General features: G+C 40.0%; 1 protein-coding gene across 1 annotated transcript; it reads right to left on the reverse strand.

Moving 5' to 3' along the window:
- Positions 1-20,129: 20,129 nt before the first annotated feature.
- EHF (ets homologous factor) lies at positions 20,130-53,990 on the reverse strand. The gene is made up of 9 exons (XM_014937182.1): positions 53,855-53,990; positions 35,700-35,799; positions 32,975-33,220; positions 32,572-32,631; positions 30,133-30,201; positions 29,976-30,044; positions 26,921-26,980; positions 24,336-24,531; positions 20,130-23,543 (listed from the first exon to the last, which is right to left on the reverse strand). The coding sequence occupies exons 2-9, from the start codon at positions 35,794-35,796 to the stop codon at positions 23,444-23,446; spliced, it is 897 nt and encodes a 298-aa protein (XP_014792668.1). The 5' UTR covers positions 35,797-35,799; positions 53,855-53,990; the 3' UTR covers positions 20,130-23,443.
- Positions 53,991-72,089: the final 18,099 nt, after the last annotated feature.

Consider the following 72,089-nt stretch of genomic DNA (forward strand, 5'->3'; position numbering starts at 1 on the left):
TCCAGTTCAAATTCCACTAGTACCTGAACAGGCTAAATGAAAGCTACCTTGGGTCCACTCGCATGCCCAGATGATGTATTCTGTTACGACATGGGTTGCCTACATTGACAAGTTAGGGGACTAATTGTCCATATGCCTTTCATATTGTGTCCATTGTGCTGTGTCATTACAGAGACAACAGATCTGATCAGTTTGTCTGTTAGAGTGCAAGGCAGCATCACACAAAAGTGTGCAATCCAGAAACATCACTGAGCAGCACTCCAGCTAACGATGTAAAAGATGAACTCTGCTAATTAAAGAGCTACAACAACCCTGGGCAGCATGTGTAAACCACCTGGGATGCATTTGCACCACAGTGGGCACTATGCAGTGGCAGTTGAGCTAAGGGGCTGTGCTAGTTCTGTGGCTAGTCTGCTCCCAGCACCCAGCCTGACTGCTCACAGTAACCCATGGCACCCCAGTGCTGTACCTGGGCTGCACCTGAGCTGGACCTGACATGGGGAGAGCCTTGGTGCACCACAGTGTTTTTCTTAAAAGCACAGCTCTTACCAGCATCACCAGGTTCCTCACTCACTTTCCCTGCTCATTTTTGGGGTAAATGTATGGAGTGCACATTGCGGAGGGGCCTGATGGCACTGCACAGCCCGGCACAGGACGTGCTGGGCTGTGCTCCTCTTTGGTGGAATCAGAGGGGGTTTGGGTTACATACCCTAGAGCCCCATCTTTGTGGTTTGCCTTGTGGTTCGTGACTGCGGTGTAGGGCCTAGAGGGAAGATAATAATGTAACTGACTGTTGATATGTTTTAATATGTTTAATAAAAAGAGATAAAGCCTCAATTGTTATGTTAGTCACATGGTGATTGAAAAAGCTGAGCAGAGTGAAGTGCTAAAGTGGAGATAAATGAGGAAGCACACACTGCTGAAACTCATGCTATGACTTGTTTACAGCACAGCCAAGGTTTTGCTTAGTTCAGTAAATATCCTAATTTAGACACCAATCCAAACCACCTTTAATGAGATGCAAGGAAATCTTGCAAAAAGAGCCTTCCAGTAGTCCTGTCTTTGGAGAGTTTGAAAGTTGTACTACAGGAGTGCTTTGTCTTGCAATCATGACTGAAGCCAGACAACACAAAAGGTGAGTGCAAATATTTTTAAAAGGAAGTTTATAAACCTTTATTGCATTTGTTATGGGCAAAGACCTAGTCTCCCTGAACTGGTTTGTTCTGTGGAGTAACCAAAAAGATTTATTTTCTCAAGTTTCATTTTAAAGGGCAGGTAATGGACGTTTTTTATTTCATTAAAGAAGAAAAGCACAAAGACCAAGGGGGTTTGACTTACGGTTGAGCTGTTTGGTATATGTTATGGTGTGGATTTACATTAAAAACATTGTGACTTAGAGTAAATTAAATAGAAATCATAAATGGAAAATGTTTACAAGGCCATTACATAACTGAGTAAACGGGCTGCAAATGTTGTCTACATGCTTCTCCCACACATATTAGCTGATGATGATGGCTTCATCTGAGATTCAGTCTGATCTGTTGCCACTATACATATTACCAGGCTACAGCAAATGTTACAAATCAAATAGAATTATTTTTTAAATAACAGTGAGGAAAACGAAATACAATCAGATCATTAAGTCATGGAATCATAGAATGGTTAGTTGGAAGGGATCTTGAAGATCATCGAGTTCCACCCACTCTGCCATGAGCAGGGACACCTACCACCAGACCAGGTTGCTCCAAGCCCCGCCCAACCTGGCCTTGAACCCCTCCAGGGATGGGGCAGACACAGCTTCTCTGGGCAACCTGGGCACCTTCTCAGCAAAGAATTTCTTCCTGAGATCTCATATAAATCTTCCCTCTCTCAGTTTAAAACCATTACCTCCCATCCTATTGCTGCACTCCCTGATAGAGAGTCCCTCCCCATCTCTCCTGTAGTCCTCCCTTTAACTACTGGAAGGCTGCTATAAGGTTTCCCCGGAGCCTCCTCTTCTCCAGGCTGAGGAGTCTGTCATCATAGGAGAGGTGCTCCAGCCCTCTGACAATCTTCCCTGCTCTTCTTTGGACATGGTCCAACAGGCCCACATCCTTCCTATTTTGGGGATCCCAGAGCTGGACGCAGTGCTCCAGGGGGGGTCTTATGAGAATGGAATAGAGGGGCAGAGAATACCCTCCCTCCAGCTGCTGGCCACGCTTCTTTTGATGCAGCCTGGGATGTGTTTGGCTATCTGGCATGCAAGCAACCACTGCTGGCTCATGTTGAACTTCACACCAACCAACATCCCCAAGTCCTTCTCCTCAGGGCTGCTCTCACTCCGTTGTCTGCCCAACCTGTATTTGTGCCTGGGATTTCCCCGACCCAGGTGCTGGACCTTGCACTTGTCTTTGTTGTACTTCGTGAGGTTGGCACGGGCCCACCTCTCAAGCCTGTCCAGGTCCCTCTGGATGGCATCCCTTCCCTCCAGTGTGTTAACCACTCCATACAGGTTGGTGTCATTGGAAAACTTACTGAGGGTGTGCTCAATCCCACAATCCAGTCAATTCCTTATCTGCAGAGTGGTCCGTCTGTCAAATCCATGTCTTTCCAATTTACCCACTCTGCCATGAGCAGGGACACCTACCACCAGACCAGGTTGCTCCAAGCCCCGCCCAACCTGGCCTTGAACCCCTCCAGGGATGGGGCAGACACAGCTTCTCTGGGCAACCTGGGCACCTTCTCAGCAAAGAATTTCTTCCTGAGATCTCATATAAATCTTCCCTCTCTCAGTTTAAAACCATTACCTCCCATCCTATTGCTGCACTCCCTGATAGAGAGTCCCTCCCCATCTCTCCTGTAGTCCTCCCTTTAACTACTGGAAGGCTGCTATAAGGTTTCCCCGGAGCCTCCTCTTCTCCAGGCTGAGGAGTCTGTCATCATAGGAGAGGTGCTCCAGCCCTCTGACAATCTTCCCTGCTCTTCTTTGGACATGGTCCAACAGGCCCACATCCTTCCTATTTTGGGGATCCCAGAGCTGGACGCAGTGCTCCAGGGGGGGTCTTATGAGAATGGAATAGAGGGGCAGAGAATACCCTCCCTCCAGCTGCTGGCCACGCTTCTTTTGATGCAGCCTGGGATGTGTTTGGCTATCTGGCATGCAAGCAACCACTGCTGGCTCATGTTGAACTTCACACCAACCAACATCCCCAAGTCCTTCTCCTCAGGGCTGCTCTCACTCCGTTGTCTGCCCAACCTGTATTTGTGCCTGGGATTTCCCCGACCCAGGTGCTGGACCTTGCACTTGTCTTTGTTGTACTTCGTGAGGTTGGCACGGGCCCACCTCTCAAGCCTGTCCAGGTCCCTCTGGATGGCATCCCTTCCCTCCAGTGTGTTAACCACTCCATACAGGTTGGTGTCATTGGAAAACTTACTGAGGGTGTGCTCAATCCCACAATCCAGTCAATTCCTTATCTGCAGAGTGGTAACCTGGGCACCTTCTCAGCAAAGAATTTCTTCCTGAGATCTCATATAAATCTTCCCTCTCTCAGTTTAAAACCATTACCTCCCATCCTATTGCTGCACTCCCTGATAGAGAGTCCCTCCCCATCTCTCCTGTAGTCCTCCCTTTAACTACTGGAAGGCTGCTATAAGGTTTCCCCGGAGCCTCCTCTTCTCCAGGCTGAGGAGTCTGTCATCATAGGAGAGGTGCTCCAGCCCTCTGACAATCTTCCCTGCTCTTCTTTGGACATGGTCCAACAGGCCCACATCCTTCCTATTTTGGGGATCCCAGAGCTGGACGCAGTGCTCCAGGGGGGGTCTTATGAGAATGGAATAGAGGGGCAGAGAATACCCTCCCTCCAGCTGCTGGCCACGCTTCTTTTGATGCAGCCTGGGATGTGTTTGGCTATCTGGCATGCAAGCAACCACTGCTGGCTCATGTTGAACTTCACACCAACCAACATCCCCAAGTCCTTCTCCTCAGGGCTGCTCTCACTCCGTTGTCTGCCCAACCTGTATTTGTGCCTGGGATTTCCCCGACCCAGGTGCTGGACCTTGCACTTGTCTTTGTTGTACTTCGTGAGGTTGGCACGGGCCCACCTCTCAAGCCTGTCCAGGTCCCTCTGGATGGCATCCCTTCCCTCCAGTGTGTTAACCACTCCATACAGGTTGGTGTCATTGGAAAACTTACTGAGGGTGTGCTCAATCCCACAATCCAGTCAATTCCTTATCTGCAGAGTGGTCCGTCTGTCAAATCCATGTCTTTCCAATTTAGAGATAAGGATGTCATGCGGGACAGTGTCAAATGCTTTGCACAAATCCAGGTAGATCATGTCAGTTGCCCTTCCCTTGTCCACCAATGCTGTACCCATGTTGTAGAAGGCCAACAAATTTGTCAGGCACAATTTGCCTTTAGTGAAGCCATGTTAGCTGTCATGAATCACCTCCTTATTTTCCATGTGCCTTAGCATAGTTTTTGGGAGGATCTACTGCATGATCTTACCAGACAGAGAAGTGAGACTGACTGGCCTGTAGTTCCCCAGGTCTCCCTTTTTTCCTTTTTAAAAATGGGGGTTATGTTTCCCCTTTTCTAGTCAGTGGGAACTTCACTGGACTGCCATGATTTCTCAAATATGATGGATAGTGGCTTGGTAACTAGGTCTTTTGGGATTCAAGGGTGAATCTCATCAGGTCTCATCAACTTGTGGACCTTCATGTTCCTCAGTTGGTCTTGAACTTGGTCTTCTCCTTCAGTGGGCAGTGTGTCATTCTCCCAGTCCGTGCCTTTGCCTTCTGTCAGATAACCTGACTCCTTTTTCAACTTCACCATCTCCTCATTAAGTTTGCTCTAACATCTCCACATGTAACATAAAGAGACAAGAAAATGACAGATATGAAGAAAATTATTTTATATACAGAAAGAATATATTTTCTTTACATATATATTCTTTCTATATAAAGAAATGTTTTATATACAGAAACTATATCCACGTTTCAAGGTAACCATTGGGTTATGTCACCAGCTATCAATAGAGGAGCCAACCATTTCACAGCTTGCATGGAAGGAAATGCAGGGTCTGAATAGGAGGGACTGAGAAGGCAGAGTCATTGTCTATGCCTTCTGCACAAAGCTGTGCTCCTTCACCGCTGAGAGCATGCACAACTACAGCTTGTAAACCAAGAGAAATAAAGTCAGCTCAGGAAAAAACTCCAGCTATTTTTTGCTACCTGATTCAAAAGCGACGCTAGCATTGCTGAACAAGAACTGGGGGAGGGGGACAGCTTGTGTGACCTACTGGGACTCTGCAGCAAATGCAGTGGTACCAGCAAGCGCCCATCCTCCGCCAAGTACTCATTCACTGCTGGGGTTTGGTTCAGAGACATCCAAAAGGCAGTAGAGATACATGTTCTATTCCTGGGCAGCTCCCCAGTGACCTGTGCTCATTTTGCCAAACCTTTCCTCCTGGTTTGTTATCATTTTCTTGTGAAAACCTCTCAAATGCTTGATTGCCTGAATTTACTTATAAAATTCTTCCACTGCTAGCTTGAACTACCTTATAAATTTCACTCATCTACCAGTTTTTTTGTTTAGACTGTATTCTTCCATATGATGAACAGAAACACATTGGATTAATAGAAACAAGCCAGAGGAACGTCCTCACCCTGGTGCTTCCTGGTGGCCCAGGACAGTCCCTGTCCTCTCATGTACAAACATGCAAACACGCAGATCTGCCATCAGTAAAATACGTTGTTCTCTGCCAGGCAAGGCTCAGTGGGTGATGGGTGCTGTGATGATATCTGTGATCTGCTCACATCCCAACAATACAGTTCATTTCAGGGAGTTTGTTTTAAGTTCATGTATCAAAGTGTCAAAGCCTGGCATTTCTGTGCACCCCTTCTTGTCAGTTTCTGGGAAGGGTTTAAGGTTTCTCAGTCAGTTGTGATGACTGATTCTCCATGTGCCTCTACAATTTCATTTTACAACAGCAAAGTAAATCTGTTATCAGTTCATAATTAAATAAATATTAATCTGAAGCACTTCATATGAATGCAGATAGTTGTTTGTGAAGATTTCTCCCATAACCAACTTGAACTGCATCTTAATTATTATTTTTCCTGACATCTTCATTGTATTTATTGTCCCAAAGCAGTCAACTCCAATTCACAGCCCATTTTAGAAATGATTAAAACTTCTTGCCAGATGGTGACATCATTCCTGGTGCACAAAAGTAGTGATCAACAGGACCACCGTCTCCAGCAGCATCTCTCCGGTCCTCCTCCTGTCTCCTGCAGTTGAGGAGGGGTAAAGCAGGAGCTGATTTTAAAATTATAGTGAAATCTACAGAGAAACCATAAGAAAAACTTCACCTTAGCAGTTTCTAGAAATAGAACATCTCATCACTGACTCTGGTCTAGAGCAGAGGAGGATAGGGATATTCACAAGCTATATTTTTTTTCCCCAGAATGTCAGATAACAAGTAACAGAGTCTTAAAGCTGTGAGGATCATAATTATAAGCAGATAATTCTGCCACCTTTCCTATATTGCTGAAATCAATAGTCTAGTTGTGAAGTGAAACAGCAGTGATGTGAGAAGTTGCATTTGGTGCTTGCTCTGCTTTCTTATACCTTTTAAATACTTTAAATACATTTACCCTTCAGGATTTCTGTAACATTTTGGCAAGAGCAAGCATACGCAAATGGTTTTTCTGCTCTATTTTTTTCATTAGTAATATCTAACTCTGCAGGCTTGTGTATTTAAATCTGCATCCATAGCATAGCTTGTGGTCAAGATGCGGAGTGTTCTTCCACATCCATTTAATTTCCCTGGATGAAATGCTGATTCAAGTGGACCTAATAAAGACGTAAATCATTTAAGCATGGAAATGAAGCTGTTGCATGTGAGGGATCTTCTCCAGTCATCTCATTACTGCATACTAATGGTGCAGTCTAATCTCTACATCTTTTGTTTGGTCTGATTAATCATATCCTGGCTCCTATTAGGCATCAGGAAGAAAGCAACTTATCCTTAGAAGATAGCAGCATGAAGCTCAATCCTCGCTTCCTGACACACCCAGATCCCGCATCAGACTATGTGCCTGAGGATGACAGTACCAGGTGCCAAGTCATTCTAGATATCCAAAATCCTTTTTGCTGTGGTCTGGCAAGTTCATTACAACATTTCCATCTTGCTTACTCTTGGGTCATTTTCTCTCTTTTGAATCTGTGCTGAAATTCTCCAAACACCAACGTAGAGAGAGGTTTGTCCAAAGTAGTAGGAACAATTTAGTAATACTAAGTAAATTAGTCGTTAGCACTTAGCTGTAGTTACTACAAACTGTCCTGGTCTGACACCAGAGCCAGCGTATTTGGTACGCTGGCTATTTTGCATAGTTTTTTTTTCCTCCTGTGCAGTATGTTGTTTACCCACGATGAGTTTGTCTGTTGACTCTCGCAACACAGGCATCACATATGCTGCGTGTCCCAAACCCAAATGCAAACACAAAGCTTTCATTGACTACAGAGGATCCTCAGATGATTAGTCTTTAGTACTGGCTGCAGCCAGCCTTTTGTAACTACCTTCCTAAATACCAAGCGTTACTCAGCTTAGAAGATTGATGCCAATGTATTTTCTTTGTATCAGCTGTATTCTGAAAGGCTAGGTCTCCTTTTCCTGTTTTGTTGACAGTGATATGGAAGTTCAGTGGTGGGTAAAATTTCTCAGCTTCATTTCTTCTTAGCTCCTTCCTGAGAACTCAACTGAAGACTGAAACTAAAGAATGAAACCAGAGAATGAAAGAGTGTTGCAAAAGAGATGATCTACACATGGTGTGGGAAATGAAAAAAAATAACAGAGTCCTTTAACTTTTGCTGTTCCTTTGTCTCCTACTGGACATCTACAAGAGTGAGATTGACTAAAAGTTTTAATTTCCCTTGAAAAAAAAGCCAACTTGGCAGGCTGGTTAACTGAGTGGTGGTAGGCTTTTCTGTTAAACCAGAAATGTCTATGTTACTTCAAATTTTTCAGGTTCTGCCATTTTTTTTATTATTATTGTTTTGCTAAAATCTTGCACTACTCATTTACCACAGTCCATTTTGCAACACCAGACTGGCAAATCTTCATAAGATTTTTTATTTTTATTTTAAAAGAAACAAAAATAATCAGGTCTTTTTTTAACACTTTCAGCAGGACCAAAAGCTGTTCACTATAAATGAGACTGCCTCCACTAGTCAGTTTAACGCTTCGTAACAGCTAAATGAAAGGAAAGAACAATCCCAGTGCAGGGCCGCTGCTTGTATCTGGCAGATGCATTTGTATTCAGGCTCTAGTTATTTTGTATGTCTTTGAGGAAGTTGCTTCAGCAACATAGGTACATAAGCATCTCAAAACCGGCAAATAGATCTTTATTTTTTGTGTATAAATGATGTGTAAAAACAGGGTAATTGCACTTCTGTTTCTGACAGCAATATTTCAAAGAAAGGATGGAAAAGTGTTTTAGGATACTACACCAGGATTGGCTTTAAAGTGTTACATGCATACAGGATTTTTTTATATTATCTTTTTGTAGATAGAAAGGCAGTTATTTGGAGCACATGATGCTGCCAGTGGAGTAGTATAGACCAATCTAGGTTAATGCTTCCCACAATCTAATGACATCAACAACCTCTCTTAATTCCTTTTAAAACTTGCTTTACCACTCACCTGCATGGAAACAGTAAACAATTACATAACAAGTTAGATAGTTGAGGTTCAAACATAACTCAGAATAGGCCATTGTGATCTTGTTGTGGTTTAGGCTGGGCTAGCCAGTAAACAAACAACACATCTGTTCTCCCTCTTGATTTTTGCACATAGTCTAATTTAAACCATATATCCATATGCTACTGTTCTGTCCCAGAAATGCCTATAATTTCTTGCAGAATATAGAAACAAGTGGCCAAACACAACAGTGAAAACCTAGCAAAAGCAACTTTATAAACTGTAAATGCATGCAGCTTGGCCAAAATATTTTGAAAACAGATTTTTGAAAAAAATATTTTTTCCATAGAGACATTCTTGTTCGTCAGATTCTACATGACTTACAAAGACATGCTGCAGAGTCATAAAAAGCCAAGCTGGAGGAGATCTAAGATCATGCCAGTCCATCCCTAATCCAAAGGAACGATCAGCTGCACTTATAAAATTCCCCGAAGATGTTGGTATAACCTGTTCTTATAAATACCTATTGTTGGGATTCCTATCTGTACCATCACAAATCTTTTGCATAGATCTAAACTGAATCCTGTTTTCTATAGTTTAGGCTTGTTATTTCTTGTTTTGTTTCACTGGAAATGGGGAAATAGCTATGCCTTCTGGTGACTTTTTACATGTTTGATGAACATCCTTCTGTAAAATCACCCTGATTTTCTCATCTTTCCTCATAAAACTTATCTACAAGATCTCTAGACTTTCTTGTTACACTACAAGTTCCTCGTTTTGTTTGGGATGTTTTGTGGTTTTTTTAAGTACAGTGTCCAAGGCTGGACATGATATTATAGCTAAAGCTATTCTCACTGCTGCTGAGTAGGCTGGAAGGGCATTGCTGGTATCTCACAGCTGTCACACCTTTTTATGAGTTCCCGTCTATTTTTTCACAACAGCAAGGCATTGCCAACTTATGATTAACCTGTGATCCACTGCAACATTACATTCCTTTTTTTTTCTATAAAACAACCATCCAATAAGTGATTTACCATCTCATATTTGTGCAACTGTTGCATATTCATGCAATATATTGAGCCATTGATCTTGCTTTTGTCCGTCTAGAATGGCCTTTATTCATTTTGAATTTTTATCCTTTCTGTCTAAGCGATTACTGCATCTCCCAGCTGGCATGACCTACAATCTCAGTAAATTAACCATCTTTTTTCATGAGTAAAGTCATTAATGAAAATACTGAATAGTACTGGGCCAGTGACAGATCACAGTGAAACCACATTACATCCAACTTAGTTTGACAGTGAATCACTAGTAACCACTTTTAGTGCAACCAGTTTGAACACAGTTTAGAGTCATTTCGTCAAGACCATGTTTCCATACTCTGTTTATGAAAGTATCCTATGAAGCATTATTAAGTTGAAAGCCTGGCACATTGAACCAAGCACATTCTCTTTCCTATTCCTAAATAGCTGTCAGCCTGTCATACTGTCACAGGGTAAAATTGGTTGGAGTGATGCTTGGAAATCCATTGCAGCTTTTGTATGTGTTTTTCAAATAGATTGATTATTTGTAGCAATAGTTTTGGAGAAGCTGAAGTTGCACTTCCTGACCTATATTTACCTTGGTCATCTTCTCTTCACCACCCCCTTTTAAAGTATAGTTTCTGTGTTTATATTTTTCTGTTTAACAGGCCTCTGCTTTTCTTTTTTGAATGTCATTGTTAACAACTCAGAGGTTGCCTCAGCCACCTTCCTTGGTAGATTTGAACAGCTTTCGAAAAGGCAACTTGATGTGAAACATCTAATTCATGTTCTCATGTTCTACATTTCTAGTCTGAAATGCCTTTTTTTTTTGTCCTTTTTTTTTTTTTTCTGATGTTAATTTGTGTGGGCACACACTGATCAGAAGTCCAACCAAATTTCAAGACGGAAAATTTCAAAAGTTCAAAAGGTTCTCACTAGTCAGCTGGGGACAGTGAAAAAAGGAAAAAGAAAACAAATCTGTTTCAAACTGAAAAAATATGATTTTTTACATTGTAATATATTTTTAAAAATATGTTAAAAATTTAGAAGTTATAGTTCATGGCTGCTTTTACTTATTTGTAGCATGTCTACTGAAAAAAAATAGACAAAGAAAAACCATTGTAATTAATTTCAGAAGATTAGTTTTTCTTTTCTGTTTTTACCTGGGATAGGCATCAAGGAAAACTCACTAGTAGTGATTTTCCTCTTCCATACCATGCTACACATATCGAGATTTAAAAGCTGTGTTATATGCCTTTGGCAGTCAGTATCTGGGCTATGATTTCTACATGGTGAAATAAACTGACAGGCCCAAAGTAGGGTTAAAGGTTTATGAGCAAACAATTCCAGAGACCGCTACCTGGGCTGTCAGAACATGACAGGCACAGGAGGATGGACTCTGCAGTATCTCAGCCTCCCAAGCTACAAAGAGGTCCACTTTCTGCTAACCAAATATTTGGACTACAGACATATTGAGCTCCTTATGTAGGGCTAGATTGAAAGGATACTTGTAGCTATCTTGCTCCAAAAAAAATTCCTCAAATTCACTCAGCGAGAGTCATATTTTCTTTCCTTAGTTTTCCTGGAAGTAAGCAGCACTTTTTACTCTTCACAGGGCAGTTCTCACTTCCTCTTTTTCACCACCAGAGCCAGAGAAACACCTCTATGACTCAAACTGACCCCTGTACCCTTGCTCTTGGGAAGATGTGTGTAGAACAGATGCCTGACCCGGGTATCACATTTGAACCCAAACATGTAGTCACTGCTCAGCAGTAGGTGGGTGATGTTTTTTTCTGCCTTTTTCCTTTGGACAGATGTATAAACCCAGGGAATAATCTACCCAAGAAACTAATTGTCTGTAACCAAGCCTTTGCAGCATTGTGATGAACCACTCCACTTGTGGTTTCTTTGGGCTTTTTTTTTTCGTCAAGCCTGTTGAATAGGCTGAGGAATGAAGATGAGGGAACTGACTAAGGAACAGAGCAGTGTAGGTTGATCACAGTATATTTTCTTATTTTAACTAGCATATCAGGTGAACGCATACAGCCAAATCATAACATTTCGTGATGAAAAAACCCACCATAATAGGTTACACTTATCCTCTGCCAGTACCAGGTTGTTATCTACAGTTTATTCTCCATCTTGGTTTTTCATAGGATAGGTGATTGCTCACTACATCTGAAAATCAGGCCCTACTGGTGCTCAGTGATGGGACCTCAACCACTTCCCTTCAGAGTCATGAGGTATTTGTTCTCAGATGCAAATATGCAAATGCAGCATCCAGAGTTTGAAAAGACTACATGCGTCACACTGCAATTTCAGTCATTAGAGTTATAACAGTTTCTAATTGTGATCACACACTGCAGTATGGTGAGCACAGTGCAGCTATGCAGTCCGAGCACCTCCAACTACTCTACCAGCTCTTCAGAAGGACAAGCTGCACAGTCAATAAGTAATTCCCAAAGTTCATCTTCAGTTTCTCCTTTTCTTAATTATATTCCATCACCTATAACATATCTTTTCATCTAGGTACAACTCACCCCCCAAAAAAACCCAAACCCATTTTTCAGTAGTTTTGATCCACTCTCTTTCCCTACTTCCTCAGCAGCATAGGCCATACATATACCCTCCCAGGCATCACGGATGTCAGAGTTTCAGAGATTTCTGTGACTTATATGACCTCCTCATCATCTGGGGAGGACACTCACTGATGGGAGGTATCTTTCCCAAACGAAAACCCTGTGTTACTAGCTCCTCAACAAACTCATCCTTGATGCTTGGAAGAGGAGATGTGCAATTGTCCTGGAGTCCCACATTTTGCATTAAGTGGTGGGGCAAGGGGGCAGTTCCCCAATTTCACACTGCAGTCTCACCAGTACCTGGAGACCCATGCTTTGGTAGGCATACAAAAGCAATCTTAAGGTCGGAAAAACATCATGGCAAAAGGAAACTACAAAATTATTTCATTACCATGCAAAATTTAAGGAAAGGTGCTCCTATATTTATCAGAACATGATACACCTGCAAGGTCCCCCGTCCCTTCCATGAAGCAGATAATCACAAATGGTCTTACACCAGTCTAACTGCAAACAGCAGCTGAAGGCGGTACAAAGCTATCTCCCTCTCCTCCTCCTCTGACTGAGGGTTTCTTCCTTTTCCCTTGAGTTGTGACTGATGACTCCATAACCTCAGGGTGTGCAGATCCAGCCAAAAAAACTCAAACTTTTTCATTTCAGGCTACTTTTGGCATCTACCAGTGCATGGGTTCAGCCCAACAGGCACAGAGCAACAAGACAAGGAGGAGCCAGAGCTGCCCTTTCAGCAAGGATATCGTCAGTTTAAACTGGCTATGACTAAATTAATCTGCAATTAAGCTCAAGGTGTCTCACATGGTGGCTAAACTGGGACATATGCTTCTGATAAGGCCCTACTTGCAGCCTTGCCTTCCTTCAAGCTGAGGAAAGGCTTGCTCATGTATATCCTTTTTGGGGTGGGGGATCTGCCTAAAGGTTCTCTGCCCACACGTTCCCTGTAACTCATAACCTTGATGTCTGACCAAAATATGTTAGTAGTTTTTCTCCCACAGTGTTGCTGGCTGTTGCAGTGTGACTTTTTCTTGAAACTTGAAGAGGCTTTAAAAATGCTGATGGCCCCTGGGCGTAGCCACATGGTGTTATTATCTTGTGAAACCATTTATTAAAGGTGACAGCAAAGCTTATTAGCTGGCTTTGTTCTTAACTTGAGTATAAACAAATGGTTTATCTGTGCATAGTGAATTAAATTCTTTCTACACACCAGAAAAAAAAAAAGGGGGGGGGGGGTTAAACTCCAGCACATAACTTTTCATTGTATGTGTATTGAAAATTACATCTGATGGAAACTAAGATAAAGGGCAGGTCTCATTTCAACTGTTCACAGAGACCAAACTTCATGGCAACAAAATATACTTGGGATGAGACTGTGCTTGCCCAGATCCTGGGACACTGACAATGGGCCTTTGTATTCTGACCCCTTAAACTCGATAGCACTGCATTGCTGCTCACCAGAATGAGCACACAGCTGAGCTTGTGAGTTACTTTCCTTCACTGAAGCAGTGAGACAGGTTTTAGGGAGCCAAAGTGTGATTGTCAACCTCAAAATTTATTGCAGTCCCCCCGTCTTTCACATTTTCAGCACTGTCAACCCGGATCTTTGTTTTTATAGCAAAATTAAAGAACTGCTCCACCTGACATGCTGCCAGTCCTCTGCAGTTTCTGGCAGTGGTGGCTATGAGAGGGGCTGACACAATGGGGTGGTTTGCTGCCTCACCTGCGGCAGGTCAGTCAGAGCTCTACAGAAGTGCATCATTTTGTAGAGCCATCAGGCAGCTTCTGAACCAAGGACCAGCATGGCTGGGCAGGGGTCACAGCAGTGGGCATGAGCAAAGCAGCACCAAGAATAGTCTGGGGAGGGAGAAGAATAAAGGGTGTCCCTTTTCCAATGGCAGCAAGGTAACAGATTGGATTAGCTTTGTCATCTAACTGTACATTTTCTTGAAAGCAAATGTAACTTTTATTATCCTCTCACCCCTAAACACACAGGAAAAGCAAACAGTGTCCATAAGTTGTATATAATTTTGTGCCAGCTGCTGAGTAGGCCATGTGTCCCTGTGCAGAGTGCCCTTCTCCAATAGATGCCTTCTGGCATGCCAATGATTTGAGCCTGAACATGCTGAAATGTTTCACTCATGAACTATAAAATCCTTAAAAATATTGGTTTGGCATGAATAACTGGTGAATCATCGGCATTTGTAATTGTTTGGGAGTATGGAGGTAGTCTTGGCTTATTTGTATTCTGGTTTCACATGAGAACATTGATATGAAGTAGCAGTAATTCAATCTGATAAGCTCTTATGAGCCTTCCCCCAGGAGAGGAGGTATGATTTAGGGAGAGATACAAGAGTACAGAGGGAACTCTAGAAGGGTGCATGGAGACTTGCCGGTTGCCTCACATCACAACTCATAGATTTTATGTACTCCGAAAATGAGTGATCATCATTTCAGGCAAGGCTAATTACCTGAGACATTGTGATTGTATCTTCCATGAGAAGGATGAAATTCAAGGCGTTGCCCCCCTCCCCTTTTTCTTAAATTAATTGTCTGTCTATTTAAAGATTTCTTTGAAAATATAGGGATCTTAGACAGCATAAGACTGAAGCTGGAAGTCTTTGGTAGCAAATGTTTCTTCCACTGTCAATGTTTGGGCACGGGCTTGGTGGGATGACTGTGTCAAGGAGAAGTACAGCAGTCCACCAGAAAGAGAGAAACATCAGACTTGTGTGATCCTCTCTTCTCTCTGAACTGCAAAGGCTCGATAAGAGAGCCCCTGGTTGTAGATTTGATTTGCACTTTTAAATTTCCCTGACTTGGCAAATTCACAGCCTATAACCATGTAAAGTAGAGTCAAAGGGCTAGCTTGGTCTTAGCCCATGAAAGCCGACTCAGAAGACAAGGGGGCTGACATACAAACTCTTTACATTCCCTTCCAGGGAAAGAACAGTTTCCATGAGTACACCCAATGTTAGAACCACCTGACTTGGGAAAAGGGGATGGGAGAAAACATTGGAGGCAGGAGCTGACCAATAGTGAGCAAAACTGGCAAGACTTGAAGGATAAGGTGTAGTCCACTCTCAGAGGACTGCAGGAGCACTTCATGATCTCCAGTGAAGGGCTGTATCTCAGCATCTTCATGGGACCATTACCTCCAGGAGCTTCAACATTCCCATTAGTCTCCTGACATTTCTGCAGCAGTCACAGCATTTGAGGTGCTGCTTCAAGAATATTAAAAGTCTATGTCTGCCTGGCACATCTGAGAAATTCAGGACCCTCAGCCTGGGAGATGAGTTAGTACAGTGGCACTAAACCTGTCTACACAGGGAATCCTAGTCTCCGGAGGCTGCAACCTGGATAAATGCAGTGCCTCTCCTCACCCACAGGTTGCTACGGAGCCATCCTGCAGCCTTCCCTGGAGACTTGTGAAGCACAATTACCTCCTTGCCACAAAATGCTGCAGGTCACGTTATTGCCTGAAGTTTTCAAGATTCAGAAAGGAGATCTAAAACATGGCTTATAAGGTGTCGTGTTCAGCCCCTAAACACCTTCAGTTCAAAGAAGAAGGCTTTCAGACACTCTTTGTGCTATGATGGTCTCTTCACCACTCTTAGAGGAGGGAGGGGAAGGCTCCTCTGCAAAATTTATGAGATCTGTAACTGATAACTGAAATCATTGTTTAAAAAGCCATTCAATCCTCACTGAAATACCCATAGCCTGAAACAAGGAAATTCTGGCACAAATCATATACTTTTGTAAAAATCTGGGATCAGTTAAGAAGTGTCTGCCAATGGAAATAAAGTGATTTTCACAATGAGTGATATTTGCAATAAATAGTCCACCAGCTTTTCTCATTTTGTGATCTGATAGACTTACTAAATCACTTGAACTAAATCCCTAGAAGAATCTTTCTCAACATCGAGAGTGGCATAAAACTGCAGACTCAGTTACAAAAGAAAAATCAAATACAAGACATACATAAAATGTATAACACCAGTTGACAAATATTTATGAAGCATTCCTGCCCCCCCAGGGTCAAGAAATATTGCATATAGGGCAATCTAGTTTATAAAGGCATATTTTGTGTTGTTCTTGAGCAGGCTTTGCAGGCCAGCTCTGGGAACCAAAACTGCACTTCTGGAACAGCCTGTCTGCCCGTTCCTCAACAAGGTTTGAGAGGCAAAAAGACTTGCATTGCTGACATTTTTGTAGGTTGTGTCCAGATTTTACCACTTCTTATCTAGCATTCAAAGCAACGCTTTAGATCAAATACTCTGCATGCATCAGGGATGAGAGCAAAATGTGATGCAGGTCCTGTAGTAGAAAGAAAGCTAAGCAAGGTAACAGAAATGATTCATCAGGATGTAAATTCATGGGGCATATCCATAATTAGTTTAATTTTAATGAAAAAACATAATTGATTATGTCAGATCTGCTATGAACCATGGTGCAGTTGGTTTTTACCCAGAAATTTTCATTAATAGGTTTATCCTAGACAAACCTCAACCCAGAACAAACTGTCCAGTGAGGGGCAGCTGAACGCTAAGCTACTGACACCAACATAGTGAGCATGGGATTTTAATACAGTCTTGAGCTTCCTGATTAAAATTGATCACAACTCTGTGTTTATCTTTGTAACTTCTAAAAACAGCCACTGAAGAAGTACAAAAGTGTCACCAGCACTCCTCTTGGACCTTTCTTTGACAGACTGACTGGTTTTGGGCCATCTCACTAGGTTTGAATTTACATTATCATTGCTGAATGGTTTGCTTAACAGATCTTTAGTTGAATCATATTAATGTAACAGCTTAAGAGATTTATTCAAGACAGTTCCTGTGGGAACATCCCATCCAGGGTATGTTGGCATGCATATAAGCCAAATGTATGTGTCTATTTTACAGAAAAAGATACTCAACAGGTGCTGTCAGTAATTAAAATGTCCCTGTGTCTTCATCTGCTCAATAAGATATAGAAAATACAAAATATTTTTTAAAGGGTGACTCCATTTAGTAAATCAGACTTCTGCTGGTGCAATGACTATAATGTAAAAGGCAGAAACAAAATGATAAAAGGAAGGTTTTCGCAAAAGTTTAAAATAAAATGGCAAAAAAATCTCCTTATTTATTTTGAGTTGTTTCTTTTCCTCCTATGTTGGAAAAATTGTTGTTCCTTTTATGTTGGAAAAATGTTGGTTTTCAACAACAAAATTTGCCAATGAGAGCTTTAAACTTGAAAATACTTTTGTAAAATATATCTTGGTGTTAGGCTCTTGCAGAAAAATTAGAGGGTTACTTAAACTAAAATGCAAATACTTGAGCGTGTTTCAAATTCCTTACAGAAATAATTAGCTCTTTTAAACAAGATTTAGCTATGCAAGTTAGCAGTGTCATCTTAAGAACAATAATGCTACATGTTATAGTAACTGATTGGGGCAGATGCATTAGAACCTCAGCTGTAGAAAAAGAAACATATGCAAACTTAAAAATAATTATATTTTTCCATTTCATTTTAGTGATATCATATGTTTAGACTACATTTATTCCCAACCTCACACAAAGCACCTTGTTCTCAAGAACGTTATAAATGCTGAATAAGGAACAAAAAGGTTAGGAAGAAGAAGCTACAGTATGCCTATTTGTTTTGCAATACCTGCTGCGGCATTTAAGATCATCCTTTTTTCTCTTCATTCTCTCTGTTGAGACTGAATCTTATTGTTGAAAATTCGAAATGAGATGAACACAAAGGAGAATATCACACCATTCTGAAAACAGAAGGGGGAAATTCTTCAGCAGAAATAGTGCTTCAGTCATCTTACTTTCATAATTAAATTATTTTTTTAGGTTCACAAGATTATGCCGTACATATAACATATTGCTCTAATTTCTTGTTCTCCTTACAGTTATAATTAGACTTGTACACAGTAATTTATGTTTAATTTTTGCAACCAACCTATGATGGAAAGATTATAAATATACTGACTTGTATGTAATCAACTTTTTTTGTGCATACAGCCTTTGTATTTCCACACAGAGCTCTTTGGTGCAGTAAGATCTGACCATGTACTCAGTCTCTTTCTCCTGCTTTTTTAATTTTCTTTCCTTATTATTTTCGCTAACATTTTCATGTGTTGAAACAGAGTCAGGTGGCTGAAGGAGCTAAATGTCTGGGCAAAGGCAGCAAGAGTTGTCATTGGAGGAAATTCTTGGCTGGCACAAAGCTCAGGACAGACTGCATTTTGCAAAGAATCAGCAAGGGAGCAAATGCTGAAAACCTGAATAGATAATCTATCTTTCAAATTACTGTAATTATCCAAGTCACACTTCTTGGAAGCTTTTAGTATTGGTAATTCTCAATTGCTCATCTTTCTGCAGAACCAGATTTCACTTACCTGAAGTAATTCTCACTCGTCCTTGATGCAGACATGCCCACAAATTTGTATCGGATTTAGATGTAGCTTAGTAGGCTCTGTTTACAGTACTCCTCTTACTTTTTCTCAATTTACATATGATTTGCAAACTCTGAATTCTTCTGAAAGCTGAAGTTTTGGTTGATTTTAAGTCACAATGAAAGAAGAAATTTGGTTTTTTTTTTTTAAAACATGCATTTATTTGCATGTTTCCAAACAATATTTTCATTTTTCTTTGTCTCAAATATTGGCCTCAGATTGCTTGAAATAAAATGTCCAGCTGTTTACCGGAAAACCAGTTGTGTGCTTATGTAAAATTCAGTCTGAACTTGCTTGAAATCTGGATACAGTTCTTTTTGAAACCTGGTTCGGGACTCCCAAGTTCTCAAACTATGACAACCCTTTCAGGCCACTGGCCTGGTTTTGCATGCTAAACATGAGGGTTGTGCCTGTGTTTAAAATTCAATCATGTTCTCCTACCTAGGTGGACATAATTCTGCAGCCCCTTGAAATTCTGGGTTCGAATATAGACTCATTCAATGTAGACTAAACACTTTTAGAGCCACCACCATATACATAATTTCAAATGAGTGGAATCACTCGCTTGCTTAACATTAAGCATGTTTGCAGATTATAGAGCACGATGGAGTGATTTTTCCCATTGCAGTGAAGCTCCTAGTTTGAGAATCAAACCCAGCTCCAGACATGCTTGGCACAGCAACAAGAATAGGTCACCATAGCAGGCAGCCTCCTGCTGCCAACCAGCTCGAGATACCCAGCAAGGTAGTGGCAGGGGCTACAGACTGGCTTATTGCAAGCCCACAGACTGCACCTTCACACCATACCGATATGGCCACAGTCCCCCACAGAGTGAAATGCCATACGGGCCCAGTTTGGCTTTCTCTTAATCACAGGGGTTTTCACTTTTTTTCCTCAAGCTGCACACCATATCGGGAGAGATGTTCTCTTTGTTCATAGAGCGTTTTTGTACCCACCCCATAGATGGAAAAATATATGAAGGACAGGATTTCATACTTTTAGCTGCTTTGATTCAGTAAAGGAAATGCTCAGTGCGAGTAATGTCATCCTTAATCCGCCTAGCCCTTGCACACACTTCAAAATACCTTGAAGTTAAATCAGTGCTGAAGTAAGACCTTTATAAAGTTTAGCGGCTGAACATGAAAGGCAATCTAGCTGTGTCAACATAATCAAGTATTCCAACGAGGCCTGTGAGACATAAAACAGGTTTGGAAATCCAGTACCTTCACAATAGATGGGCTATTCGGCATATTAGTAAATTTAAGCTATTGGATTTTGTGGTAGTTACATCAGTCCTTTCTCCAATATTGAAATATTCTCCAATATTGAAAGAATTCATATTAGCCACTTCCACTCTCAAGACATAAAAAACTGAAGATAAACATTCATCAGAAAATTTCTTTCATGAATAGTTTATTTAAATTTATACCATATCCACAAAAATAGAAACAGTTTTTAGAATCATTTTGTGACATATATTCACCAAGTTGAGATTTACAATGGTGATAGTCAAATATTTAACGTGGATTTGTTTCCATACATATACATTGAAGATGATGCTGTGAGAAGCAAGCAGGAATTATGCAATGTGCTGCAGAAAGAAAGATGAAAATGTAACTAAACCTTTTAATGTCTGTGTAGTTCATCAGTCTACATACAGTTTATCAGGATGTTTTTAGAGCAAGTTGCTTTAATTTTGTGCAGAAAATATAGTTGGAGACTGCTCATGTCAAACCTTTGACATTGTGATTTGCATGTAGTTATATAAATATAATATACTTTCCTATCTAGAGCTTTATACATATGAAAAATTATTGTACAATAAAAATCTATACACATGGTGCTACCAGTTCAGCAGCTACTAACTTAAAGAATACATCTAAAAATATGATTGCTCAGCCTCTGAAATATAATATAAAAGAGCAATCAGAAATGCTTTTTGTTTAAATAGTAATTTACATAAACATTCATCTCTTCATTTTCTCCATTTGCTTAGGTCTGGTAAAAAGACTCCCTGTGGTTGGTTGCATCTGTCCTTGGCAAGAACTGTAGTTTTAAACAGTCCTTTTGTTTGTCTAAGGCTAAATTTAATATATTTGTAAAGCAGAGTAAATGTTGGCTGGCTTCTATTCCAACTTTGTGCTATTAAAATGCTGAATGACAAGTACCTAGTCTGAAAAGTTCTGCCGAGTGGGAATAGAAACTTGTACGATTTCCACATGCTAAAAGATGTGACAGTGAAAGACTGGCATTTAAACTGCACCCCAGAATAAATCACTCTTTAGATTTATACAGTATGCTTCTAAATAAACCTTTTTTTTTTTTTTTCAAAACATTTAAAAGCAGGTTTAGCTGCTGCTCAGTAATCAAGTGGTGTCACGTGCAGATCACAAGTTCATTTTATCTCCCAAGAAGTTTGGTGAGAGAGCTGGTAGAAAGCAGCTTTATGAAGGTATTACAATCAGTTTCTCTAAGATGTATGTTAACCTGAGATAAGGAATAACAGTTTTGCAGATCTGTGACCGTACCACTGGTTTCAGATTTTCACCCACTGTGAGGATTTGGGGGGGTGCGAGGGGGAGTACGAAGAGCAAAATAACAAAATGCAAATAACTGCGGGGTGACGGGAAGGAACAGTCTTTGGAGTAAAGTGAAGGTGCTCTCCACATCTGGTGGCCTGGTTCTTACTATATGAACTACAAAATGATGGTAAAATAAATGGAATGTAGCTAGTTAAGCTTAAAAAAAGAAATTACTGAGTTGCACAAAAGCAGTAAAAAAAAAAAACAAGAGAGAAAAAAAGTGCTTTGAAGTACAGAGGCCTGTAATTTGATTTGTAAGTAAGACGAATCTCTCTCCACCCAGGTTATGAAAAGTAAAAATTGTCATATATGGGTAATTGATAGTGACAGCTCTGGCATAGGCAGTGCAGGAGGTGATGTTATTATTTGACATGCCCTACATGTGTAGATAACAAGTTAGGCTCTCATGTTTGCCTACACATTGTTGCTAAGCAAATTTATACCCTTTATATTGACACTGGTTCCATTTCTTGGTTTCTTCTCTATTTCCTTTTAAGGCAAACAAAAAATGGAATATCCTACAACCTCCAGCTGCATCTTGCTGCATTTCGAGCTAATTCAAATCCAGGGGAAGCCTGAAGAAATTGATATTGGATGGATTTAATATTCTTATTTTTTTTTCCTGGACTTCTCAGCTGCTGTTATTGTTTTCCAAAGTCCCCATCCCTGAAAAAGGGAGTTGGAATTGATCTTGGTTTCACCTCTGTTAACATCACTAAGAAAATCCTGTTTTTCAACTCCTGCATCTCATGTACTTAGTGACCTGGTGAAGTGCTGCCTCCTCTAGCTTTTATTTCCTCATGTTCTGCATGTGCTTGGTGCCAGGCAGGAAGCATTTGTGACTTGGAAAATGAAAAAGTTACCAATGAATCTTCAGTCTCCACATAGTGCTGCTAAAGATGAGCTCAAAATACTGACTCCGATGTGAATGTTCCCAAAACCTCACTGTCTTTATGTTGGTGGGTTTTTCTCCAACTAAGAATCCCAAGCACAGCTGACAAATACAAATACAATGTAGTTAGGCTTGAGAGAAGCAAAGGGAATGAATATTTTACAAGCACTGGAGCTTTGCATTTCTGAAGGGTTTTTTGAAAGTATCTGTCCAAGTGAGACTTGATCTGCCAAGAGGACCATACAACTCAAAGGAACGGGGAAACTGTTCGCTCATGCCACTGGATTAATATACGTTCTGCTTGCCCACCTCCTCACTGCTTCATATGACATAGTTTTGAATACTTTAATTAGGAACATAAAAGGTTGGGGAAGTATTAGTATTTCTACTTGGAAATTGGTGCCTTTTAGTAAGTTTGCCCAGTCAGAGAATAACTTTCCCTCAATGCCTTTTGGTCCCTGAGATTGACTCTTCCTGCAGCTCACCTCAAAGATGCTAGTTAAAAAAAAAATCCCTTTTCCTGGGATGAGCTGAATGCCCTTTGGAGATTAGGGAAGATACTCAGTATCAGGCAAGGTCAGGTCCTAAACTTCTGTCTACAAAAGAAGGTCCCAGTGGTGGAGGTAGCATGGGTTCTCCAAATCAATCGTGACAGCCACCTTGCAGAGGATAAGCTAACTAAAGAGGAACCCACTGTCTGACTCAACAAAAGCAACTGAAAGTCAGCAAAGAGTTTAAACACTCAGAAATCAGAGGAGGGAAGGAACAAGTTGTATTGGTCAATGAAAGCTTATAAACTAGCTGACTATGGGAAAAGACTACTTGGCTCAGAGATGCTTTACTGTTTCCTCCACTTATGGTTGCCTTCCAAAGTGGATTACTATACTCCCAAATGCCCTAGTATTTTGCTCCTTCCCTTTCTTTGCATGACTCACAGCATTGTCATAAATCACATTGTGCCTGTATGATTTAAAAAAAGAAAAGAGAAAAACTTCACAAGAAGGGAAAAAATAATCATAATTCTATAATGTTATCTTATACCACAGAAAACTGTGTACATTTTTTCCCCATACAGGACATACTTCACATAAAATAATTTTAAAACCAATAATGATAATGTTCCTCCTTCCCAACAGAAGTAGAATTGTTTTTTCACCCCAGTTTGGTACATAAATATAAGAAAACAGTCTTTGAATATTTACATCCAGGTGTTCTAAATGTTATTTCTTGACATATTTAATTCTCATTTTCTCTCCAGCCACGGGCATTCTTTCCAAATTTATATACTAATCTCCGACCATCCACACGCTCCAGGATTTCTCTTTTATAATAGTATCTGTCAAAATAAAAACATAGAAAAAAGTTTAAGATTAAATTCACCTATGGTCCTAAAAGGCCACTGTAAATTAGGCAATTCAGCGAGCTGAACAGTCTTTATTTTCTATTGATATGCATATAATACTGAAGATTATTATAACTGAAAGACAGAAAAGAAAAATTGTCTTCTTTTTACTTTACATTAATCGTTTTCTGTCTGAATTTCACCATACTTCAAGTGGCCTATTGCCATACTTATCACACACTCTTATGAGATTTAATGGGGTATTTTGCAGATACGTCAGAATCTGAAATCAGACCAGGAAAGAATCTCTACTTCCATTTAAAAAACATTTTGAACTTTCATATATTATGGAGAAAATGCTCAAAAAGTTAAAGCATTGAACAAAGAAAATCCTCACATATAATTTGTAAATCTATTTTAAGATAATGGTTGGCGGGTATGTCTAGTTTCTGATCATGGGAGGTCTCTGGCCATTCAGTAGTATGTGAACGTTCAGCTTGCTGCACCCATGTTTCTTTTCTACATTGGTTGGACAGCAACAGAATGGAAGTTGTATATATAAAATAGGGATGTATTTTGCATATGTTATATATTATAGAGTACAGAAACAAGAAGGGAAAGAAAATACAAAGAACATCATAAGTTACAATCTCAAAACTAGCAGGAGAGGCTCAGTTGTCAAAGCAACTGGTTCTGCTGACAATTCATTTTTAAAAGTCAACCAGATTCTCTATTCAGGTAGTCTCTTTACATGCCCCAGTCTTCTACAGCAATGCCTCAGCTCACCTCATAGCCCGGCTGAGTTTCTCATAAGTCATGCTGCTGTTGTTTTTCTTCTTTCCCCAGAGCTGAGCCACAGCTTCGGATTTTAAAAATCTGAAGACACCTTCTGACCGGTCTTCCCATTTGATTAAACCCGGGTTTTTCTCAGGATTGAGAAGAATATCTCGAATAAATTCCCAAAGATGAGTTCCTCGAGGGTCTGAAAGAGGAAAGGGGGCAAGAGTGTCTAAAGAGCTCTCTGGGCGACGCTTGCCATTTTTATGTCATGTCCTTACAGTGTGTCATCTAATGATGGTGGTCAGTAGGGACAGGCCATACTCCAATTCCTGGAGTGCAGGACCTTGGAGATATATAGGGAAAAAATGCTGATATCCTTTACACTGAGGCTGGCAATGAGAGTCAGCCTTTGGCAGTCTGAGCCTGATGGCAGGCAGGTAGGAGCCCCAGCAACCAGGGGAAGCAGAGTCCAAATCACCCACTTCTTCCTTCTGCCTTTGGCACTGTTTCTGCCCTGAAGATAGCATGCTTAAGTCTTCCCCTCATCTCATTTGCCCATTTGTCTTGATAGTCTTCTACACCATGGCACGTAACCTGATATTGTTGTGCGGTATGTGAAACAGCCAAGGCGCTGAATCTCCGCACATTTAAAAGACAGACAGAAGGCAAAGGAGGTGAAATGCCATTCCACATCAATGAGTATTTGGTCCCAGGTCCCTTAGGTAGACTTAAAGAAGAAAGTGTAGAGTGGACAGAGAGATAGTGACAAAACTGGCTAGGCTAAATTGTATGTGAAAAGGGTATAATAAAGTTGGACTGTGATATCAGAAAAGGCAAAAACAAATTTCTAAGTTTAAGCACAAATCCATCCCATAGTTACTGTAGAAATGGTACCAGAAAGTCCAGGTCAAAAAGAAAAAAAATTAAATAAATCCAACAAGTCAGATGTAGTAGTTTATGAATGAAGAATAACAAACACAGTGCCAAGGTGAGCCAGAAGGATAGCAGTCCTTTGGTCCAAGTTCAAAAGCATGCAAGGGTTTAGACCAAATTAAGAAGAAAACAAGCTAGTCAAAGATGTGAAGGTAAACAGAAAATCGTATACAGTGCAATGAATAGAGGTAGATTTCAGTCAACTAATCCAGTATTCCTCTTTGTTATTATCATCGTCTTCTAGAACCAACAAAATGTGGACCTGGTCTATCTGGACATCAGTAAAATAGATCATGACACAGAGTAGGACTGAAGAAACTGGAAACATGGGATAATCCAGCATGGCAAAGTGACCTTTTCTATATGCCAAGGCTGTAACTGAGTTCTTAGAATCATAGAATATCTCAAGTTGGAAGGGACCCAAAAGGATCATCATGTTCAACTCCCTGCTTCTCACAGGGCTACTCGAAACCGAAGCATATGACTAAGAGCTTCATCCAGATGCTCCTTGAACTCTGACAGTCTTGGTGCTCTGAACACTTTCCTGGGGAGCCTGTTCCAGTGACTGACCACTCTCTCAGTGAAGAACCTTTTCCTTATGTCAAATCTGAACTTCCCCTGATGCAGCTTCATTCCATTTCCTCATGTCCTGTTGCTGGTCACCAGAGACAGGAGATCAGCACCTCCCCTCAGCTGCCCTCCTTGAGGAGGATGTAGACTGTGATGAGGTTACTCCTCAGCCTTCTCTTCTCTAAGCTGAACAAACGAAATTACTTCAGTTCTTCACAGCTCAGGCTTCAGACCAGTCCTATCTAATCCTTTCATTAGCAACCTTGATATACACACAGAAAAAGGAAACAAAATATCTTTTTGCAGATAAAGTCCAGGAGTTCTGGTTGGGGAAAGTCACAGAGCAGGCTAAGAAGAAGAGCCAGGAAGAGCCAGATAATCTGGAATCCATATTGAAACAGGATGAAATGAAATACTACAAAATGCAGTTCAGGTTTTCTATTATAAATAGGGAATGACACAGGATGCAAGAGACATACAGAAGATAAATCTCTGTAAAGTACATTAATGGGACTATGGCAAAAAAATCACAATTATGGTAACCTGTCTCCAGAGTCACGTTGACTTAAAACTAGCAGAAAAAGCAGATGAGGGGAGTGGAAAGACTGAGAGGAGAGGAATGTGGCAGGACTGAGGGGCAGGTGCTTGCTTGTGGTGTCATGCATGAAAAGTTCTGCAAGGAGACGCTGAGCAGGGTCTCTGGTGCATGCTGCACCCAGCACGCATGGGCATGATCACGGCCATGCCCACACACAGACCTTTCTGATTTAATCCTGGGTCTCCTTCACCATTCCTTTAATCCAGTCTGACAGCCCAGCTCAGCACACGGCAGAGGGAACTGATTTCTAGTTGCTTCCCCCTAAGCCCTCACTGATAAAAACAATTTGAAAAATGCAACAAAACTGAGTAAAAAATAACACAATCAAACAGTACTAGAAACAGTCAGATCCTTGGAGGACTCAATCACAATAATGATCTAACCAGTTTTGCTTTCAAAATGCTTCCTTTTCCTTCCCAAAGGGGATTTGCTTTTAATGTGTTTTTTTTCCTTCGGTCCACCAACTATATAAACACGGATGTCAACTTACTGTGCTTCTTGGTGTGGGACTTTGGGGTATGATCTTGCATTTTTTTCACATCTGAAGAATCTGCAGAGAAGGAAAATGAAGCTTATTTGTAGATTTGATTAAAGGCTTTCCATTGACTAGCAGGTTGAAAGAAATAAAACCACAAAAAAGAACGAATATCTCTTTTAAAGCTAATCACTTTTCAGAAGGTAATCTAAGTGAGGAGGAAGGAGGAGAGTTTTGTTTTCTGTACTATATGAAAATCAGCATATTTCACAAAGAGACCATTGATGAATAAAGAATGAATACAGAGATAAACATTTGGCTTTTGAAACTAAATTTGATTAACAAATACCTCACCTTATGTTATGTGTGAGAGAGAGAAAAATAAGATGATCATGTCTATAAAAGGTATCCTGAATTGTCCCATTATGCCTTAGTCTTTGCAGAAGCATGTATCATTGGGGGCTTACTTGTTTCTGAAGAGATGACCTAATGTGAAATGTATGCACTGGTACCAATGCACAGAATACTTCACCAGACTAAAACATAATGAACTGGCACAGCATTGTTGTCTGGGGGGGAGGAGAGGGTGGGCAGGGGTGAGGAACAGGACTGTGCTGGTAGGAGTATTTGGCAGTTAGACGTGCATATATTATTTCATGGCTCAGAGCCATAGAAACAAGCCATTTCTCATCAATGGTACTTTATCACCTGCAGCCAGCCAGAGGAGGAATAGGGTTTCTGGCACAAGTGTTTTTCAGAAATGAATAAAAAGAAAAGTTCCTCACTGTTCATGACTGTAACCTACCTCACAGTCTGCACGTTCAACCCTCCTGCCCTAAAACCACTGCAGCTTGGCTCTGCTCTTGTCATTAATGAATAGCTTTCATCTGATCGCTCTAAGTCTCACAAAAGCTGTGGGATAGTCCTGAGAGGGAGCTCCTTCTGTGTTTGCTTTTCAGAACGCTTCGTGCCTGAATTCCATAAAGCAAAGCTTAAGGTCCCACGCACCTTTTCCCAGCTTCTTTGAATGCACTATTATCATACTTTTCAAGGAAACCGGGCATTTGCATGGGAAAATGACTCACAGGAAATAATCATTTGCATAGAAACTTGTCAGATTTGCACAAGCAACTGCAATAACTGCATGTGAAAAGGTAGATGCAAAGATATTCACACACTTGCTTTATTCATACATAACTGGAAGCATAAACTGAACAGGTCAGTGAGGATAAGCCTAACCTCCATTATTCTGAGCCTTACATAATTATTGTCCTTTACCCCTAAGCAGCAATCGCACTCTTAAGTCATTTTGCCTTCCCGCTCTCAAAGATCAGGAACTAGCCTGAACCTCACTCAGCTTGCGGAGAGGGGCGGAAGTAAAATGACCCTCATTTCACCACATTTCCTCAAATTATGATTCCCTTGATGTTATTAAAAGTCTGTGGGAACTCTAGTCAAGGACAGAAGGACCCAGTCCTTTATTTGGCCTCTTATATAAATCCTCCTCATTTTAAAATCCCACAATGCACTTGCAAATGTCTATTATGCTCCATTTGACTGGAGATTTATTCTTGGAAGTTTAGTTGCCTTCTGCCTGGCTGGTTATTTATTCTGGATTTCAGCTGTGTAAATAGTCTCCTGCTCTGCCACCACTCCTACGTGGAGACCGGTTTCAAACATGCCATGTTAGGAGGCTGGGGCCTGACAGATTAAAAGAGTTATGATGTAGTTTCAACAAAGCTGTCTTGCAAAACTTTTGACTAAAGGTTGCACGGTATTTGCATATGATTCAGGAATGAGCCATTTTTTTACGGGATATACAAATTCAGTTTTTACAGGAGGCTGTGCCCTTGGCGTGCCACCCTAGCTCTAGGCTTAAGCAGTCAGAGGGTAAACACACCATGCCAGGATCTTGACAGGTCCCCAGTCCTGTTAGAGAGCTCTGAAATCCTGGTAGCCATCTTGTGATAGTGGGTGGAGGTGACGGAGAAAGCAAACAGAGAGCTTTAAAGTTTGGTGGTTTTCTTCTTCTGGTCAGGTTTTCTCTCTCTTTTTTTTTTTTTTTTAGTCTAATGCTGAGTGCATTAGTTTACACTTGGCAAGTCCAGCTGTGCTGCCAGACCAGGGAATGCAGTGGAGGCAGGCACAGAAGCGGTGACTGCTTGGGCGTACAGAGGCACAGGGCTGCCCCCGGTGCAGAGACAGCGCAGCAAGGCCGCATCCTCAGCAGTGTGCTTCCCTTTCTCAGCCTCCCATGATATCCACTGCTTTCTCCCTCAGGTCACTTTGCTTAACAGCCTTCTAGGAAGGACCTGCCCCCTTTCTCGCTCCCCTGCCATCACTGCTCTCCTCTTTTTCCGCTGCTTCGCCCTCTCACCTCTGCCTGTGGTGCCTGCCCCTGGGACACGGCCCGCAGAGCACCCCAACACATGTGCACAGACTGCACTTTTGCTGGACACTACTGCACATAGGTTTGGTCTTTCTCCTGCCCTTTAGCAGGCAGATTGCATCTCTGCCCCGTGGAGGGGTCCAGAGGCATGCAGTACCTGCCCTGCTGTCAGCTGAGATGAGCTCCAGGAGGAAGCCCTTCTGCTACAGCAGTTGGGCAGAGGGCTTCGTGCCTGACCTATGGCTCCCCCAGGCTGACCCCCAAACTCAGCCCCCAATCCTACTCAACATGAACCACTGCCTCACTAGGGAAACACAGACACTTCTGGGGGGGAACGTGGCACCCATTTGCCCCTTCCCAGCTACACCACAGAGAAGTGTGGTGGAGCTGGAACATTGCATCTCCCTGACACTAACATCTTCCCCTTTGACTCAGTCACTTTAAAAGATACATGGAGATTCCAGATTATTTGATCTTGACAGAGAGAAGAGAGAAGCATTTCTTTAAAGCAAGCTATTGTAATAATGATAGCTAAAAGAGCTGTCAGGATCATTATTGCTTGGTTTAAAATTACTGGAAGCTCAGATTCAGTCCTACAACAGAAGACCACAGAGACTATTATATGTTGGTAGCTCTGGGACAAGTGACAAACAATTAACAATATAATTGCAAGTTCCTTACCAGGAGTCTGGTGACTAGGTGTCGTCATGGAAATCTGAGCACGACAGAATGTTTTACTGTCCAATAGCTCTGGGAATTGGAAAGAATACATTTAAAGTAATAGACTCAAACAATAAAGCCATTTCAGAAATGCATGAAGTATTGTGATGTTAGTTACCTACTGTGCTACCATAGCCACTGTCATACAGGTAATTTTCTTCTTTCCAGGACACCATTAATGATGGATCTGAAGGTAAAGGACAAAAAGGAAAATCAGATAACTAAAAGAACATTTTTTAGCACAGAGTTGAATATTGAGAAAGAAGAAAATAAGAAATCTGCAAAAAAGAGATGTGAAAGGAACCAAGAAGTGAAAGGTCTATGCATGAAATTATTTCCTTTCACTCAAATTATGGATGGGGTTTTGCATACTCAGGCAAATGTACTTACACAAAGCACTGACTTTTAGAAATAATGTAGCAGGCTCTTCCTTTTCCTGGCTAATATATCATTTATGTCTGCCCTTGAAGGACTTTTCCTATGACAGACCAAGTCTAATTCTACCCAATCTAGTCCCACATTCTCAGCCCATAGTGATTATGACAGTGCTTTGGTGCCATAGAGATGAAAGTGTTCTCAAATATCTAGTAAAACCAGAGGATGCTTATAATAATCATTTATTTCTATAATGGTAGAACTCAAAAGTCCCCTCTGAAACAGAGCTTCATGTTTAAGCACCTAGTGAGAAACATCAAAGCCTAATCCTATGTGAAGAGCCATTTTATTTCAGGCACATCAAGTTTCCATCTTTAACATAAAAAACACATTAATGATTGAAGAGCAATAATGTTTAGTAACCTTCTGGTCAGATGGCTCAATATAGGCAGAACAGAAACATTGCCTTTATGACCTGGACACTGATCAGGAAATTACTCTCTTCACAGTGCATTTTTGAGGTCAGAAGCTGTAAAAAAATCTCTTTTCCTTTTGAATCCAAGACAGAAAGGATGAGATAAAGGGTTCAAATCTAGGTTTTACTTCATTTCATGTTCATATAAATGAAAAAAAACAACCAAAATTAGTTATAGCTAAATCATCACGTTTGGCTGAGCTACCACTTACGACACAGGAATTTAGCAGGCATGCTAAGTAATAGCTGCATGTTTGGGCACCCAGAGCTTGTGTTCCTACAACAGCACACACCCTTTGCTTGCTTGGACACCTGATCTGCCTGATGTTGCCTCTGAAAACAGGCCTTACCTAGCCAGAACGTGGGGAGACAGCTTGTCTTCCCATTTTGGCCTTTTTCAGTACCCATGCCTTTGCAGTTGCAATGGTCTGCTGGGACGAGGCAGGCTTCCCCTCCAAGCAACCTGTCCGTGGTGGTTCACAAGGAGTCCCTTCCCCAGCAGCCCCAATCTGCACCGTCTGCTCCTCCTCATGCACAAACTAAACCCACTCCCACTGCCCGTGGTCGGCATTGCCAGAGGCCCTCCTCGCCACTCCTGATTCAGCACAACTAACCATCAGTTAGTTAGTCCTGGGCTTTGGCCTTTCCAGGATGTGCAGCTGAGGCACTTCACACTGCGTTGTTTATCTCTAGTAGGAAGAGAAACTAATATTATACCAAGATCTCATAAATCAGGACTTAAAAGATTACTGTAATTTCCTATATGGCAAACATTGAGGCTGCCGTGTGCACATCGCCTGCGCTACGTGGGCACAGGCAAGGAGCGCATCACAGATCGCAGTGCTTGCCCACTGCAAGAAGGTGAATAGTGTCCCTGGCTGGAGAGGCTGGACTCTTCCAGATTAGCTGAATAAGCAGGCTGGCAGTATTTGTCAGAGACACCGCATGCTGTGAATCTGTATTTGTTCCGCCAGGAGATATTAAAACCGCTTATGAACAAACCCACACACAAAGAGGCTGGGACTAGTGAGATAGAGAGTGTTTGGATACAGAGAGAGGTGCTCTGGCAAAGGAACCAGAAAAATAATTGTGCCTGAAGAGGAAGATTGAACCAAGCTGAAGTTCTTTTCTTGGTGAAAGGAAGTCTTTGGAGAAAAGGGTTGTAGATATGAAAACACTGGGAAAAAAGACTTCCACAGGAAAAATGCAGATTTGGTCAAACCAAAATACTACCTGTATTTTAGTTTCATTAAAACGTGAAGAATTTGAAATGTAACCTTTCTTTTTTCTCTCAAAGTTTTGTTTGTAAATTTCCTCATTTTAAACACTAACAGCACTTCACAACAAAATATTTTTTCTCTTTTTTAAAACTAAGAATACAGTGAAATTAGTTCCTTTGAAATCTGCTGAATGAAGCATAGAATGAAGTCCTTGACAAGCTGTACTAACTGAGTACTGTGAACTATTCCAACTCCAAGGAGCTGATACTGCAGAGGTCTCCCAGAAAAAGTGGCCACATGCAAACTAAGATTCAGTGGTATGACTCAAAACTTGAAAAAGTAGACATTTACTGATATTTGTTTTACTTCTTTTATTCTGCATGATACACTTTCCATTTTATGTAATGCCATTTTGATGTGTCTTTCTTGGAATGGACAGCTTCCACTTTTTGTCACCATCAAAGAAAGCTACCCAGCTGTTACTCACCTGTTTGTTCTGTCTTCACAATGGCATTATGAGATTGGTACATGTCACTTCCACACTGGCCTGCAAGAAAGCATACAACAGACACGATCTATGACAATGAGCCAGAAGAATCATAGATATTAGGTTCTAATAATATAGGTACTAGCAGCAACTGCTACAGATGAGCCAGAGGGCTTATTTTAGAGTTCCTTAGAGTGGGAACATACCCTTTCCCCTGGTCCTTCAGACTTCTGCTTTATGTCATATCTAAGCAGTTTAGCAATACAATGAATGAGGTATAAGCAGCTTATAGCAAATGTAGCAAATCAGATCTGCCAGGTAGGTCTCTGGGGAATGTAAGCAACTTTTGAAGATCCCAGAATTCAGACCACTGTACATATGTCTCTGCCTAACATCTATTTACCATTCCATTTTAGGTGCTGAAGGTTGCTATAAAGCAGTTGCCCTGCTGTCCCAGCTGCCTGAGTGAATTCCTGCAGGCTCATACGGCACAGATGTTCCCCATTGATATCAAACTCCTGAAAGGGTATGCAGTTGGCATCCAGTTGGTTGGTATCAAGGAGATGCTGCAGCCACTCCCAGACTTGAAATTTAGTCCAGTACTGTGGGTGTATTTCATGCCACTGGGTTCCGTAGAAGCTGCTGGACACTGGAAAAGAGAATAGGTACTTACTCTCTCTGTTAAGACCACAGGAGTATGTAAACAACAAGAAAGATCTACAGCTAAATTGCATTCCCTGGAAGACCACAGATGTAGATTATTTTCTCAGTCCTTAGCATTAGTTCAGTATCTGTTGCTGGAGAAGGTATTGTTATTTTTTTTTTTTTGCTTCAGCTTTCTATTATAAACTGGGAATTATTACATTACACCTCTCTTGGCAGATTAAGTATGTAGGAAATAATTTATTAATGTTGGCTAAGTACACCAAAATTCTTTGATGGAAGGTACCTTACAGAAGTAGTGTTGAAAAGGTATATTGATCCTTGTGTGGGGAAATAATCATAATGCATCAGAAAATGATGGAAAAGCTTTGCAAAATTTTCATAATATGATGTGGAAATTTTCTTTGAATAAGGTCTTAATAAGGACTGAATATGGACTGTGGGATTCAGTCAAAAAATGGTAAAAGCCAAGGCATTCTCATATTGCCCCATACTAAAAGCCTATCAGTATGACCCACAGCTTCATGATAGAGCTCACTTTCTGATGAATGCACGTTATTTCTGTAGTCAAGTAAGGTGATTTCTGAATGCAGTTGTAAAATTAATTTTTAGTTATGGAAGCTGCCTAATTTTCTTGTTAAGATGCCTGAATCTTTTTTTGGCAAACTTTTCAGCTGCTCTCAGTTGTATGACAGTGGACAATAGTAATTTACGTGTGTAAATGAAAGAAATTGTATGTGAGGATAGGATAATTATATAAGATAGGAGCAAAGGCAGGACTGCTTTGGTCTACCCTCACAGAAGAGCTGGCAAAAGGAGTCCAGTGCAATTTATTCCTTGGGAAAGGAGAACAATGGAATATGCCAGGCAGAGACGGTGGCATGGTAAAATGGTCACAAGCACATGAAGGCTTTAACAATGAAGGAATGAGACACTGCAGAGGTAACTAAATTATAGAAGGAGAAAAGACTGCCATGGCCTAGGTCCAGAATGTAGCACCAGTGTGTTCTCAATGTCCCCAAGAAAAAGATTACCCACACAGCTGTAAGAAATACTGACAACAGTGGATATTGCTAGAGGACCACAAGCAACAGAGTTGGCGCGTTTTAGGAAATCACATCCCCTCAGGTCCCACTGGAACTGAAGTCTCTTTGGTTGAGATACTGTGCCCAATGCTAGTTTCCAGGTAAACAAAAAAAAGCTCTACAGTTACTTAGGTTTCTTTATCAACATTGGCCAACAAGGTCTGTGTCAGTAACTTAGGGAGTTTGCAGTACTGTTTCTCATCCTCCTGTCGAAGAATTTGGGGAATGAGTGTGGAAATGATTAAGAGTGTGGCATGTCAGAGAATAAAGGTTTGATACAGCCATCAAGTATTCCCTGAAAAGGAGGTTGGTATGTATTCCCATCACTTCAGAAGGGTAAAGAAATTTCAGAGGCCGCTAGACTGCTAATGTAAATGGAGACCCTTTAGTGAGAGGAAGAGTAGCTGGGTAAAAGGAAGCGAAGTGGTGAATGACTGTAGAGGCTGGTTTGAGCTTTCAGCTTCCTGTGCCTCTAAAACACAAGTGAATTCTGGTAAGTTACACACTGGAAACATCAAAATAGATCCTACCATTTCCCTCCATGAAATTCTGTGCAAAATTAAACTCTGTCAGGATTTTTTCCCCTATGAATCTGTTACACGCAAGTCAGCACATTTATTAAGTGCACTCTTAAGCATTCCTGTGCATTTAGAAATCACATATAAAAGAGAACAAGAGCATCATTAAGTGGGAAATTTTATTGTAAGTTTTCTTGCGGCATCATTTGGATTAGAAGGACAACTGCAGCATGTGTTTGTTTAGATTTTAAGGGTTTAGCTGTTGACTGAGTGATAAAAAGAATTTTAAAATTATATCAAACACTACATATATGTAGATATGAACACATTTTTATACCTATAGCCAAATAATCAGAAATAGTGAGGAAGAAAAGAAAAGGGGTCAGATCACAAGTTATCTAGTGCTCTAATGCCAGTCTAATTTGAAAGATATCTAGTAATTTGAGCTGAAAAAGCAAATACAGTAAAGGAGCAAAAAAGACTATTCCCCTGTAAGCTGGAAGGGTGATTAGTGTTGAAGAGTAATGTGGGTTCAGAAAAGACTTGAGGGGTGAAGGTAAGAGAGAGAGAATTCTGGACCGACGGGAGGGAACTTTTGGCACTTTCAGCACCACTAAATTCATTTTAAGAAAAAGAACCAGTAAGGAAATGAACCATAAACTGGTCACTTTCCGAAACGGTGCTGCAAGTTCAGCTTTTTACAAATAAATTAAAAAATGGAAAATTTTCTTACCAGAAGTGAAACTTCTGTAAATTAGTATTACTGAAAAATAATATTTGTGCATTCTTAAAGGTGCAGTAGCCCCTTCCGCCCTGCCTCCCCCCTGAAAAGCATGGCTCAGAGACATTGAATTCTTCCTACCATTGCACGTGGAATACCCATCTGTCCAGGAAGGCTGCTGGTGGAGTAGATTGCTGCTGGAATTGATACTCATTCTGCCAGCTCCTTCCAAAATCATGATCTGTAAGTGAATCGAACAGCTTGCTTAGTGAGTGGTCCAAGGGGTAAATGTCAAAAAAAAATAGTAAAATCCACTGAAGGTGAAGCGAGGAAGCCAATTCCATTTGTAGAAGATACAATTGAAATCAAGAACATGTTGCCACAACCCCTTTTCCACTGCCACAAAATCTTCTTATGATAAACATTACCATGATTGATTTGCATATGCAAAAAGCAAGTTTCTACAGCTGCCCATCCATAAATGAATAATCCGTAGTCAAAAATGAAGCTGAATGAAAAGACAAGGCTCCAGAGAGAGCAATACAGGAAAATGGCCAAGCTTTGAGAAATGAAATACTAAATAGTTTTAATTTTTTTCCCCTAACTTAAAGAGAAATGACTTTTTAATAATTGCAAATGAAACTATACAGTTGACAGCAAACCATGTTCAGAAACTCACACAGAAGGACCCACACGTTAATACTACAGGGAGGTAATAATATAGGGAATATCTTGTCAGCTGACCCAGTTTCTTAGGCTGATCTGTGTCAACATGGTCCGTAACAAGTAGCAGGCATTTCAAGCCACTAAAAAATCACAGTGAATTGTAAATTCTTGTAAATGAGACTACTATTCTTATAACAGAAACAGCATTTTGGAGTGACCCCAAAGACAGTATTCCCTCTTTTCAGTGACACAGACTTTCCTTTTTAATTCCCTTAGCATTAGCAGCATGAGTAGAACTGTCCTTTATTTTATTTATACTGTAAAAAACCCACCTAGTTATATGATGTATTAGAAAAATGTCATAGATTTATCACATGCTTAATCATTCCAGTGAAGGTATACAGAACTCCCCAACTCTTGATATACTGTCTTTCAGTGGTTTGAAGTTGCAAAGTTTAAAAACATATGTTATAACTATAGACACTCTTCAAGAGTTTGGGAAAGTAATTTGTTAAATATTATAAAGGCTTCAGATTGTTATTCTTACTGAAATACACAGAAAGCAAGCCAAACCTTTTTTTCAAAAATATTCTAAATTGAAAGCTAAAAAGTCTGTAAAAATGAGACTTAGTCATCAGGGTGCATGCAGCCAGACTTCAACCCAGAATTAAAAAGAGGATGAAATGCAAAATGGAGGTGTGAAAGTTAAAGTCACTGGTCTTGACAGTTTATCCACTGAGGCCAATGTGAAAACTTCCATTGAGGGCACACCCAGACCCCCAACAAGTTCATATCAGGAACCTTTTTGGTAGAAGAAAAGGGGTCACTTGAAACACTTGCAGCCTCGGTTTTAAAGAACAGCCTGAAAATAACAAAGTTGCAAGTCTCTCCCTTCCCTCCCACCAGATATATCTGTATGTTTGGAGGGGACAGGAGAGAGACAGATGTTACTAAGAACTGCTTAAAAGCCAAAGCCCTGGAAGATTATCACAGGGAATGGTGCTTTACAGTATAACCTAGTTCAGGGCCTTTTTTTGTAGCTATACAGAATGGCAAAATCAAACCATGGATGTTTTAACAGTCATTTTTGACCCTTAATTCTAGTCTGTGACTACGAGTAAGAAGAATTTAATTTTTCATAGCAGGTATGTGAGGATATAAAATATTAACCATTAAGAGAGATATCTATTGTCCCACTCTGGCCAAATAAAAGATGACTGTCATACCAGTCAGTAAATTTTTTCAAGTTAAAAAAGAGACATTTTTCAGTCCCATGTTAAAACAAAGTGACTTAGGATTGTGACGGAGAAAGTGTAAGGAAGCATTTAACTTTATTATACTGGTTATAAAGAACGTTTGGTATGTAACATGAATACAATATATCTCATCTACTTGATATATAAGGACTTTTAAGCAATAATGCATGTTTGATAGTCAATGCTTACCCTTCTGAGATTATACAGGTTAATGATATATCAAGTTATTTATTTAACTTGGGTTTTAATCATTTAAGGCAATTAGGTATGAATGAATGGAGTATTAATGAGAAAGACCTTATTACAGTATCAAATAGAGGTGAGGTAGCATAACAGCTATTCTGGGAAAACTAAAAAACTTGAGGACTATCAAAATACTCTTAGGAACTTTGTTTGGCAAATTAACTTATTTTAAAAAAATTAAAGTATGCATTTGATATTGAATTTCAACTTACTGATCAGAAGTCACATTTCCAGAAGCCATCTCAGAATTTCAAGTACTCTGTTGTGTGGCTTTGTCATCAGCAACTTATGCAGTTCCGGGAATTCTACATAATTTTCATGCCTGATACTTGTGCAACTAAAAATGTATCTGGGAAAATGTGTGCATATGAACTGAAATTATTTATGTGTTCAAGCTCCTGTGTAATTTTGGCCCATAAATTCACTTCAGATAAACTCTCATTTTTCGTTATTCATAACTAATCTGGTGAATTTCTAACCCAAAAGATCCTATGACACTTGGATTTAGCAACCAAAAGTATGTCTACTTAAATAAAACAAATCTTGCATAGTTTTTCCACCCCAGCAGTAACCAAAACCAATGCACGTTAGATATCTGAGAAGAAGCAGCCTCTGACAGCCTTTCCCCTAGATTTGAATTTCAGTTATTTTCCTTTAAAATCTCTTTCCCCTGTCTAACAATCTAGCAGACAATATCTGTAAACAAGATTTTCAGATAACGTGTGTGGAACTTGCTTTATAAATTCATCAATCGATACATCCCATTTTTGAAAGTTATAGAAGTTATCTCAACCAGAATAACTTAATTTCCAATATCACATGTGGGAACAATTGTGCATGAAAGGAAGACTTTGCAATTTGACAGTATTTAGCTTTAACCCAAGCTTTCCCGAAGTTCTGCGTATTATTCAAAGTACTGGTTTTTTGGTGCCTGAAATTTTTCAAGTCACCTCCTTTATCTTAAGGCAAGGCTGTTCCTTATTTGGAAATCATCTTAGCACTTTGTTCAGTTGCGATTATAAAGTCCGACTAACATAACTTCCACACCTTTCCTTGCAAATTATGAATTATGATCAAGCATATTTTCCCTATGAAAACTACACTGTGATTTTCTCCAGTTCATCCTACATATGCCTTTCTTTGATAGAAGTTTATGGCAGATTTACGCTTATAGCAGTGTCTCAGCCCATACTTGGAAAGATTTTGAGTCAGGATGTTGGAAGGAGCGTGCTCTTCATTAGTTTAGGGCCAGATCCTCAAATCTCCCTTGTGTACAGACAAACCTGGTTACAGAGTGTGAAGCCTCAAAGGGAAGGACACATAATGTGTTCAGTTTTCTTTTAATCATATGCCACGTATCAAAGCAAACGGCGGATGAAGCCTGGTTTCCTATGAATGTGTATCTTGTGGTTGGATTTTCTAGTGTGAGTGCTGATTGAAGTTTTTCCCACGGTTGGGGCATTCATAATATCTTATTGTTTCAAAGGAGTGAGCTCAAGCTTCACTCTTTCTTTCAGATGGAGTATTAATAGATTTTCCTCCTGCATTTGGCAGCCAGTTTTCATTAATCCTGTAAGAACTTCCTATCGTTGAGACTTCTACCCCATATCAAATTTAATTAAAATCAGTGACTGGACAAAAAGATTGTTACAGGCCAAATGCAAAAGCCAACACGCAGCGAGAATAACCACAAAAGCGTCATTTCCTCAGGAAACCATGTTAAAAAGGCATTTTTTAGCTAAGCTGAAATTTTGGAAAAGAATATAAAAATCTTGGGATATGTCTCACTACTAAGACATGGTACTTTAAATGAAAGCAAACATGAAATATCCTATGTGTATATGCACACATGTATTTATATACACATATATGTCTCTGTGTGTGGTCATTGCATGTATTTGTACACACATTTCCATTCTTTTCCACTGAAGAAGAGCCACATCTGGAGCAAATCTTTTGACACTTCTAGGAACATGCACAGTTATGAGATACACAATTAACACTTAATCAGCAAGGTTGTGCACTGGTGTGCAGCAACATTCTTTCTAGAGAAACTCCTGTGAGAAGTGATGAATACATCAATCAATCAATAAATAAATCTTTTGCGTATATTCAATATATCAGGTGGTATTCAAAGACCAAACCCTGAAGGCCTCTCTTAGTGAAGGCTCTCACTGGAGTCAGGAGGAGCTTTGACCAAACCACAACCCAGCAACTTCGCAGTAACAGGAGTTCATTTGCTCTGTTCTTCTTGTCTTCCTTGACTGCTTGACCACTGTGAGTAAACAGCAGTAATGGAAATAGCAAGGAGCCATGGCCTGCCCATGGGGCAAAACACGGAGCATTGCAGAAAAACATATTTACAAATCCTTGAACCTTGAACACTGTATAGCACACTCTATGCAAATTATTTTATTGCAGTACAGGTGTGCTGTGAAAATAAATTACTCTGATCCCCATTTCCACATTCAACCCAACGAGCCTTAACATCCAGATAATGAGCTTTGACTTTCTTTGAGCAAGCATCTTTCAAGAATGGCTGATATTAAATGACAGGAAAATGCTGAATGCAGTATGAAAGGTGAATAACTAGTAGAAAGAAAATGAGTGAATCCTAAAGTAGTACAACCAGGGTGATTGTTCAGACATTGATTTGTACAATTAAGCAACACTGAACTAAGGGGCTCATTTATTACATATATGAGGGGGGTGTGGACCCCATAGGGGAAGGGGGCCTACAGTCTTCTGGTTTGTAAAGCTATGTACTATCTGCAAAACACAAAAAAAAAGATGTCTAAGTCAAAACTGACTGAAACTATTAAACTATGACTCCACCCGTCAGCTATGCAAAGTCTAAGAGTGACTTCTAGCTCAGACAAGCTCAGTGCAGCTCCTCCTGGCATGTCCCAAAGGGTGGATCTCCTTTGGTGTATTTGCCTATAGGAGCCTTCCCTATTTTTCCCCTTTTACCGTCAGGGCTGAACTTCAAATGTAGATTTCACCTGGGCCTATTTCCTTTGAAGTATGTTATGTACACAGTGAAGTCGCAATCCCTGCTTTTCAGGGCTTGGAGTTTATGGAACAAGTATGTACAGAGTATGTTAAATATTTTAGATCATTCCGGCACCTTGGATTACAGTCAAGCACTTAAACAACAATCTAAAATAAATTATACCAGGCAATAAGTGCAGCTGCAGAGGAACGGAATCTGGATTTTAATCTTTTTCTTGAAAAATCAAAAGACAACCAAGTGAGCTGAGTTTTCAAGACACCAGAAGCAAAGGACATGCGCAACAAAGCAGGTGGACCTGCTTTACACATATGGTTACTTCAGAAATATAAATGCATTGCACTTGTAAGGTGTATGATCGATTAGCTGCTTTGCATTCTAATGACCAATTTTACCTCTCCAGTGAGGTAAGCACAGGCACAAACTGAATATATGAATATTGGGATCCTGTGTGCATGTTACCATGAGCTTTGGGTCTTCGTTTTTGTTTGGGCTGTTGGTTTTTTTCCCATCTCTCATTAAGTGTGTATTACTACCAGGGCTGCAGGGTATTATTCTGAGCCAGTGTGCCTATACATACAGTTATGGCTGACCCTAAGATTGCCGTATGATCTCCTGTCTACCTGTTTTACAAAGGTCTCAGGTTCATCCTTGGTGTCTGTGTCAAACTCCAAGGTAAGATATCATCCCCGCCACAGCTCATTTTCAGATATGACATTTTCTGCAGTGTGTTAGGATGTCTTTTGGACATGTAGGAACACATGTAGCCATCACACACTTCCTTGTTTCCATTCCTTTGTTTTAGTGCCTGAAGAGCAGAGAGAAGCCTCAAAAGAAACAACTAATCTGCAGGCTGATTCCCAGAAGGGATCCCCAACACACACACAAAAAGCTCTACTTTGGACCTGCGAGGTACCACTCAGATGACAGTCTATGCAGCTGGCCTGGCTGATGATAGTCTCAAGACTCATCACTAATATCACTGCAAACATAGCCCATAAAATTTCTTTTCCAAACTCATTGAAAGCTTTGAAGAAAGTTAATATGAAAAAGCACTATGATCACACTCAGTATTTGTTGTATAACATACTGTGTTTGATGTATTTCATTTTTAGTCCATCATATGTATCTCCGGGGCACAATAACAAAATGTGTTTACTGAATCACATTGTGCATGAGAAGCTCAAGGAATAATTTTTCTAAGAAAATCATCTAAATAATTGCCAAAACTCTTTGTGTTAAGGATTCTGGTTTGGGGCTTTGGAGCCAATGTTTTTCCCTTCTACATCTCTCTGAACTGCACATTCCTGTGCTACTTTATTTTTGGTATATACAGCTGTGGTTCATATGCATAAACCCACTTTTGCATGTGCAAAACTCACTCTCGGTGAGCTTTCAGAGAACTACATTGAGACCTTGATCATTTACTGTTGTGGGCTTTTGGAAAGGAAGAGTTGGGTTTATTCTTTTGTTTTCTTTGAACCTTGTATATTAAATGTATACATGAAGGTAAACTGAAAGACCAGCAAAAGGAAGATGAATAGAAAAGGAGCATTTAACATTTACCTACATTACAGATGGGCTCATGATAAACAAAATCAAATAAAGCTTGATTGAAATCTTTTATTACTAAAGATCTGATTTTCATGATGCACTACAAGGCAACTTCTGTAAGAGATATGTGGTGGTTGTTTAAACATGTTCATATGGACGCTTCAAAATCTTGTATATATATTTTAACTAAAGAGATGCTTAGGTAGAAGAGTTAGGATCAAGATCTGTATCTGAGCTATCCTGCTGCTCCAGGGTTTGGTTCTTATCTCTCTCTTAATGATGTAATTTAAAGACAAAACCATAGATCAGTTTCCTTTTTGAAACAGAACAAAGTTCATTTTATGAATGTAAAAATAAATAAAAAATTGATGGTATGCAAAGTCTCATAAGTTGTTTTTCCTCTGACCTTTTTTCTTCACAATCAACAATCTTCATATGAACTGACTTCAATTTTCAAGGTACTCATTAGTATAATGAAAATAAAAGGTACAATTTTAAAAGAGGTTTTGTTTGTCTGTTTTTCTAAATCAGAAGCAAACAGAAGGCCAAGTGTGAACAGAGTCCTCAAGGCATAAATGTGTCTGGCAGTGTTAACTGCCAAAGGTTGATACTTCTGCAAATTTTACCCATAGTTGTTACCTTAGCAAAGGAGACAGTGAACTGGAACCTGCCACTTCACAAGAATCCAGTGTGTGGGATCCATTCTTCCCTGCCACATCACAGGCTACATGTGCCTCTTATGGCCATGCCACTAGTTTTTGAATATGAAAAGAGATCATAATTTATTTTACTGTCAAAAAGCTCATTCTCCTTTTGCAGATGATCTGTGCACAGATTTGTATATTATTAGTGGGATTGCTACTCTTAGAGAGGAAGAGAATTGCTACTCTTAGAGACAAAAGTGAGTCAAAAATGGTTATATTTCTTGTGAGAAATGTTTGTGTCATTTTGGCATTAACATATCCTTAGAATGTGTGTACCAAGTAGATATATATTTGCTAAAAACTGGCAAAAAATCAGGCTTTTTTCTTTTTTTATTCTTTATGAATAAAATATAAAAATTTTTTGTGCTGCAAAACATAGCTTTGACCGGCATATGGCATTCCTTTAATTACTGTCTGCACCACCTCAGCAAGTTCATGATAATTTGGGTCAGCCATTTTTCCTGAATATTTAGTAGTCATTTGCCATATATTCATCAGTCTAGCCTCAGGGGTACAGAGTCTTGGAAAACACAATAATGGGAAAAACTGCCTTTGCTCTTTATTCTTCTTTCAGCACTTAATACCACACCTCATAGAACAACTCCACACCTCCTTTCATGTCCTTCCTATCTCTTTGGTATATCCTTCCTCTAACCAGGAGCCAGCTCATCTACCTAATCTCTTTTGCTAAATACCTTTCTTTTGCTTACAGTACACTAAATATACAAATGGCCAAAAAGCACTCTAGATGCCCCTGTAGCTTGACAAGCCACATGTCTATAATTAGACAAGAACCTCATCAGCTAACAAAATATTACCATCATGTTCTCGTGTTCTAACATCTCCTTTTCCCTTGGCTCTGGTTCCCCAACCACTTCCTTCTGCCTTCCATGACAGTTTCCCCTTGCATTGCATTAAAGACTAACAGCATATTGAGGGAACTGCTTTCCATATTGCTAATGTAGCCTGTTTGACTATTCAGTTATTAGTGAATAATGATAATAATAATATTTGTATTTGTATTCATGTTTGGGTCCCATTACGTGCTGAAGTTTCTCTGACATAACAGCCACTCGAATACAGAGACTCTGACATACACTACTGCAGCAGCCGGTATTTTATGGAGAAGTTTATTTTAAACACTATAACTACCAGCACTTACCTTTTCTTATTGGACTAGCATTAACAATTACTAATTTGCCTACTTGCAAAATTAAAGGATCCATTTTTTTTTCTTTTCCTTTTTCTAAACTCTGTTTCATACATTTTGTTTCATAACAACATTTTATAAAAGGTCAGCTTTTATAAAAAGTCTTCTGATTGGAAACTGCAGGCTTCATCTCTGGGGCTGCTTTCTGGGTGAGAACTAAACAATAAGCAACATGGGATGGAGACCAAAACCAGAAAAGTGTCTTTGGGAACATGCAAATTTTTCCCATTGTGACTACTATTTTTTACATGAATTTGTTCATTCAATCAACAAGCTAATTGGAAAAACTTCTTTGAGGGTGATAGAGCCCTGGAACAGGCTGCCCAGAGAGGGTGTAGAGCCTCCTTCTCTGGAGACATTCCAAACTCACCTAGATGTTTTCCTGTCCAGCCTGCTCTGGGTGACCTCGCTTTGGCAGGAGGGTTGGATTACATGATCTCTGCAGGTCCCTTCCAATCCTTACCATTCTGTGATTCTGTAATTCTGCGCTTCTTCATTAAATACACGAGGGACACAATACAAATTAGCTACCATGGGGAACGTGGAAGCTCAGCGTAAAGCGTTTCATCCAAACAAAGTAACTTGCTGGAGGACTAACCCACTGCCTGACTAACCACAATCTGATTACCTTCTTTAGCTACCATGATAGCAAAAGGATATTTCAAGCAGAAGATGTAGCAGAGACAGTGCAGGGCTCATGGTGGAAAGGATCATTCTGTGTGGCCAACAGGGAGGGTTTATAGGGCTGACTATTAAGCCCTGTGCCAGGGCCAGCAATGTTCCCTAGTGCCAAGCTGATTCCACCTGCGTGATAGCTCCAGCCAGGATGCCTGCTGCCCCTGCATTCCTCGCTAGACAACAAAGTATGGCAGCTGTTTGCAAAGAAAAGTGTCCCAAACAGGTGGCTATGACTAAAATGGTTTGATGGAGCTCTTTGACCCCGTTTCAGAAAGCTGCTGTCAGACCATTGCTTTGACTGTCATTCAGACTTGCATGTTTGTGTGTATTCAGTAAACATTTGTTTGGACCCCAGCTAGATCCATGGGGTTTCTTCATACTGTATTTGTTGTGTGAAGAGTAAGAAATGGCAGACCACTGCCCTGGCTGCACAAGAGTGTTTGCTTCACCCCTTGGTGTAGCATCAGACTCACTCGCCCCACACACCCAGGACTTTGAGGAAGCCCTGAGCCTCCCAGAGCCACATGGCACTGGGACAGTTGTTGACGTATGTGCTGGGGCTCATTTATGCTGTCTTCATTAAAAGCAACCAGAAAATGAGGGGAATGAAGTGTCCTTGTTCTGCAGCCACCTTCTACAAGGTAACGCAAGAAGCTGTGGGAAACAACGTCTCCCCACTTTTGTAAAACTGAGAACAGCTTCCTCCTTACTCCTGCCTGTGGTTAGAGTAGCAACACTTCTATGGTGTTGCTCCTTCTCACCTGGCACAGTGAGAGCTGCCCATCCTGTTTCCATTGATTTCTCCAGTGGTTGTGTTAAACAATACAATGGAGTATTTATGTGTCAGTGTTAGAAGCAGGTTATTAAGTAAAACCCATCGTAAACAGAGCCGTTAATTCAGTTGCTGGCATGGCTCTCTGTTATCTTCTCAATACCTCCCAGAGGGTATTAGTCTTACCCTTTCGTTTGAGTTGGCAGCAGAGTTATTTTTTTGCACCTGCTGCTCTACTCTGATAACAACACAGGTCAGCTTTGATTTGTTGGAATATAAACAAAAGAGCAAAGCCAGGCATCTGCCTCAACAGCCTGGGCCGGTTTGACAATAGAACTTTTCCCACTGGGTTTTGTACAAATGTACTTTTTTGATTCTTACTTGAACTCTCTCCTGCTTCATAAATAGTCCTTTGCTACAGAACAGCCTGGTGTTGGAGGGGATTTCAATACTGTATTTTTCCACTAACTGAAACCTCAACTGATCAAAGTTACACACTGTTGTAAGACTTGTCAGAAAAGGTGTCATACAAAATACATTTTAGCTGAGACATATTGGTTCAAAAATTAACAGGAAAAAGCAACAAATTAAGTGTAAGCAGTAAAGGAACTTTCTTGAGAGATAAAGAAATCCTGAAGCACTGGGAGGGTTTGCTTTTCCATATGAACCTACATGCACGCTAATCCTTTATCTACAATTAAAAAAAAAAAAATAAAATCCATGAGAAGTAGGTACTCAGCTAGGAACTGGGCTACTTTTAAATTGTGAAAATTAACCCCCCAGGGCTCATCTACTGTAAAAGCATCTACAGTGATGGAAGAACTCCTGAAACACTGACAATGATAGAGCAGAAAAGAAGAGTCCACACAGACAGCAAAGGCACAAAGCACAAAAATGAAGGAAAGAACTAACATTAACTCCTTATTACAAATAGGAAAATTGAGACACGGAGCTGATATTTGCTTGAGTCATATAACAAGTAAATGGACTAGTCAGTCCAACTCATGTCTTCCAGCTCAAGCTCCATTGCTATCCATTGCATCATGTCTCCAGTAAAAGTTTCAACATGCAGACGAGTTAGGATGATCACAGTTTTTTTGACGGTAAAGACAAGGTATTAAATAAGGGAAAGAATTTTCTATAGAAAAGAGTCCTGTTCTGACTGAAACCAAGATGCCTCTATGCATCATGGCTATTCTATGTCTAGTAGAGATCTGAATGTTAAGTTATCAAAACAATTAAATCTTGATATATTAAATCAAAAAAAGCTGCCCTTGGCCTATGTATGATCCTAAAAATGATATAGAAATTCCTAAGTAAAACTGGCTGAAAATCAGCATTTCTGTTCTGTGGAGCAATGGCTATTTCAACACTTTTTTTTTCTTTTTTCTTTTTCTTTCTTTTTTTTTATTTAAATCACAATGAAAGAAAGGAATTTTACAAAGCAAGTTCCCTGGAATGAGAGAGAGAGGATCCCCATCCCAATCAATTGACATGTAAAAGCCTGTATTCAGGTTGGCCAAGTAAGAAATGTGCAACTCAATACGTTGCGTAGAAGTATTAATAAATGACAGAAAAAGTCAAATATCAAACTAAAATATGACTGAAAACAGTCAGCAATGTCACCACAGAGCAGTTGCACTGGAAGCGAAAAGCTTGCCTAACATGGCTGTAGTGCACATGATCACCAGGGAACTCTCTGCAGAGCCTTGCCACAGAAATCTTGAAATGCAGCTTCCGCAGACCAACAGATCTGACTGTCTCAAATGCTACTAAGGATGTGAAATTTGCAGTCCCATTCCTCTTCTTTCACTGATCACTGATATTCCTTCTCTTCCTCCTTATTTCTTTAGTTTCTCTTTTTAAAATTTTTGTTTCATTTCTTTTCCTCTCTCTTTCATTTTTTGCCTTCTACTTCTTACTTTTACTGTCTGACCTGGCCAAGGAAGCTTCTTTCAAACACAACCATAAGCCTTTTACTGGTGAAACAGACAAACCCGTCATATTCTATTATCTATCTGTGGCATAAGATTGCCAGGTCTTACAGCAACTGTGGAGTTTGTGGCAGTGGAGGAGTCTAAAACAGGGGAAAAAAGCTTGCTCAGTTCTCTTTGCTCCCCTGTACAGGTATATATCTCAGTCCTCAACGTGACTGGAACAGAGTCCACCAACAAATCTAATAAAAACATTTCCGGACTATTTCAAACAACTATTTTCTTCAAAAGGAAATTTATTACCATGTGAATTATAGCAACTTGACCACTGTTCTAGGAAAGGAATGTTAGCAAGGTCCTTATAACAGCTATTTTCAGGTGCTGGAAAGTTTTTTCTTCTTATTTTAATGATTAAATCTTTGTAAGATTTTTAATATGGAAGAGGTGTCATATCATAAGGCAGACTGATACCTTGGTTCTAAATGACCCAATGCCCTGTCACCTTTTCTCATGTATAGTAGCACTGATTATGTTAACACCTTGGAGTCTTTTATATATAGAACCTCTGTTATATCAATGCTAGCATAGAAAAAACAGGGCAAAACCAGCAGTCATGGAAGTGGCAGACAGTCTGGGCTAGGGCTCAGAGTAGCCCCTCACTCACTGCAGGACACTCATTCATGCTCACTGACAAAATACACGTATATACCAAATATCAACTACAAATAGTTTGCATTTTAAGGTATTAAATGAAGGAGTTATTCAGACTAGCAACAAGACTGGTTGAAATTGGGGACAATATTTGAATTCCTATTTTGAAAAGTAAAGGAAGAAAGCCCGTGCAGGAGATAAGGGATGTGCATGTGCATGTACTTAGTGTAGTGTGTTTGGGGGAATGTATGCGTATCGGGAGTGGCTGCAGGCAGACTAAGAAAAATTTACTGGATTGACTACAATTTGACTGTCATCCAAAAATATTTAATCACTTGAGATTTTAAAGAAGGAAGAGAAGTTTTACAGAATATTACAGCTCCATCAAAAAAAGTCTTAGGGAGGGTAAAGACATCTACAAGTCACTAAATGAAGGAAAAACTATCTATTTCATTTTATACATCCTGCTTTTGATAAGTGTGTAAGGATATCTTACTCATCTAATTCCCTATGAATTCAGTCTTCTAAAATTTTTTCATTTTCCTTTGTCAGGGCAGCCCTCTAAGAATATTAGAAGTCAAGCCTGTTTTATATGAGTGCATTATATCCCACTGCAAAAGAGATGAGCACATGATAAAGCCCCTCCATAGCCATGTCAATCTATGAGACAATTGCTTAACCAAGCATACTTTGAAAGTGCATCATCAAGATGCAAGCTTCTATGCTGTTGTGTAATAATAATTATATGTTTCAATGAAAATAATTTGAAAAGTTTGGGGGTAATCATTATATCATGGACTTAGTCTGATTCCTGACCATAGCATCTTGGGCAGTTTTACACAGGTTCATTAATTATATAGCAATATTAATTAGTTACCTGCTCACTGCTAGATGAAAGAAAACCCAGAGCCATTTTAGAAAACAAAAACAATTCTTCTGTTGATGGCACTAGTAATTTGGATAATAGAACTTATTCTTACACATAGTTGTTTAATCCTTACAGACTTGTAGGGTCTCAGAAGGCTATACTTGCTCCATCAGCCTGTGAACTGAGGAAACATCTCAAGTGTTTATATCTCTATCCTTTCTCCATAATAGGCAGGAACTTTTATTTTATTCTATGTGTTTGCAGATCCTTTAAGTAGAATGACTTTCTTTTCACCACTGCAAAGCAATTCTCTTTTATTGCCCCATCGTATTGGTCTATAACCAGAGATTGTCCAGCTAGCTGTTTTCTCTACTAGTTCTCATAGTCTTTCCTGTGGAGCACATTTCACAAGATCAGTGGAGGAATAGGTAGCGATAACCACATGCAAGGTCAGCTTTTGGAAAGGGAGCTTTTGAGGGTTCTTCCTCAGAGGGAGATACTCAAATGCCAAATGCCAGTTGATTGCTCCACTGTCTACACAACTCCATGGTTACTCATTCTCACCCGTGTATGGGCCAATGACCAACAAATGTCCCAAGTATTTTAGGCATTTGGTGAGGGATTTGGTGCAAGCTGCATCCCCAGTAGACCTCAAAGCAGCTCTGGTAAGACAGAGTCCTGATGACTTCCACAGAAACCAAATTAGTCCTTACTTTTCCATATACCACCTACATGAACAAACCCTTCTTTCCTTACCCTTTCTATCAGTAGTGTTATGAATTTCACGCTTACTAAGTTTGCAGTGTGCTCTTTTCTTGAAAAAATCCTTGGTTCATCAGGCGCCATAATACATGTGAGCTGCAGAGTGTGCTGAAGGCAGGGACAGGTTGAAGGTGAAGCAGACATTTGTGGTTAGAGATCCTGAAGTGCCCTTGAGCGTGGTGCTGGCTGAGCGGCTGAATCCAGAGCACTTTTCTGAAGATGGTGTTCAACTTCACTGTTGCTCACAAGACACTTATTATTAGGAAGAAAAGTCCATGAGTTTATGCTTGAAAGTTCAATAGTAACTAAGCTGTGAGACCAGACAGAGACTTCAGTTAACATCGCAAACTGTGCAAGCTACAAAAATTGGTAGCATTTCTGTTCATTTCCTTATGTACAGCAAAGCCTTTATATTTGGTTCTGCCACATCCTAACATCATGTGTCATTAGCAATGACAACTGACAATTAAGTTTGTGACCCTCTTCTTTTTATGTGCTGCTTGCCACAGGAACGCCTAGTCCTCAACAAGAATACCTACTTTACAACTGTAGGAAGGATGATGAGAGAGAACTGCAAGACCACAGAAAATCCTATAAAGGGTGGTCACACCACCATCAGAATAAGAAGGGGTCATTCATCTCTATCCATAGCTTAGTCTCAGCACACTGACCAATTTTTAAGTCAGGCAGGTCTGTCCTGTAGCACCAACTTTCCAACCCGTCTCTCCATACAGCGGGTCATTGCTCCAGTTTAGAGACGGTATTCATCATATTGCAGAAAGAGCTTGGACGCTTGTGTGGGAATTGAATCTAAGCAACTAAACAGCAATAGAAAGTATGTAACTGTAGACTCCACAGAATGGATCTGGTTTGCACTGCAGTCAGTGGAAAGTCTGTGTGGAAGAAGACTGAATGGTTTGGTGTTGGGTCTGTTAAGACGTGTTTATAGGGAGTGTGCAAGGGGTGAACAAGGAAGGGAAGGTAAGTACTGATTCTGGAAGAGTGTCGTGGCTCATAGACAGTTCTCTGAGTTCACTGAGGCAAAATTGTACATTAATATTCACTCTTGAGCAGGTGTAGAATTTCATCCTCGCAGGGTTTTCTTTGTTTGAATTGCTGTGGGATTGGTAAGAGGCTAAAACATCAGTCCTGGCTGGACACAGACACACCTACAGAAATCTTCCTTTTTCCTCTCTAATTTATCTTCATCTGTGTCTCTGGATGACTTTTCCTTTTTAGTTTGGTCTTGCTCTGTTGCAATTTGTTATCTTGAACCTCCCAGAGAGAACAAGTACTGATATTAACCATAAAATTCACTTGGAATAGAAAAAAAATTAAGGAAGCTCAGTGGGAGCCAAATGATTTAATATTGTCTTTGTCCAATCATCCCATTGTCTGTTTCCACCACTGCTGAAAATTCACAACATCCTGAGAATACCTGAAGTAATATGAAATTACTAGGGTAATACCACAGCATATTCTCTCAGGTGACAAGAGGGTAATAATATCCCATGTTAAACAGACTACATTCTATTACCCAATCTCACCACTACTGGGGCAATATGTATTGTTGTCACCCTATAAATTGCTGTGAAGGGATACCTAAACTGTGTTGGGGCAAACAAAGCATTATTCTGGTCTGATATGAGATCTTTTACTACTATGACATGAGAAAAATATACTTTTTTTGCCATCCTTACAGGCTTTACAAATGACACTAGGACTAGAAAAAAATTATTAAAAAGTGCAAGCAATTAACATCAACTCTACCTTGTCTCCGTATGTAGGACCAATGTTCGAAGGGGGACTGGAGTATGATGACCCTAAGAAAGCCTTGGGCAAGCTTTATAAACCCCTGGCCCTAAACTCCCAGTACACTGATTCATATTACCTTTGTGTTTGGCACTGCTGTTCCTAGAACCTGTGTCCAGTCCTGACATCCAAATTTCACAGCAGATGTTGGAAAATTAAAGGGGCCCGTTGAAGTCATTAAAGGATGGAAAAGCTTACAGTGGAACAGGTTGAGGTCCTACAGGTTTTCACTGTAGTGTAAGTTTTCCCATGAGAGGGAATAGCCTACGGAGCTCAGACTACCACAATTATCAAAGACTAGGCTAAGGAAGGACTCGTGGCCAGCTACCTAAACACTGAACAGAAATTTGTCACCCAGAGGAACTTCACACTAACCATCAAAGGACAACAAAATCAGGTGGCTGAATGTTGAAGCCAGACCGCATCAGACTGAAAATGAGATAAAATATTTTTAGATTAATGGTATTTAGTCGCTGGGGCACTTAAAAAGTTCTGGTGAATTTCCCATCATTGGACTTCTAGACTTTTTATTTCAAGACTAAGTTTTTTAGAAGATAAGCTGTAATTCAAGTCACCAAATTAAACTGAAAAATTCTGGGAATTCCTACATTGTTATCACAGCAATCATTTCTGGTTTTGAAAACTGTAATGGCCAAGAATTAAAACATCATTAATTGTGATATTTGTCAGTGAAACACTTTAATCCTGTTGCTTTTCAATTTTAATTGCAAGTGTTTCCCTTGGTTTCTTTATTTGCATTAAATATAACACTGCTGTATTTTCCAGCTCTGGTATTTCCTACAGTGCAAAATAGATGTCAGAAAACTGGCTTATATTGCTGCCAGCAAATTTGTTTAAAAAAAAAACCCTTAGAAGGAGTGCATTTTTTATTCCACTAATGTTTTCCCAAATTAGAGGAAATACTGGTGCAAGATAGGTATATTTAACACAGTACTATGTGGCACAAGTACAAATAAAATCACTAAATGAAACTTTTTCCACAAGGTTAATTTCTGTCATTATGAAATGGTTTCACAGTCTAAAGAATAGGAAAAAAAGGATAGTTGGATGTACTTTAGAAGCAGAGGGGATATATTATATTTTTAGATCAAGTAATCCAAAAGCACATCACTGATAAAATTCAGTAACTTTATAATGACATACACAAGAGTATGTGCCTAAAAAGTCTCATGTGGTGAAATGCAAACATTTGTCACTAAGTTCATTACACATATTTTACAAAATCAAAATAATTTTGAGCAACTTTTTCTTTACTTTCACTTCTACCATTACTTAAACAGCTGTGTCTATATCTTAAGGGGCCAATTCTGGTTCTATTCAAATAAAATTACCATTGGAAGAGAAACAAATTAAATAGGCAAAGACATTGCAGGCCTCTACTCACACTGTATTTATCTATCCAGCCTTTGAGCTGGGTTCTCTGCGGTGCTTTATCTTAGAAGGGACTAACACCAGCAGAACCCCCCTCACCACAAGACTTGGCAAGAAATTGCCTTGAAAAAAAAACAGAGACAAATTATAAATTTGTACTTTAGGAGGTTTTTTTATCAGCACAATCATCATCAAGACCCTCATCACTAAAAGCAACAGAAACACTGTCATTGTAAAGTGTCTGCCAGTTCTGTGACACCAGGACTCTCAATGGTATTGTCAAGGTCTGCTTTCTTGCCCCTTGCCTTAGTGAACAGATGACAACTCTGTCGACAAAAGCAGCAGATTTAGGACCCAAAATGTTATTAGATACATTGTAATAAAAAGGATCCTCAGGAAACTTTAACTAATCCTGACAAAGCCACTGACTCATTTCAAAGTCAGTGATATTCTAGGTAAGTAAAGGCAGTAGATCTGGCCCCAATGAAACATAAACACAACAGAAATATTTAAACAGAAGTAAGATACAAGTTCAAAATAGGAAAACAGAAGTCTTTATTGTAACATTAAAAAGCCTTTTATCAAATGAGCTTAGCTGCTGTTCCGAAGTGGGAAGGGAGGGGCTCAGTGGAGTAGGCATGAGCCCAGTAGACATTTCTTTTTTCTTTTTTATTTTCACTGGTGTTAATTTGAAGGAAGTACATTAAAAAAAAAAAAAGCAAAAAACAAAAAACAAAAAACCAACCAACCAAAAAAAAAAAAACCCCAAACCAAAACATCTTACCTCATTTAGCTGCAGATTCTGGAGTGGAAATCCTTAACAGAGACGATGGGAAAACTGTCCACACAACAGTAGGTTGGGTAACCACAGGTACTAGGTTATGTCTCCTAAAGACTCCCAGGAGTGAAGATAAATGGATGTGATATTAATTTTAAAACATTTTGCTGAACACTCAGGCAGCCAATAGGGAAATTCCTTAGGTCACTTCCTGTTCATTTGATTGGGTCTGCAACGACAACAACCGAGATGAGGTTGGGAGTATTTGCATAAGGCCAGCTCAGTCCTCAGTATTCAAAGGGAACAGGTCTAACCAGGTTACACGCGTGGCTCCAGAACAAAAGAAAAACCTGGTAATGGATGAGGGTTTGATTTCTTTGTAGTTGTTTTTTTAAGACCATCCCTTTTTTTTTTTTTTTTTTTTTAAATGAAGGTTATTTCAGTAGATAGGGAGATTATAATTAGAATGAGGAGAATGGAAAGGTAGGAATGTCCCAAATTAAAATTAGTCTACAAATAACATGGGATATGCATGGTATGGAATAACCCTGTGCTGGCAGGGAGGTGGACTGGGTGAGCCAATATCATGGGCTCAATTCTTTCTTTTCATACCTTGAGCATCCTGCAAAATGCATGAATCTGCAGAAAGGGAAGTCTCTTTTTCTTTCAGCTTCTCTGGGTATCTGAGAGAAAGTGAAAACAAAATGGGGGAAAACATCATCACCGTATGTGTATATAGGGTTGAGTGTGACAGCTCACCTATGTGCAGGTTAGTGGGGTTGAAACTCAGCAGATGAGTTCTCAATTTTACATTTATCTGCTTTTATCCTTTCTAATTCTGAATGTTAATACCAGCAAAGGAAAGCTAGAACTTTTCCTTAGACACCTGCTCCACAGTCTGTGGAAGTGAGGGAAAATATTTTTGCCTGTTCCTCTAAGCCACGTCCTGGGCATTGCATTAGAAGCCTTTCGCTAATTCAGTCAACGGTTCAACTCTCAAATGGGGTGAAGAGCCCATTTGAGGCTGTTTCCCCATGGAACATCTGTGCTTGCAGGACAGTTCTAAGAGCTGAGTCCAAAGTTTTCCTTGACCATGTGTGAGTTACATGTCCAAATTGTGACCATGGTCCTGAGCAGGAAAAAAGGTACCTAAATGAAAATATGAACTTTCCTTCATCCATCTCACATTATTTCACTAGTCAGAAAAGGCATCTAACATGAAAACAGCTAAAAATGGTAGTAACGAAGGAAGGTTCTGAGGTTTCATTACTTTGTATGGATAAAACGCAAGAAGTGCTGAATATACAGTGACTGTTCAGTCTTCTGTGTGGGGTGAATTTTCCAGTCTTTGCTCACTTTTGCTTCCAGGGCTCATCATAAATCTCTGAACAGATGTTGACAAGCATTCTCAATGCTAGATTTTCCAAACACAGGGAATGAATTGTCCTTCAGCATCCAGAGATACTAGTAATTATTAATCAAAGTTCGTTGTCATTGCAGGGGAAACATTTCATACATGTTATTTATGCTGAACCTAATTTCAAGATGATTGGAAATGTCACCTTTGTTCTTATCATCCCCACTAACACCAATTATATTAAAGCTTTAGTTGCTTTTTTTTCACACAGATAGGGTACACCTGTGTACAAGTGTTACCTGGGAAGATCCCATCATTTTTCACCCAGGTTATAGTCAAGTTCCATGGCTGCTCACCTTGACTCTCACCTATCAAAGACAGTTATCCCTGAGGAAGAAAAAAAGCTATAATGTCTGTCTTGCAGAGCAGTATTGTCTTGTAGTTACAATACCAAGGGTTAAGGATGTCACTAAAAACAACTAGGCGACTGTTTGGAGTTTTCATAAGTAGGTCTGGTAATGATAAGATTTCTCTAAACATTCATGTTGTCAAGTCTAAGTATTTATAGTAAAGCTTTCATCAAAATCATGTCTTACCAGGAAAAAGCTAAGAAGTAAGCAAAGACAACCACAATACAAAAGCAGTAAAGAGCACTTCCCTTCCCAGGAAGAACATTGTCAACAAGAAACCCACCTCTTACATCGTCCCACTGAGCTAAACATGGGAGCATAGAGTCACACTGAAACACATCTCATTTGTATGCTGCAGAAGCACCACAGGAGAATGTGACCACTGGATCTCAACATAGCTTGGGAAATCAGGCTTTTCCTACTGATAGAAAGGACACTAGCAAAAGCAGCAGAAACTTGGTTCAAATATGGTACTTAGACTGGTGTGTCACTTTCTATTTGTGTGGCTGTAAGCCTTTGGTGTCTCAGCTCCCAAGGGCAGAGACAGGTCTTGTTGCTAAGACCTAGAATACTTCCAGACAGACAAAAAAGCACATTGTACCAACAGGTCTGGGCAAGGTGAGGCTAACTTGGCCAGCACACTAGCATGCATTATTTAGTAGTGTGCTATTTTCAAAGGCAGAGTGCCACACAGGGTGGTGGCTCCTTAAATTTACTGCCCTGCCTGGCCAGCTATGCTGCCTCCATGCTCCCAAGTATGCTTATTGACACTTACATGTGGTTCAGTGCAGAGAGGATTACGGGTGGCTTTTGGAGACAGGTAGACCTTTCCCTCTGCATATCCTTCTCCAGCACTGCACTCACAAAATTAAAATAATTTTGGTCCCCACACAGCTCTAGGTGGCAGGGCAAACATGAAAACCTTTATAATTAGGAGCTAGAAGGCCACATTCACAGTATGGCAGGAGTGTCAGTGCAGATTCCTAGAATTAATTTAATTATAGCCATCAAGCATCAAGGAAATTATCTAAATCTGTCTAGATTCCTAAATTGGCGTCTGTTACTGTAGTGTCTGACACCTGGTGAAAACAGAGAACAAATGTATGTTAATTTTTACTTTTCCATTAACATTAATCTCTGCTTAATTTGTTAAATTCCAGTGGAATATCAAAAGGAGACTATAAGAAGGTGATATGTACATTAGACATGCCAAGCAATCAGAGAATTTGGGGCATAATGTTCCTGCCTTCATTCTGTTGCAGCAAAATCAGACACTTATGATCAGACACGTCATAAAGTTTGCTATGAAGTAATACACTTTCTGTAAAAACATCACTAGAGAAGACAGAAGGAGCAGGATGGATGCTATTTCCGGGTTGTGTCTGATGTTACAAGCAAGCACCACCTGTTACTAAGGTTGCCCATTACTTAGAATTACAAGACCTTGTAATTTTTTCTTTACAATTTGCCAAATTCTAGACCTTAGCTGTTTGGCTAAATTGACATTTTCCATCATGGACATTTGCATTGCAACAAAATTTTGAATAATTGTCATCCATAATAGTGAATGTTTTTCTGACAAATTAAAAAAGACCAGGGAAAAAAATGTTGCTCTTTGTACTCATAGTAAAAGATATTCTTGATTTTTGTTTGGAAAACTCAGGAACGTTGATGTTTGAAGCAAGGACTAATTACAACAGGCTGTCGAGTTAAGGGTGTGCTATTTACTATTCCCAATAAAATCCAACCAAAATTAGCCAGTTTAAAGCTTACTGACAAAGCTGCATTCCCTGCAGCTTCCTTCTCCACTGAGCATTCTCCACTTTCTAGCTTCACAGAGCTTTCCCAGCAACTAACAAAGGCTTATTCCTGTGAGCCTGCCCTCCTGAAAAGGCACATTTTCCAGTGAGTTCCCCATTTCTCCCAGCAGCTACTTCTAGTGTAACTGGCAGCAGTCTGTAAGGGGATCTAAAGGTTTCATTTGTGGGCTCAGTCCACAGGATACTCAATCCTCAAACACCTACGGTGTTTGAGTATGTGCAACATATAAGTGATGTGCAACACTTATTCAAAGCCTAGAAACTGTACACAAGAAACAGAACTAGACAAACATTATTAACGTTGTGTGAAGTTAGAAGGTATTGTACTTCAGGAACAGAGAAGATGGCACTCATTCGAAGAGAAGGTAGCCAATGCTATGCATTCAGGGAGTGGCCCTGAGCTGCACATGAATCAAACTTGCTCTGAAAACTTCTATTAATTTCCTCATGAGTTTTCTTGCAGTGTTCATCCTCATGGTATTTGAAGTATTATAGTAACATATTTATTTATAGTATAAATAAACATTTAATATATGCACATTAGTGTATTATATTAATGCATTAGAACTAATATTACAGTATTGGAGCCAAAACTTTTATCTTTATGCTTCCCTAGTGAGGTGAGAAGGTAATAATTTATTATCCTTATTTTCATGGGGAATTCTAAAAAGATCAGGATAAAGATATTTAATAATTCAAGGTACCCCTTCTGATGCCTAAACACCATGTATTTAGAGCACTTAGTATTCCATGGTTATGTAAAGTACTGAAAGCACAGCTCCTATTCACTTCCATTTCAGAACTTAGCACTTAGCAGTTCTGTAAATCAGACTGCTTTTCTCCCAGAAAAGAAAAAAGAAATATTATTTTTTAAAAAATATGAACAAATGGTCGCATCAGTCTAAAATAGCCTAGGCATTTTGTCTGGATTTTTCCAAACATATTCAGCCTTAAGCAAAAGCCCATTACAGTTGTGCTGATAACCATTTGCATAAATTATAAATAAAGGTAGTAAGGATGAGAGTAACAAGAGACTACCAGCTTTGCATACAGTTTTGTAAAGATTTAATTTCTAAACCAAAGAGCCTGTATTTTTTCTTATTTCTTCAGCTTCTTCCCACACATCCCAGTCATCAGACAGAGCTTAACCTGCTATAAACTGGAACCAATGAACTGGAAGTAAGTGTACTTCTGTACACTCTCCTGATGAAGAGGAGATGACCTGCAAATCCAGATATGCCTCAAAAGGGGTACTGGACAATCTGATGAACAAAGGGATGAAAACAGGCCCCCTCAAATTCCTATCCCATCAAAGCCAGCTGGCAGCCAGAAAGTACTACCTAAGCACCACTTCTGATCCTGGGCAGAAGACCCTCATCTCGACCCTCTGGTCTCCTTTCCATACACTGCAGCTCAAGGGATGGACATTTTCTTGGGAAAGTCACAGTGTTTTTTCCTATCATGGCAGTCTAAAGGTAAAGAAAAATCCAGTGTGCACCTCTTAATTTAAGGACTTGTAGGAAAAAAAATATGCAAGAATCTTTGGAAGGAACACTGCAAAACTGTCCATGCTCTGAGTGAGATAGTCACAGAAAAAACCTCATATAAACCTGCACTGAGAAATAAGATGAGGACAGGGTAGAAACCAAATAAAATTATAAATAACAAATTAAGTTTTCCATGGGTGATGAGGGTAAAAGGGCTAGAATGAACCAGCATGGCAACCGTGAATTGCTTACCCAAACACTGAAAGGAAAAATAAAAAAGCAAATCCTAGAGAAAATATAGCCTTATTATTAATTTGTTTTGGTCTCCTCTGTGTGCAGGTCAAACCTGTTCAGTGTAACAGTGCAGTGGCATCCAGCCACTCCTTTGTGCAAAAGCTTCCACTGTTGCTCAAACTGTTGGGAGTAAACTTGTGAGAGAAATGGGGAGAGAGAGATTAATATTAATAAATAATGTCTCTGGCAAATAAAAAGATATGGAACACTGAGGACACGATTAAATCCAGTGCAGCACCAGTTATGTTTTGCTTCTAATTTGAAAGAAAAAATGTGAAAAAAAATTGTAAGGAGACAACAGGACCAACTGGGTAAGAAACTATTTCCAACACTATTTTCTGCCCATATGAACTGATGCAGTTCCATGGATTTCTGTGAGGGTTTGGCAATGTATATCTATGCATTTTTTAATATAGTTGTGTATATTGCCTTTTCATGAGTAAAAGTATTATTATGAGGCTACACAGACTGTGCAATGATCTCTCAGAGAAAAAGCTTCGTAACTATGCAATAGTAGGTGTTAAACAACAGGCAGGGCAAAATGACCTAATGGGTATTTTTTTATCTGTTGTGGTTTGAATCTCTTAGCAAACACTGTGATGCTGCCTAGACTAAAGCAAAACAAAGCCTTTGATTTTTGAGAACATAAAACTATCTTTCACCAAAGGCAAACATAAAGTAATGCACATAAAGATCAACAAAAGAGCACAAATATGGTGAGAAAAAATTTTAGCATGTCTCAAATACTTTTCCTGTTACATCCATAAACCAGGACATGATAAGACCACAGGGTCCAGGAGAAGCACAGCCATTTCTATGAGTGTTGCACCTCTCCCTCCCAAAGATTGATAAATAAAAAGTATGTTTGTGCTAGGACCGTATATAACTACAAACCCTAGGTGCCACTGGTTCACAGAGATAAGAACTGGAGCCCAGTTATAGAGCTTAGATGTCATCTCATGCCACACGGATATCTTGTTATTGTGCTACAAATATAAGAAAAAGTGGGGACAAGCACTGTAGGTTGGCCGGACAACAGTTCAAGTTCATTCCTGCAGTTAGGTCCTCATCAGTATCTGTATTTCGCTATGACATTTTATATACAGCATATAACATCAAACCTTTTAGAAAACCTACAAATAGCTAAGTGGCTCCGAGCTGCAGAATGCTGATTCTAACAGTGTTTCTTACCACATTAAACTTTTCCTATTTTAAGGATGTTGGATTCCCTAAGAGCCCACTGGGGTCCTTTTAAATCTAAATGGTTTAAACATTCTCAAAATTAAAAGCTGTTCAGAGGATTTGATTTGAGATAATCTCCAGCAGAGACCTACAAGGAACCTGTGTGGTTTCTGTTATGTTCTGGAAAAGCAGTAAATTAAAAAGTAAGGACAACATGCTGCCAAAAGATCAGTCATATGTCATAAGGACAGATCAAAGAGTCAATAAAATGGAAATGAAAAGGGATGGCAGGCCAGTTATGTGAAAATGGAAGTTGTTCACTCTGTAACCTTTCCAGGCAGTCACCCTTATAATCCATACAGCGTGGCAAAATGAAATAGAGATGAGGAGTCAAGGGCATTCTTGGTCACAAATACCTACATCCATAGGACACACGGTCCTAACTGGGAATGAAGAGACAGGAAGGCTGGGGTGCAGAGCATCTGACTGGGAGATTATGGATTTGATTAGTTATGAGCAATCTATGGCACCAGTGCTGCTCCCCTGTGTTTCTCAAGTAGGAATGTACCCAACAGAGACTCATGGCAGCATGAATATGTGGGTTACCAGGTTCTTCAATGTGAGATTCTCACTTTTCATGACACTGAAGGGTAATAATATTCTGTAAGAGTGCATTTTCATGCATGTCTGAGTGCATGTGGGTGAGCATTGCATGCCTGAGTGACTAAGGAGGGGATAAAGTAAGAGACTCATTATGCGTATGTCATCTTGGTGCATAAATGTGAGCTGAGTGCATTCAAGTGGGTACATTCATGTATTTGGGAAAGGCCATTAAAGAAGCCTCCAAGATTTCAGCATTTAGAGTCAGGGAGTGGATGCTTCTGCCATAAGGCAAAGTTGGAATAGCTTCACAGAAATGAATGAAGGGGTCTAAGAACTGCATAGGTACAAAGGACATTAAAAACCCAACCCTTCATAGTTCAAGTTAGCCTTAGGAATCATACCAAAACAGGTCTTTTGGGGACATCTCCAAGCAAGCAGCTACCTGCAAGATAGCATAAGGTGTGAACAATTCATAGGCTAACTTCCAATCTTTGGGATTATGAAAGGATTTCCTTGCCCAGTATCTGAGTGGGGGAGTGAGGGTTAACCCTTGAACCTAGCTATAGCAGGTGAGCCTTTCCAAACCAGTTTATCCCGACTCCAATATCTACACAATGCTCAGTGCCTGTGAGATGCAAATATCAGGTTTATGATTAACTGTGTTAAAATTCCATGGAACTGCAAGCACTTTTATTTGTTTGTATAATGAAATTGAAACAATGCACCCTTTCCTTACTATACTTTCACTTTGCTAGCAGTTAAAAGGACATCTTTCAGTAGATACATGTGACATATCCTCGTATGTCCCAAGAATTTCCTTCACATTCCTTAGTTGGACATACCAATTACACTATCTGCCAGCGAATATGCACATTCAGTGTATGTGTGACCTGGGCAAATATTGTTCTACTGGAGGTGGAGGACGGACTAAGTAAATATCTTACGCTGACCTCAGAGAAAGTCAGCTGGTTCTCACTACAAAACTTCCACTGTGGAGCAGATACTTTTGCTGAGCAGGACATAGACAGGACTTTAGAGACCTGGTTATTCCTCTGGGTTCCGACACAGCCTTTCAACAATTTGTCTGGGTCTATCTAGTCTATGCTGTTAATGAAGTAACTCTTGAAATGATGTAACACTATGAAGATGAATGCATTCCTGTTTGTTAGACACTCTAGGTTTCCGTGGATATGTACAGATATGAAGACTCTAGAGAGTTAAGTAGGGACCTCATAAACAAAGGTCTATTGTACCAGCACTTATGCTAATTAAACTTGAGGGGCAAAGCCCCTCTTAAGCCTTTGTCCTTAAGAGTTCTGCTGCATTAGTCTTTGAGATGGGTTATCAGTGTCCAATAGCTATAATATCATCCTCACACCTGCAATGGTTTCATTTTTCTAATTCTTGTATTTGGCATGTTGTTCAACCCAGCTGAAAGTACGCATACATCCATTTTGCCAGGAGAAGAGGCTAATTTTATTCAACTATGTGGTTGTTTGATCAGTGAGCACCGAAGAACTGCGTTTGCCTTTCACCAACCAGGCTGTAAAATTGTGAAGAGTGACCATCTGAACAATGTTGCAGATACTGCAGTGAGACACAGTGACATGAAGCTGAGAAGCACTTCATCACTCCTGTGCAGGGTTACTATGCAACATTGCCTTACTCAGAATTAATTACTTGATTCATTTAGGAAGAAAAACCTTCTCCAGGTTTCTCCCATGCCCTTTCTGAAATAGCTAATAGCAGCTGGAATGGTGCATGCATCTGTGGGAGGAAAGAATGAGAAAAATTGTAGTGACTTTACTAGGACTTATTCTGTGGCTTGCAAACTAGACTCAGTGACCCACAGCAACACAGCCCTGAATTTCAAAGGAGTGAGTCTCTCCTTGAGCTGCTCCCTATTCTTCTAGTAAACCAGTGAAAGCCTTGGAGTTGGAGTTGTGATCTTCAGGAAACTCCATCACTGGTCTCATGGCCTGCAGGCAATCCTTCTACTTACATGCAGTTTCCACAGGAGAACTCTACAAGCTTATTTTGTGTGAAAGTAATTCTATTTAAGTGTCAGAAATTACTAGCAAGCAGCAATGCCTGCTGCAATCATCCTAGTCATGGGAGTCAATCCCCCAAAAGAGTGAAATGAGCTGCTGATTAAACAGACAGGTGGCTTTGCCATGAGAAAAACTGTAGTGACTTTACTAGGACTTATTCTGTGGCTTGCAAACCAAACTCCGTGACCCTCAGCAACACAGCCCTGAATTTCAAAGGAGTGAGTCTCTCCTTGAGCTGCTCCCTATTGTGTGTGTGCACCTCCACATACAGAGACACACTGCAAAATCCCCTCTCAAGTGCATGCCTGAAAGAAGCACCTCTGGAACAGTCACATCTGAAGGAAAGAACGGACCCAGTTTAAGTCAATTTCTGTACTATGAGATTGCACCATTGCTACTAAAATGAATTGGCTATTCTGTCATTACAGCCAATTACATATTTAGTTATTGGTCTTGATGATCTAATCTAAGTGGTGACTTGCCCAACATGCTTATATCTGAGCATTCTTGGGTATGGACAGAAAGTGCACAAAAACCATGTTCTTGGATTACAATATAGCTACATAGGAAAGCATGTTAATATGCCCAGGACTTACAAAAGAAGAAAAGAAGAGGAGAAGAAGAGGAAAGAGAAAAGGAAAAGGAAAAGGAAAAGGAAAAGGAAAAGGAAAAGGAAAAGAAAGGGGGAAGTAGGGGGGAAGAGGGACTTTCAACCTACAGACTGTCTAGAAAATTGAACAGTTATTTTCTATATTTTTTTTCTTCCCATATGCTTGGATGTATTTATTTCATAGAATAATTCAGGTTGGAAGGACCTCAGGAGGTCTCCTGCTCAAACCAGTCATTGAAGTGATCAGACCAGGTTACTGTAGGCTTTAGGGCTTTATTTGTCCCTCTAAATCAGTTCCTTGGTCATATATTCCATGAATTAAAAGTACTACCATTGTAACTAGTCTATCGTCTAAACTATTTTTAGCGTTCTTAAGGATGGTACTTGTACCTCTTCCTTTACAAGACTACCCAATGATTTATCACATTCTGGCAAGATCAGTTTTTCCCTGCTCATGTTCAGCCATGAGCTCCAGTTATAACTGTCATATTCCTCTTGCCATGTCACTTCATCCTGTGTACAGTAAACTGCACATCATATCCTTTTTCAAATCTCCAATAATGCTATATGCAGAAGCACTGAGGCATCGTGAAATCCAATGTCCATAAGGGTAAAAATTAAAAGAAAGCGGCCACCTGTTCATGTGCAACTGTGTACAGTAAAAAAATAATAGAAGCAAATTCCCCTGAAAATGAAGGTTAATGACACATGAGTCCTGCCACTGTTAAATATCACCTTCAGCATTTTTCTCTGTGTAGCATAGCTGCATAGAACAACCTCCCTTCCCAGCATCCGCTCTCATCCCTGGAAGAACAATGGCAGTCAATGCAGGAAAGCCATGATGTGTTCATACATGCATTCATCACTCATTGAAACACAAAACAGAAAAGGAAATGATACTGGAACTTGCAGGTTTGTCAGCAGTCTTAACCTATCCAAGCATACATCATCTTAATACCATAACATATGAATTTAATGTGAGTTTCTAATTACATAGGTCTGTAAGAAATGTGTTTTATTTACAGTAATAAGAAACACAGGATGTATATCTTAGCATCCTAGCATAAAATATTTGGTATGCAATTTCTAAGTCAGGAATTTAATCTTCCTATTTGCTGACACTGAATTATTATTATTATTATTATTATTATTATTATTATTTAAAAAATAATGAAAAAGAGGGGAAGAGAGAGACTAGCAATCATTTGTTAAGCACCATTAGGTAACTATTAATACTTTTTGAGATGCAAAGTGTAAAACCACAATCTCTGTATAAAACAAAGACCACGTTTTAAAATCACCATCTAGATTAGGTTTCCTTCATTTAGAATTGAGAATGAATATTAATATATATGGATATTGTATATATATAATTTTGACTGAAGTTGATCTGAATTAATCTTGACTGAAATTCATCTGAATAGAAGTGGCCATTTGCAATATCCAGAAGTGAATGAAAGCTTTAAGCTACACCTTGTTCTTGTGTAGAGATCGTAGAGCTGAAAGGAATCTTTAAAGTGATACGAAGTCTTCCAAGAGTAAGTTATTTGCTGTTCACTTCTGACAGAGTGCACTCAATTCTAGCAGACCCAAGAATTCAGCTTCACTGTGTTTTTAAATGCCTCCTTAACATCAAATCTCATTCACAATTGACTGGGAGTAGAGGAAGAAGTCCAAGGAGCACGGTAACACACTGATGATACTCAGTTCTGCCCTGCACTTGGCTGAAGTACTGCATTTTCCTATTTTGAATAGCTCCTTCTAATAATATCCAGTGGTGTCACTGCAAATACCTACATCACCTGCTATTCTTCAAATTATTTCAACTGCAAATTTTATAGACAGATGAGTCCCTTGGACAGAGCTGTGAAAATAACAAATTTGTTGTACGAAAGGACAATAAATCATGACTCTGGTGACTCACTCCCTGTATAGAGGATGGAAAATGAAAGGGTAAATCCTTGAATAAGAACTGACTGAGAGCAGTTACTGAGATAAATAGCCGATGAATGTGAGATGAAAGCTGAAGTCTTTTTATTTATACATTAATGAACCAGAAGATCAAAGACCTTGGCCAGGCCTATGACCACGACTGTAACATAGGCTTGCTATGCAATAATGAACTCATTATTAGCTGCTTTCATAAATTACCTGTGGTAGACTATTTTATTTTTAATACTGTACATAAAGCACAAAAACAACTACAATGTTATTTTAGAATATTATAATTGCTAAGAATGCACTTCTGCGTAATAAGCACATTCATCCTTTCAGCTGGTTGCTGCTACCAACTCTCTTCATCCCTTTGAAATTTCCTGACAGATGTCTTCATGCTCTGCGGAAGAGGGGGGAAATAAGTGACTGAAAGTCCAAAGTGAACTTGAAGTGAGGTGCATCATGCAAGAAAACTCTGAAAATCTACTTCAGAGGAAGAAAAACCAAATCAGCATGCCAGAATTTCATAAGACTGAGAAAAACAAATATTCTAACCCTCAATCTCACGCCACTGCTTTGTGCCAGTATATTTCTGCCATTTATCACAATAGGGACAGATACGCTTGGACCCATGTTCGCAGAACTGACTTTTAGCTTGGATAACTGTGTATTTAAGGCTCTGATCTTAGGAAATACGGAGTGTATTTCTCTTTCTACCATAGAATTTCTGCAAGACTATACACAGTTTACACGATACCCATCTCTCAGGCCCAGACCTGTAAAATAAATAATTTTATACAGATGCTGGGAGAATAGATGTATAAATGTTCACAATCTATATTTCAGAAAAGCCTACACATATGATTGAAAGTTCCAGATAAAATGCCAGCAGTTCATGAAGGAAGTTGTGAATCAACAGTAATACGCGACATGGAGAAAAATTTTGTCACAAATGGATAAGCTATTATGTGAGCATGCTAGTTCTATGCCCTCTTTTAAAGAGTGTATGAAAGAAAGGTATTTTATCTGTTGGCAAAATTTCTGATGCAAAGAAGGTATCTTCACATTTATTTACAACCCACTCAGATCTAACACTGCTAGTGAGAAGTTTAAATTTAGGGAATGAAGCCAGCCACACGAAGCAGTTATTCACTCCTCTGGGACACAGAGTAAACTGGACACATTGATGTCCCCCATCTCTAAATATTTTACTTAGTGATTTGCCTTCAAGATGATGACCGGTCAATTAAGAGCTCAAATGAAAGTAAGGGTGAGTGAAATCCCTACATCGAACAGTTTATTCAGAAGCTCTTTTAGTCTGGAAATTATCCACAAGCTAATTTTTTCCACGTGCTTCATTATTTTGAACTGCTCTGAAAACTTTTGTCAACCCCCACAGTTCTCACTGAGTATTCACCCAAGCTTTTGTTTCCAGCATGACTATTCATAATGTCTTATTCATCCTATGACCTCAGTAACATATTATGGTTGTTTTTCTCTGTAACTGGATGAGTTGAGAACCCACAAAGATCTAAGATGGCTGCAGGAACACTTCCACTGAAAAAACTTATGCGTGCCAGAGCATGCCACTGCAGAGGTGCAACTAGATAGATGTTTATGGCTTGTCCCTATTTCACAAACACTATAGTAAACAAAATGTCAAGCCAAATGCAATGACCAGCAAGTAGAGTCCAGGGCTGTTATTAAAACAAAGCCATTTGAATCACTCCTTCAGGTTCTCTTGAGAAAGACAGAGAGAGAGACTCATCATTGCTTCACTAATATGCAGGACTTATGCAGTACAGTTTTGCTGGCCCTTCTTATGCCCTAGAGAAAAAAAGGGATGTGGCTGAGAGACCTTCAACTAGATGCTCTTCCCCAGGAAGCACAGCCTCAGAAAAGGGTGCATCAGCCACAGGCTGGCCATGATGTCCCAGTGGGTGCCAAGGAACACTGTCATCACCAGTGCTGTGGAGTGCCTCATGCTCCTCACTATGCCCTTTAAAATCTTTCCTGGGGACTTTAGAGGTGGATGAGAACTTGGTCCTTTTGGTAATTTAACAGTGCTTACCTAGTGTCTAAGGAGGAAAAGAAAAACAACAAAAAACCACCACCACTAAAAAAAAAACAAACCACAAAACAAAAAGCAGCTCTCTAGCACCCAGCACCCAAATCTAAATGCAGAGGGCAAAGTCAGAAAACACGTGCCATCAACTTCAAGTGCACCAGACAGTGCTAACCTGGCAATTGATACCACAGCTCCGCGCCAGGAGCAGTGCCCCATGAACTGCATGGCTGGAGGCTTTCTGGAAGGCATATTCTTGTTTTGGCACTTCAGCTCTGAATCAGGGCAGTTTCCTTGCTAACCTTTGGGAGGCAGAGTCTGCTCCTCCTTCAGAGAGTCCTGCTTCACCTCACCCAAGCACTAGCTTTCATAGCCTATTAATTTCAGAGTTGAGATAGAATTAAGACATTAGATCAAACTACTACTCTCTTTGTCAGTGCAAATCTATCTTCTTCATTATATAATGTGAGTCTATGACTCGGCAAAAGCAGTTTTTCCTGTTAACTTTTGGCCCATTAACTAGCACTAGTGCTACTGCTAAACATCAGGAGTCCAAAGAGACTGCATCAGGCCCCACAACAGAGCTACCTTTCCAATGCCCCCGGGCTGGCTGATGTAGGGAGGAGCACAATCTCGAGACCCTTATCAAATCTTAACATTACCTTTTCTTTTGCCTTCCCGTGTCTGAGGTATTAATTCATTTGCTCTTAATATAAAGTATCACATCAGCTTGCTATCATTGTGAGTGCTAACTTTTCTCTATCCACTTAAATGGATAGAGATTCTATCCATTGAGATTCTGCCCAATCAAAATGTCTATTGAAGAGCAGCACAGTTTCAAGACACAGCACTGTGTCAAGACAAAAGTGCTTTTTGTTGGATTAACTCTTTTGCATGCATACTGTACAATTTGCATCGTGAGAAAGTATTTCCTGCAGCCCTATTGTTTCCTGCAGCCCTATTGTCCCATTCTTATCAGAATTGTGACTGTTTCCAAATAAATTTTCACACTTCAGTGTAGCATTGGGTCATATGGCAAAAATCATTCTCAGAGACAGGTGAATCAAGCAGCTCTGCATGGGAAAGAAGGAATTCATTTAGCCACAAATACTCTGAAGTCTTTTGTCTTGGGTAGTGTATCAGATGAGAGATTAAATTATTCCAATAATTTTTAATTCTTCTATAAATGCATCCAACCATTAAGGTAGCTGGGGAATGAAGATGAGAAGCCCACTCCTATGGTTTGAAAAAGGTAGGAAAAGACCAAAGTGAAATAGCATTCCAATCCATACTAACAAGCAGACCTTGAGCCACAGGATTTACTGTCATTAATCCTTGAAGTATTTGGCACCAACACACAGTGGCTCTACCACTGTAATCACAATAGTGGGAATATTTTTACCCCTTTTTGTTCAAGAGCGGGTCTGCCCATCACATTTATGGCATCTAGGCATTTGAATAAGCAGGATACACAGACCTTAGGACAGATAACATGAACTGTTGCATCACTAAAACAGGAGGAAAATTAAGCTCAGGACAGCCCTCAAGGTCCATGGAACTGGTCACTATTCATGCATATGGACAGTCTGTGAAGAAGCTATTTGTATTGTATTATTTACAGTTAAAAACTTTTTTTCCACTAAAGTAGAATGGAATTTTAGTTCCATTTTCTAGCAAAAGTCCTAGCTGTTTTTAAGATGGTGTTTGATCTATGGGTGAAAGTTCCTATGTGAATTAGCAGCCTCTGACAGGAGAGGATAGGACTTAACTGTTAGAAATCTCAGGTTCGTTACAGTCATCTGGTCTTATTAAGTTTTTTTCTTTAATCGTTTTTCCCTTTTCAGATCTGCTGGTGTTACAGAGCCCTCAAAATGTATTATAATGTTGCAAGCTAAAGCCCAGGCAGATTTATTCAACACTGATTCACTATGCGCCTTGAGCAATTGTCTGTCTAATTTCATGAAGAGGTAAAAGGGGGAGTGTTAATTCTCAGTCTCAAAATATATTAAGAATTTCCCATGAAAAGACCTAGATTTGCAACTACAACCCCTTATCTGCCTCTTTCCTAACCCAGTAACATCATCAGAGCAAAGCACAAATGTCCTACAGAAAATCAACTACTACTACCCACCATCTATTTATATCAGATGTTAAAACCCCCACCCTTCCCTTCCCGACAGTGAGTTAATCGTTGAGATATCTGACAGGTGTATCTCCTCAATCACCACTATCACAGGGCACATGGGAGGCAGCAGGGAACTGTCAGCAGGCTAAATATATGGACAGGGAGCAAGAAACAAAGCAAAAAACCTTACAGCAAAATATAAGCTTCATTATTTCAGGAGTTATTTAAAAGGAGATCCATGGAAAAGGTAGAGGTGAGGGCTGTGGAGAGCTGTGAGCAGGTTGAGAATGCTGACAGCTGAAGGATAGGGCTGTAGCTGGTTCTGTAGCCCCCATTAAGCAGCCAGTGGCTGGAGGCTTGTCAGGTCCCAGGAATGTTATTTGTATAGCAGTGCCTTTACTGTTCTGAGTGGTGTCACTCCAGACATCTAAAATGACAGGGAACATATCGTGGGATGCTGTGTTAACTTTTTATACTTTATACTTTTCAGACCTTTTAGTAAAGATAATGAAGCCTTTACAACATCCTTTGATGGCTGTCTCCCTGGTAAAAGTGGAAGCTACAAAACTCTTTGGTGAGCTTCTCTGGGTGAGCCAAAGTGCCTTAGCTCTGGATGATGGAAGATCAAATCTTTCCCTCAGCAGGGAGCGGACAGGTCGGTGTCAAGGGAAGGGCAGCAAGTTCTCTGGAAATCACAGGATGTAGAAGCTGTAAAATCAGATTTGTTTCCTGCTTGACTCAGCCTTTGTTTTTAATTTGGCATGTCATCCACTTGTTTACAGTGATACAGACCTAGTCTGGAGAAACCAATACATGATTTCCAAAGAGTTAACGCATTCCACCACGGGTCATAATCCCATACTTGATTATTACATCGTGACCTCTAACAGTCATGCTGGTGTGTGGAATTGCACAGAGGATACCTTGTTTCTTGGTTTGCTTGTCTCAGAGAGTGCTATAAAGGTGAGTATGTATGGTGGTAACAAAGCATTGGGATATATTGACGCAATGTGATTGGACTTAGCTGCGATATCAGTTTCACAATGAAGCATAAGGTTTTGAAGAACCAAACAGAGTCCAAACATCCTGTAAAGAAGTCGTGCACAACTGCAGGACAGACCTGTGAAAGCAGGTGCAATGCATCCAGGTGCAGAGTGAGGGTAGAAACAGATAAAGAGGTGCAGAGGGCCTGATATGGCAGGTGTTAAATAATTTGAACACCCAGCTCAGGACAAAGGAAAGAGCACCACCTGGTGGAGAAGAAGCCAAAATTAAAAGCAGTGATTATCCTGATTTTTTTTATTATCACCTTGCAAAAATGAAGGAGTTACTTTTTCCTCTGACTCACTTTACACAACTCTGGGAACCCCTAACTTATTCTTCACAGAAGATCAGATCTGTCTCAATGTATGTAATCTGTGCAAGACGTCAAGTAAGATAAAAATGGGTCTGTGAGTCCAGAGAAACTTGGAGTTTAAGGATGGTTTTGATTTAAACTCCTGAGCAAAGTCAGATTCAGGTATGACATGCCTTAAAAAAAACTATCATAGGTTTACTTTCATTCTAAAAATCTAAATTATCTAGATGTAACCTGTTCTATACCAGTCCATACACATTCAATGTTTCCTGTGAAAAGTGCATCTGTGGGACTCTGTCTTCATACACGTTTAAGCATTCCTCCTCTCTCCAGTCAGGGGTACCCCATCTTCATCTGTTAAAGCACTGAAGTTCTTAAGAAGGGGGAAGTCAGGAAGAGCAGCACTATAAGTAGTGAGACCAAGAAAATCCACCTTGTCTGTGGATTTGGGTTTTCTGGCACAGTTCTCAACCTATGTGGGTTGTGCCTGAGAGATTTCCACAGCAGGACTGTTAACTATAGATGTGTCTTTGGATTCTATCCAGGCTAGTAGGTGTTGCTAGACACCTACTGAAAGGTCTCCCCTTTTTCCTCACCTGACCACTTCCATTGAACCTGTGGTGCCCTTGGGACTCCTACTCATGTGTCAAATACAGTTGAAGCTGAACATCGCTTCAAAAGGTACAAGGAGGCAGACAGAAAAGATGCACATGAACTCACACACACACAGACTTTCTTAGGAAACAAGACTGCAACGACAAGAAGCCAAATGTGAGCCATTAGCTCATCTGATTGTTTTGCAATGAATGGATCTCAGTCTAGTGATTGCAGAATATTTCTGCAACAACAACACAGCAACAGAAACATACCAAGCATATGGGCCTACTTGGTACACAAGTAATTAATTAAAACTCAGAAGAGTTAAGTGCAACATTCAGCAGAATT

This window comes from Calidris pugnax, unplaced genomic scaffold (assembly GCF_001431845.1).
Source record: "Calidris pugnax isolate Ruff unplaced genomic scaffold, ASM143184v1 scaffold3, whole genome shotgun sequence".
Taxonomy (NCBI): Eukaryota; Metazoa; Chordata; class Aves; order Charadriiformes; family Scolopacidae; genus Calidris; species Calidris pugnax.

What these genes read in the sequence shown, in the direction of transcription:
- EHF (XM_014937182.1), bottom strand. Translation starts at nt 35,796, where the DNA reads ATGATTTTGGAAGGAGCTGGCAGAATGAGTATCAATTCCAGCAGCAAT. An exon ending in TGTGAAGACAGAACAAACAG is followed by an intron (nt 30,202 to 32,571) that starts GTGAGTAACAGC and finishes CTTTACCTTCAG; the next exon opens with ATCCATCATTAATGGTGTCC. An exon ending in TGGCTATGGTAGCACAGTAG is followed by an intron (nt 30,045 to 30,132) that starts GTAACTAACATC and finishes TCCAATTCCCAG; the next exon opens with AGCTATTGGACAGTAAAACA.